Source organism: Electrona antarctica (genome assembly GCF_951216825.1).
Source record: "Electrona antarctica genome assembly, chromosome: 3".
Classification (NCBI taxonomy): Eukaryota; Metazoa; Chordata; class Actinopteri; order Myctophiformes; family Myctophidae; genus Electrona; species Electrona antarctica.
Window position 1 is genome coordinate 52,648,578 of NC_136808.1, and position 72,089 is coordinate 52,720,666.

Below are 72,089 nucleotides of genomic sequence, written 5' to 3' on the forward strand. Positions count from 1 at the left end.
TTCTGCTCTCAGGACGGCGTCTTTACACCTTGCTATTGACCCTGCTATTGTATAGCGTGATATCGTTTACAAAATATTGAGGGGGAAATGTACTCCACAGCCACATGATCTGAATCAAGAGAGTCACTGTTACTCAGTGGCTTCAAGCAGTATTAAAACACCTGTGTGTAGAACTATTGGCAATTACTTTTATTACTTATGACTAATTGTGCTAATCATATAAATTATATCATATACATCATATAAATATAAAAATTGTGCATATTCTGAAATTGCTTAAATCATATTAGTGTTTCACATTTTGCAAGAGCTTAAATAATTTGGACTACCTCCAAACAGACGAGGCCTGTGATCTTTGACCCATATAGTAGGCTTCAGGACACTTCACAGGACAAGGTATAGTCCAGACCACAGTTGTCAGTTTGCAACCCGGTCCCATTGTTAACCGTTTGTAGTTCTCACTAAACACCGAAGCCCTTTTACTTCATGCAGTCGGGCCCTGTAACAGCAAGGTCATGGCTGACATGGCCGTGCCTTCGGCTTTCGCAAGCTTGATGTGAACAATGTGTGCTTTCTGCAAATAACATTAAACAGCCCGCTCCTACAGTAATGCCCCATAAATATGCCAAAATCTTGAAAAGCTAAAAAAAAAAAAAAAAGGAAAAAAGAAACTCGCTCTCATACCTGGATGTGAACCTCTTCCCCTTCTATTTTTTTCTTCTTTTCTCTCTCCTGTCCACAAATCTGCTGGTGAACTGGCAGGCGGCTAATTCGCAAAACATAAAGAGAGGAGAAAGGCAAAGAGGTGATACAAATGTCATCATTCCAATATGTCATACTAGGCGCGTTATCAGCAACCATTCTTAATAATCACATTGGGCCAATGACCAAACCCATTACTGTTCTTGCCTTCCGTTCTTATTAAACGCTGGGTACAATGTACGGGATAAATTACTGTTCCATCCCTCACTTGCTTCCACTCGCTCTCTCCTTGAGAAGCAAGGACCAAAGAGAAATGTTTCAGCCCCTGCTTGCGGAGAACACTATACTTCTATCTGCATTTTAAATACTGAATCATTTGGAAAATTCCATGAATCTCAGCAGGCCAGTGGTATAGTCGGACGCAGGACTGGAATAAACACTAGTTCAAAAACAGAAAATCTCTGTAAAAAGGTCAAACACGGGGTACATAACTAAAGATATATACCTGCCTAATTAATGTACGGGCACGCTTTTCCAAATGGACTGAACCTCTGCCAGGTCCAGCATGTGTGGATATGGTGTTTCAGACCAGGGCTCGGTAATGAGCGAGGGGGGTAGAGTTAATCCAGCCTGGCCTCACCTCTATCCTGAAGCGTTTGGGGAAGAATCTAGGAGGCCTTTATGTCAGAGGATAATAACCTCGGGCCAAGGGGTCACACTAACAATTCACAACGCACATATAAGACAAAATCTACTCAGAAGTCTGAACCCGATAGCAGGCCCATCACATGCACGCACGAGGCCCATATGAAAGTGATTCGCTGCCCAGATGATCCAATTAAAGTGTTGCTTAGCACTTCTCTCTTTTATGTTCCTCTGCCTGTTGACTTGAATTAGGTCAAACTGGTAAACATCCCCAGCACATGTGCCGTTTCAGAATAGCCACCTTAACCAAGTAAGCCCTATACTTACAAATCTACAGCCGATCTACAAGCTTACAATGTGTCGCAATGCAACGTCTTCAGAGTTTGTTCATGTGCCGTTTGTTAAAATAAATGAAGAGATTATAAATTGAAAAGCGATGTTATAATATATATTCGGTTTCCATCGTTTTGTAATCAGTGATCACATATGCGGGCATCAGGAAAATAATGTCAACCTCCATTATAAGTGAAGATAACATTAAATGGCTGGGAACTGCCTCATGTTTATGAAGTCATACAGCAAAATGTAGATGGAAAAAGTAGGAAACAAAAATACAAAACAAAAGCAATATCTTCAACTTCACATGTTCCAAGAACAAAAGGATAGTTTTTGCTACAATGTCTGCGTTTTCCACCAAAACTCATTTCTATTTGCAAGTGGGATTAGGAAACCCGCATGTCAATCCAGGTTAAAACATTTTTTAATAATTGCTAACTAAACAGTTGTGATGGCTATTGAATGAGACACATTGTTCGCACATCTGCATTTTCCATTTAGTCCTTGACTTTGATTCGAGCTGTCTGTAATCCTTCAAACAGCACTAATGGGAAACATTAAGTACAAGTTTGGAAGCAAGTGGTTTTAATTAAAACGCTGGTTCACGGAGGACCTTGGACAGAGGATTCTTTTTTCTTTATCCTTCTTCAGAGAAATCTTCATATGTTTTCCCTTTTATTAGCAATCATGGGCACACTCAGATCTCACAAAAGGTACATTTTCACAAGAAAGAGGGAGAAGAGTGAGTGAGAGGCTTGCACCAGTTCAGTATTCAAACCACATTTCACCCAACGACTCCTCGGAGAGTTGCACAATAAAGGAAAGTATACTCCAAATGAAAGTTATTAGCACGTTGATAATGAAGATGGAACACAGGGTTCCAAACAACAGTGTTTGGAATGTTGCATTTTCCTGCGGACATAAAGAAAACAAGACTAAATAGCTAAAACAGATGAGTGGCATATATGAAAGAATCTTCAGAGAGCGAACTAAATGACATATTTTCCCACTTCCGAGAGGTAGAGGGGGAATCGTTCACGACCTTCTGCTGGCAGCAGCCTGTTCCGCCCACATGTATAGTGAACTCAACATTACGAGACTTAATGAACAGCACTTGCAGACATTTTAGCATATGTCTGTGACACTGTGACCCGGCAACTTTAAAGGATATTACATATGGGCGTAATCACCATAGCAGATCCTGTCAACATGAGTTTGTGCTGGGCGGCTCCATGAGCCACCAGGAGGAAACAATGGGTTTTCATACATCCAATTTGTTCCATCACTATGATTGAGTGAGAAAATTCAGAGGTTCTTCGTGGGGTCAACGGTACTTCACAGTTATCTCATGTTTTGGACTGATATTCAAATGTACGGTTGATGTCGTCACTGTCATGCGATAACGTTGTATAGTATAGCCTAAACAGCTGCTTTTCAGAAAATAGATTATTTTGTATTAGCTGTGTTCTAATGGATCCAATGTAGTTATTATTTAGTCACAAGCTCCTGTTAATACTTTTGACTGGTTAAAAATATAAAATGCTTTTCATTGGTTAACAGACAGATTGAACCACGCATGCCATCTCAAGTCATTTGCAAATATAAAAAATCAGACCCGTCTGAAGTGAGTGGTGCTGTTGGTACTGTACTGTACTGTACTGTACTGTACTGTACTGTACTGTACTGTACTGTTCTTCGTAGTACTGTACTGTTCTAGTACTGCACTGTACTTTGAAGTAGAGTACAGTACAGTACAGCACTACATAGTACTGTACTGTACTTTGTAGTGCTGTACTGTACTGTACTATACTGTACTGTTCTTTACTTTGTAGTACTGTACTGTACTACACGGTACTGTACTTCATAGTACTGTACTTTGCTGTACTGTACTGTACTTCGTAGTACTGTACAGTACAGTACTTGCACAGCAACACGTTGTGAGCTTGTAGATCTGAGAATATTTGTACTGTGCATGTGTGTGTTAGGCTGAGCAACAGTGACACTTGGTGGTGAAAAAAAAGGTACTTCCGTGCTTAGACATACATACAGACACAGACAGACAGACAGACAGACACACATTGCTGCGTGTAGGAGTGGTTAGCACCACTCAAAAATGTTTTATATTTTCGCTAATACTCTAGATGATCTACTTAACTATTGTGTAAAGCTTACAACTTGTTGCAATGCAACGCGTTGTGAGATTCTAGAGTGGCTATTTTTGCACGACACCATCATACAATGGCGTATGAAATAGAAATAGGGCATTAATTTATGAAAACGTTAAAAGATTAAATATGGAGATACAAGGCTTCCACCTGACAACAATATTCTACTTCTAAAGTAGAATATACAGGAGTATAATTATTTGTTGCTGTGGTGGTGAGTGTTGTCATGGAAGTACAGTAAACATAGACATGTCACTGTGGAAGACAACAAGGACTCACACTGGAACACATCTCTAAACATGCCCAAGACAACAAGGACTCACACTGGAACACATCTCTAAACATGAAGACAACAAGGACTCACACTGGAACACATCTCTAAACATGCCCAAGACAACAAGGACTCACACTGGAACACATCTCTAAACATGAAGACAACAAGGACTCACACTGGAACACATCTCTAAACATGAAGACAACAAGGACTCACACTGGAACACATCTCTAAACATGCCCAAGCCTGACAGCTGTCTGGCGCTACACTACAAAACTTTGTAAACAATTCAAAAAGTTTGCAATCTTAACCACTTAATTACCCAGTCCAGTCTTAGTAAAACAAACCAGAGTTGCAACTTGCAACTGTAGTTGGACCGCTTTTCTCCTCTCTACACCACATCTGGTGTAGTTACATAGTCTGCCCAGTGGTGCCCAGTAAATTAAAGCATTTGTTTGTTGTTGGCTAATTTGTCCAGGAAAATTACAGAAAATAGTGTAAGAAATACAATCGTCAATTATTATGCTAGGAAACACTATACAGGAAAAACTGACACTGTACGATACGTATCTAATATGAAAAGAAAATGGTTTTCAGACATTTTAACATTTTTAGTTACCGGTACCGGTAATTCTTTTTATCAAAAGAACTGTGCTCTGTGTTTATCTGTATAAATCTTTCAATAAATGCTAGTCTCAAACAGATGCGCAGTCAAAAATGAATAATTTATTGTTCTTGCCATATACCCACTGGTGCAATGCCTTTCAAGAATTTGTTATCCCCATTTACAGCAAGCACCACCTTTCAGTTTTCAAAAATGTAAACAAAATGTTATAAACAGCAAATCTACAAGCTGAAATGGACTGAAGTGAAGTGAATAATAACATTATTCACTGAAGTGAATAATGTTCAAAAATTATCTGAGGCATCTGCTGAAGAATGCATTTGCATTATTTCTGTAAAATCTTCCATCTATGTATCAACTATCTACACTACAGAATGGTTCCCGAGCCATGTGGCCCATAGGTCAGGAGTCAGTCCGCCGTTTTGTTAGCGTGAGGTAGATTGATGTAGAAGTACACCCCCTGGACATGACGCTATGTCGCAGGGGCTTACCCCCAATCCAACCCTTGATGCCGAGTGCTAAGCAGGGTGGCATTCAATACCATTTTCATAGTCTTACGTACGACTCGGCCCAGGGACTGAACCATGACCTCCCCTGAGTCTCACAGCGGACACTCTAACCACAAGGCCACTGAGCTGTTATTCATACAGTGTAAACAGATCACCAGCAGAGGGCTTGTTACAGCCCTTGTTGTGGGGCCTTTCGTGTGGTTTCCGAGTACCATTGTGATGGAGATGGTTGGCTGAAGACAAACCATGGTCTATCCGTGTCCATCTGGAAAAGGCATTGGATAAAGTAGGTTTCGGGGGTCTATTGGAGGCTCTCTTGGAGGTTGTCTCCAAACTGCCTCTTAGACCTGGCCATGTCTGTGACAGCCCCTCTCCCGGTGAGCTAGCTGCTATGATGAATGACCACCTCTCCGTTCTTTATTGCCCCTCTAAATCATACACTTACCATGCTTTTATAACCAATTTTTGCTGCTTTGTTTTATTTATTTTTTTAAACCTCCATTTTTGGACTACAACTACAAAACACTGCTCTTTTCCCTTTGTTTTCCTTTCATAAAAGGGGATCATGGTAATCTCTGAGGATACAGCATCACATTGGTATTCAGATGGAGTGTTGGGATCTGGCCGTATTAATCAGATTTACCGAGACAAATATGTCATATCTCATTGTGATAGACTGGAGAAATGCTCTGGAGAAATGCTCTGGATCTAAAGAACAAATCTACAGTACATACTGTATATCTACAGCATTTGCTTTTTTATTCATGTTGGGTTGTTGTTTAGTTTAGTTTTTTTGCCAGTATACCCACTGTGCAGCACTGCTCTGTTTTGCACCTATAAAGCAACAACTGGAGTAGCATACAGAAATAAGTCTATTGTAATTCTGGAATAATATTAATTATTTATGTGAGAGAGGGCCAGACTTGATGTTTCTCAGAGAACACAGATTGACAGGCCGACAGCACGGCAGACAGTCAACTCAGAATGACAGGCTAGGGAGAACGGGGGGGAAGAAGAGAGAAGGGTTAAGAAGCGATGGCAGATCTTTCTCCCTTGCTGTAATAAAGGATGGCGTAGCTCAGTGTTTAAGAATGCCACAACCTTTATTAGCACCTCTTCCCAGGGACGGATTAACCCCACAAGGGCCCCTGGGCCGGTACATTTTTGGGGCCCCCCTAGCGCGCGTGCGCACAGAATTTGAGGTTTTTTGTGTTTTTATCATTTTTTTTACCTAAATTTAACAAAATCAATGGCCAATGAAGGTCCCCAGGAGCTTTTTTCAGGGCCTCAAACCCATTACAGGGCTTTACATTTTCCCAGAAGGGCCCCTGAGAGCCAAGGGCCCCTGGGCCACGGCCCCATTGGCCCAATGGCTAATTTGGCCCTGCCTCTTCCTATCTCTTACAGTATCTGATAATCCAAGTATTTTGTTTTATTTTAAGACATTTTAAGATTTTAGCATTGATCAATTCACATGGACAAAATCATCAATACGTTAAGCACTGTCACTGTCAAATTAAGCACTGTTGTTGCTCTTATTTTTTTTAAACTTAGTCTAAAGCATGCTATACAATGTGTTGTTGAGAAAATAGGTTATTAATTGTACCATTTGTAGTTACTGAGGAATCAGAAAGGCCTGAACAATGAGTTCTTCCCAAAGCAGTGGTGCTAACTGAATGTTTCATAAATTCATATAGATTTACTGTATGCCATCAATATTTAGTATAATGTTAAGCAGTTGAATGTTGCTGTTCAATGACTAATAAAGTGAAAATACATTATTCACAGTAAGGCCTCCCAGCATATATGTTTTATTTCACAGTCTACACCCTGGACCAATCAGGAGAGTTCCCATACAGGTTAGGATACAGAATAAACAAATGAAATTGTGATGAACAAAAACTGCGCAAACAAAATTGGAAGATATATCTTGTGTTTACACTAAAGAGCTGGAGGGACGGGGAGATGAAGAGCTGGAGGGACGGGGAGATGGCCTGCTGTTACTTTTTAACAAACAAACCACAAAGTCATAGCAACACAAGTCAGGGAAATCACTTCTCCTATTTTGAGTGGAGGTCAGGTGACTCTACCGAGCAGTCATTGATTTGACACTCTCTTGGGGTATGCTATTCCCAAACAGACTACATTTCACCTGCTATACTGGGGTCTTTTTTGAAGCATCAGTTACTGTATTGCGTCCTGCATCTCCACAGACTATTTAGTCTGTGCACTGTAGAGGACACCGAAATTAAGCCTTCCATGCGAGTGATTCAGATTAAAAGTTAATTTCATTTGACTCACCCTGACAAGAAAATGAGACGTGCACTACCTAAAGTTTCCGGTTCCCACTCGGAGGTGCCAGTGACATTATTTATTTATGTTAGGTTAATAGCACAACCTACATTACAGTCAGAAGTGCTGATTTGTGGCCAAGACCAATTCTGCTGCACTCACTACTCTACCCTCTAAAATCACAAAGGCCCTCACCCTAAAATACTGGAGTTCAGTCGTCATCCATCAGAGCGTTCGACAGACAGGCAGGTCAACCTACCTCCAATACACACATGGACACCAACAGGCTTTGAATAGAGCTATTTTCCTCTTCGTTTTAACTACAAGCCACCCATTTAGACCTGAGGCCGATTCTAAAAACGCACATTTTTTACATTTTTGAATACTGTACTGTATACTGTACAGAACCCCAAAATGGGTTCCCGGCCTGAGGGGGTAAAACACCAAAAGGGGTTCCCGCCCAGAATGGGTTAATGCTTTTACTATTATAATTCGGCCACAACAAGCATTTAAGTCAGGGGTTCTCAACCCATGGGAGTCTGGGACCCCTCGGGGGGTCCCCAAATTATTGTTATTTTATTTATTTTTTGCAGCTGAATGGCTGGAAAATCTAAATGAAGAGTTTACATAGTACACATAGTGCATGCATAAACTTTCCTTAATGATTATATCTGGTTTCTGTATTCATTTATGATATATTTTCTCTATTATTAAGGTTATTTTTGCATTCAGTTTGTATTGGTGGTGGGGAGGGGGTAGGGCGGGGCGGGGGTCGCGAGACATGGCCAAAGCATTCCCGGGGGTCCCCAGCCAAAAACGTTGAGAACCCCTGATTTAAGTTATTAAGCTCTCATGTAGGACTGTTTATTGTTGTCTCCACCAGGCCGAAGGCATGGGGAGAGAGTATGTTTTGCACTCCGTCCGTGTGTCCATGTGTGTGTGTGTGTGTGTGTGTGTGTGTGTGTGTGTGTGTGTGTGTGTGTGTGTGTGTGTGTGTGTGTGTGTGTGTCCGTCCATTACCAGCTAATCCGGCACCGCTGGCCCGATCCATGCCAAATTTTGCACACTCTAGATGCCAACGATGAACCTCTGCCCAAAACTTTCCTGAACGGCCTGTTATAGCACCACCAGGAGGCCGACTTTTGTAAAAACTCATTTCTTGTTATTACTCCTCCAGATTTTGTCAGAAAATCCCGGAAATCGTTACACAGTATCTCTATAGTCATGTGCTCAAGACGGATCTGTCAAATATTTCATATTCCATCCAGATTGGCTAACATTAACTTTCAAAGTTTGCAGGACTGGCCCGTTTTGAATGAAAAGCCTCAAATCATGAACGCAGCGTACAATTTACATGAAATCTTTCACACACTTTCCTACTAGGCTGAGGAATATATCCCACCCATTTCACATTGGCCTGTTATAGCGCCACCAACAGGTGGATTTTTGCAAAACACATTTTTGGAACAAAATGCCTCAAATCATCCAATTACCATCAAAGGCATAAGAACAAATGGCACCCTTTTCACATTGGCCTATAATAGTGCCACAAGGGGGGCCACAACCTGACCTGCCATGGCCCCTGGTGGAGACCAGACACTTTTTCTAGTTCATTCTGCTTCTGGTCAATTCTGGAGACTTTACACAAAGACATGTTTAGCTACAAATACTGTACTCTGTCTCTCCCTGGTGGACAGAGAAAGTACTAGCCAGTTCATGCTGGTCTTGAATTATGTCACTGCTACATACAGATTGTTCCCACGCTGCCGGCCAGCAAGCCATCAGCATATTATAATGGACACTCATTACAGTGCCTGACCAATCACACCATGGGCTTCAGTCAATTTGTTTATTTATTTATTTTCTCGCACCACCATAATAACCCAATGTTAACCCATAAATGAACTGTTAGATTTTAGTTTAGTTTTAACAATTCCCAACTGCTTTAATTGGCTCATCAAGAAATGTATAACCCAGATCTATAAATTAACAAAACAATTAACAATTTTTTCATCAGAGCTTTTGCGTATTGGAAAGAAAACACAATCATAAACGTGTGCGGGTCATTTTGAATCCTCCAGCAGCTAATATAATCTGACTGGGCAGTGAAGCCCATTCTACATTCCTGCAATGACTTACCGGGTCTTTATGATCAATCAATCATCTAAACAAAGCTGGAGTGCAAGAGAGCCACTGCCAGGGGAGGTCTGACCTGCGGCCTAGCGTGACATTCAAGGAAGGAGTGCTGCTCACCCAGGAAATCCCATTACTCCAAAGTATGATGGATATCCATACTGGAAAAGCTCATATGTGGTCTGACATATAATTTGTTATAATTTGTAAAAACTGGCGTGGCCACATTCACCTTTATCACTATTCTTTTTTTTTTTGTACTTTTTTCAAAACTCCTATAACCCCAACACAATGATTCACAGAATATTCTGTTCATCTGTCCCCCGTGTTTGGGGAAAACATTACAGTATATCGTCTTTGAGGGTCTTCTACGCCGGGGAACCCAGAATAAAAGCTGCTAGCCTGCTCAGTTTGTGTTAAAGGTATATTCAGTGATTTCACTTAATTCAAATATCACTTATTTTTTCTTATTTTTTGGATAATCCTCCCTACTAGAAAGTGTGCTGACCATATAAGGAGTTCCTCCCTGTCTCCAGTTAACCCCTGGGGTAAAAAAACCCTAGTTTCGGTTTGGGCTTTGGGTGGCAAAGCCTTCATCCAATCAGGATGAGAGGGGCCTTCCTCCAATCATGATCGAGTGGGGCAGGCCTTGGTGCACGTGCTGTTGGTCTGTTGTACTTCCCCCACTGTAGAGCGTGTGCATGTGCATGTGCACATCTTGTTACCGGGTGGACCGGGTTTTTTTCCAAATCACTGAATGCTCCTTTAAGTTAGTTACCTGAATATAATATTAAATATATTACAGCATTAGATTATTCGGATACAGTGTCAAAGGAACAATTACATTATTAGAGATTTTCAGGTGGTGCAGTGGTATATATATAGTGCCTGCCCACAAAGGTTGTGGGTTCGAATCCACCGCCGTGCATCTGGCTTTGTCGTGCATCTACATACGAACACAATTGGCCCATGTTCGGGTGAAGGAACCCAGACAGGGAGGGTGATATTTGCCACTGCATGTATTCCTACCGGATGGGGCGTCACCTTACAGTGTTGGGCAGCAGGAGTAGGACGAAGGCTCTACTCCCGGTGGGAGCTCAGTGCGATACAACAGCAGTGACAACACGCTAATGTGCATATTTACACAAAGATTTTAATGTTAATATTACAAACTTAAAGGAGCATTCAGTGATTTGGTTGATTTGGAAAAAACCCTAGTCCGCCCTGGTAACAAGATGTGCACATGCACACGCTCTACAGTGGGGGAAGTACAACAGACCAACAGCACGCGCACCAAGGCCTGCCCCACTCGATCATGATTGGAGGAAGGCCACTCTCATCCTGATTGGATGAAAGCTTTGCCACCCAAAGCCCAAACCGAAACTAGGGTTTTTTGACCCCAGGGGCTCACAGGGAGGAACTCCTTATATGGTCAGCACACTTTATATAGGGAGGAATATCCAAAAAATAAGAAAAAATAAGTGATATTTGAATTAAGTGAAATCACTGAATCTACCTTTAATGTGAAAAGAAATGCTATTTTGAAGGTATTCTTTCTTTCAAACCTTGAAAATTCTGTTTTCATTGTGATACCAATAAATAGGAACTTAAAGTATACTACGTTAGTTCCAACTTCCATTGTTCCATCGATTGATTCATCATTAAAATAAACTATATACTCAGTCAAAGTCAAATAGCTGCGGTCAAATAGCTGTCAAATAGCTGCGGTGGTCAGATGGGTGGGCCGTGAACACTTAGATTTTCAAGTGGGCCCCTATCTAGACAAGGCTGGGGACCACTGTGCTACAGTTCTGCATCTGTAGCAAAGGTTCACAGGAGAGGTATATTTGCAAACATGCATTATCATCCCAGGTTTAATCAATAGCCCCAAACAGCTGATGGCACACTCCCAGTATGGGCAAAGGTGAACAAAGAAGCGCTGCATGTTGTGAAAGAAGTTGTGCTTATCAATGTCTGTGGCAACCGACTGCCTCTCAATTCAGCTACACTGATCTCTGATCGTATTTAAGGCTTTAAGGGGTTCAAAAAACACTAGATATCACATTGTAGTAACATCAGTGAACTTTGGCCTTGTCCAAGACATTTACATCAGTGAGGTTCTCAAACATCAAGGACCCCAGGCTTGGAACCCTCATAAGAGACGATGTGTGTTGTTAAAAGTTTAGCAAAATGTTTAAAAACAAAATTCTGATCTACAAGCTCAAAACATGCTATTCGATTTTGATAATGATGTACAAAATAGGGACACAAGGTTGAAACTGGCTACAAACTGCCACAATTAGCTTATGGATTCAATAATAAAAGGCATAGTCTTCATTTCCTCTCTCCTTGTCCACTATGCAAACCTGTGATCTATACGAGGTATATGAGCTGTTTGGTCACTGAGAGTGAGTCATGTTTATCAACCCTCCCCTTTATTGTGTTCCGCTGTGATAAGAGAACAACAAACAGACAAGCGGGCCAAATCTCAGGAGGTTTTTTCTCTCCCCCACACACACACACCTCATTCCATTCCTCTGGGGAACTGTTTAGGATCTGAACCTTATCTAGACTAAAGGTCACTGTAGTGGAGTGTCTGTCAATCCACCATGACAGCGTTTAAAGAGATGATGAAATGAAGAATGTATTATATTAACTGACTGAGACGAGATCAAGAGGACAAAGAAGAAAACTACCAAAAAGCTGTAAAAGAGGAGACACTGAACAGAACACCTCTGATAATATAAATGGAAGCTTCACTGAATAGGTGAATTGGACGTCACAGTGAATGTGAGTGGAGAACACCGGCCCATCTCAGAACTCTGTCAACACAACTTGCTCTATAGTTCCGCCTGCGTCAACATACTGATGAGGGCCATGAAGCTGACGGGGACAGCTATGCTAAAACTAGACTCTGGTGATTACAATAGCAGCTCCCTTGATGGCTCCTGCACCGTGGTGGCATTTGACAACCTCACGGTGTTGCACATGGAAACAAGCATGGCAGGTATGTTGGTGACACTCTCGGCGCATTCACTGCCACCTAAATCAGATACTGTGCCAATAACAGTACTAGTAACAAAACAAGAACTGGGGAATAATGTCTGATAACTCAACAAACGATGATGCTTGTTTTTTTTTATTGTTGTATATGTCAGGGACATGCAGGGTTAGCGTTCTTGCTAACTCCATATTAACACACAGCTTTCTGTACTGCACTGTTTCTGCAGTGTTCATTAATATAATGCTGTCCCTCTCAAATAAATGAATAAACTAAGTAAAGTGATGCGAGGCTGTCTCAGCACTGAAAATCCACTCAGTCTAAGCCTTAATGGAGCAATCTGAAATGGGTGAATATTGTTTTTTATATGTTCGTATTGGCCGTTCGCAAGCATTGTGCAGACCAGTGGTGCTTTGCCATAGGAACTCGCACAGACACAGTAATTTACACAGCTACTATATGCCACATTTTCATGACATAGACACAAAAATGTGCCTTTGCAATGACCTCAGCTCTCATTCCGCAAAACGCTGCAAAAGTACCAAGCATTATTCCCACAAGAATGACAAGAGCGCTGGAAATACCTCGTTCCTCCCTCCTCTAGTAACCCTGATAATCTAATTTCCAGTTATCATTAAGGCTCTGTTGTGCTGAATCAGAGCCTTTCTTTGGCACTTTTAAAGGAGATGCTTTACCAGTAGACTGCACTTCAAATGCAGATAACTGCAAGGCAGATGTATTCTAATCTCTTGATTCAATCTACCCGATCTTTGAGCACAGAAAGCATTCTCCTTGTTAAATTGTAATCCCTGGCTGCGCTGTCTCCCAAAACTAAGTGTGCAATTTACATACATTACGGCCTGGAGCCATTGTCCATGCAACGCGCGGGAACACTGCGCCAATGGAGTGTATTTGATGGTCAGTGGTTATAAGGGAGACAATCCTGTAGCGATCGAATACTGACAGGAGGCAATTTAGAGCAACATGGAGGGAGATTGAATTAAAAAAGAGCTCCCAATGTAAAATTAGCCAGAGGAGGGTTGTGGACTTTGGCTTACTACTGACCTCTAACTGCTTTAATTAAATGTTGAGTTTCCTCTTCCTCTGAGTAATAAGTAGCAGGGCTCCTCAGAGGGCTGTAAGTCTGGCAGCCACAGAGATATCTCTACCTATGGCCCTGCTTTCATTATCACTCCTAGCACAGAGATATCTCTACCTGCCCCTGCTTTTATTATCACTCCTAGCACAGATATCTCTACCGTATGACCTATGACCCTGCTTTTATTATCACTCCTAGCACAGAGATATATCTACCTATGACCCTGCTTTCATTATCACTCCTAGCACAGAGATATATCTACCGTATGACCTGTGACCCTGCTTTTATTATCACTCCTAGCACAGAGATATCTCTACCGTATGACCTATGACCCTGCTTTTATTATCACTCCTAGCACAGAGATATCTCTACCGTATGACCTATGACCCTGCTTTCATTATCACTCCTAGCACAGAGATATCTCTACCTGACCCTGCTTTTATTATCACTCCTAGCACAGAGATATCTCTACCTGACCCTGCTTTTATTATCACTCCTAGCACAGAGATATCTCTACCTATGACCTATGACCCTGCTTTTATTATCACTCCTAGCACAGATATTTCTACCTTCTGACCCTGCTTTCATTATCACTCCTAGCACAGAGATATCTCTACCTGGCCCTGCTTTCATTATCACTCCTAGCACAGAGATATCTCTACCTATGACCTATGACCCTGCTTTCATTATCACTCCTAGCACAGAGATATCTCTACCTATGACCCTGCTTTCATTATCACTCCTAGCACAGAGATATCTCTACCTATGACCCTGCTTTTATTATCACTCCTAGCACAGAGATATCTCTACCCGACCCTGCTTTCATTATCACTCCTAGCACAGAGATATCTCTACCTGACCCTGCTTTCATTATCACTCCTAGCACAGAGATATCTCTACCTGACCCTGCTTTTATTATCACTCCTAGCACAGAGATATCTCTACCTGACCCTGCTTTTATTATCACTCCTAGCACAGAGATATCTCTACCTATGACCTATGACCCTGCTTTTATTATCACTCCTAGCACAGATATTTCTACCTTCTGACCCTGCTTTCATTATCACTCCTAGCACAGAGATATCTCTACCTGGCCCTGCTTTCATTATCACTCCTAGCACAGAGATATCTCTACCTATGACCTATGACCCTGCTTTCATTATCACTCCTAGCACAGAGATATCTCTACCTATGACCCTGCTTTCATTATCACTCCTAGCACAGAGATATCTCTACCTATGACCCTGCTTTTATTATCACTCCTAGCACAGAGATATCTCTACCCGACCCTGCTTTCATTATCACTCCTAGCACAGAGATATCTCTACCTGACCCTGCTTTCATTATCACTCCTAGCACAGAGATATCTCTACCTATGACCTATGACCCTGCTTTTATTATCACTCCTAGCACAGATATTTCTACCTTCTGACCCTGCTTTCATTATCACTCCTAGCACAGAGATATCTCTACCTGGCCCTGCTTTCATTATCACTCCTAGCACAGAGATATCTCTACCTATGACCTATGACCCTGCTTTCATTATCACTCCTAGCACAGAGATATCTCTACCTATGACCCTGCTTTCATTATCACTCCTAGCACAGAGATATCTCTACCTATGACCCTGCTTTTATTATCACTCCTAGCACAGAGATATCTCTACCCGACCCTGCTTTCATTATCACTCCTAGCACAGAGATATCTCTACCTGACCCTGCTTTCATTATCACTCCTAGCACAGAGATATCTCTACCTATGGCCCTGCTTTTATTATCACTCCTAGCACAGAGATATCTCTACCTGACCCTGCTTTCATTATCACTCCTAGCACAGAGATATCTCTACCTATGGCCCTGCTTTTATTATCACTCCTAGCACAGAGATATCTCTACCTGACCCTGCTTTCATTATCACTCCTATTACAGAGATATCTCTACCTGACCCTGCTTTTATTATCACTCCTAGCACAGAGATATATCTCTATATGACCCTGATTTTATTATCACTCCTAGCACAGAGATATATCTCTATATGACCCTGCTTTTATTATCACTCCTAGCACAGAGGTATCTCTACCTATGACCTATGACCCTGCTTTTATTATCACTCCTAGCACAGAGATATCTCTACCTATGACCCTGCTTTTATTATCACTCCTAGCACAGAGATATATCTCTATATGACCCTGCTTTTATTATCACTCCTAGCACAGAGGTATCTCTACCTATGACCTATGACCCTGCTTTTATTATCACTCCTAGCACAGAGATATCACTACCTATGACCTATGACTCTGCTTTTATTATCACTCCTAGCACAGAGATATCTCTACCTATGGCCCTGCTTTTATTATCACTCCTAGCACAGAGATATCTCTACCTGACCCTGCTTTTATTATCACTCCTAGCACAGAGATATCTCTACCCGACCCTGCTTTTATTATCACTACTAGCACAGAGATATCTCTACCTATGACCTATGACCCTGCTTTTATTATCACTCCTATCATAGAGATATCTCTACCTATGACCTATGACCCTGCTTTTATTATCACTCCTAGCACAGAGATATATCTACCTATGACCCTGCTTTTATTATCACTCCTAGCACAGAGATATCTCTACCTATGACCTATGACCCTGCTTTTATTATCACTCCTAGCACAGAGATATCTCTACCTGACCCTGCTTTCATTATCACTCCTAGCACAGAGATATCTCTACCTATGACCTATGACCCTGCTTTTATTCTCACTCCTAGCACAGAGATATCTCTACCTGACCCTGCTTTTATTATCACTCCTAGCACAGAGATATCTCTACCTATGACCTATGACCCTGCTTTTATTATCACTCCTAGCACAGAGATATATCTACCTATGACCTTTGACCCTGCTTTTATTATCACTCCTAGCACAGAGATATCTCTACCTATGACCTTTGACCCTGCTTTTATTATCACTCCTAGCACAGAGATATCTCTACCTATGACCTATGACCCTGCTTTTATTATCACTCCTAGCACAGAGATATCTCTACCTATGACCTATGACCCTGCTTTTATTATCACTCCTAGCACAGAGATATATCTACCTATGACCTTTGACCCTGCTTTTATTATCACTCCTAGCACAGAGATATCTCTACCTGACCCTACTTTTATTATCACTCCTAGCACAGAGATATATCTACCTATGACCTATGACCCTGCTTTTATTATCACTCCTAGCACAGAGATATCTCTACCTATGACCTATGACCCTGCTTTTATTATCACTCCTAGCACAGAGATATATCTACCTATGACCTTTGACCCTGCTTTTATTATCACTCCTAGCACAGAGATATCTCTACCTGACCCTGCTTTTATTTTCACTCCTAGCACAGAGATATATCTACCTATGACCTTTGACCCTGCTTTTATTATCACTCCTAGCACAGAGATATCTCTACCTGACCCTGCTTTTATTATCACTCCTAGCACAGAGATATCTCTACCTGACCCTGCTTTTATTATCACTCCTAGCACAGAGATATCTCTACCTGACCCTGCTTTTATTATCACTCCTAGCACAGAGATATCTCTACCTATGACCTATGACCCTGCTTTTATTATCACTCCTAGCACAGATATATATCTCTACCTATGACCTATGACCCTGCTTTCATTATCACTCCTAGCACAGAGATATCTCTACCTATGACCTATGACCCTGCTTTCATTATCACTCCTAGCACAGAGATATCTCTACCTATGACCTATGACCCTGCTTTTATTATCACTCCTAGCACATAGATATCTCTACCTATGACCTATGACCCTGCTTTTATTATCACTCCTAGCACAGAGATATATCTACCTATGACCTTTGACCCTGCTTTTATTATCACTCCTAGCACAGAGATATCTCTACCTGACCCTACTTTTATTATCACTCCTAGCACAGAGATATATCTACCTATGACCTATGACCCTGCTTTTATTATCACTCCTAGCACAGAGATATCTCTACCTATGACCTATGACCCTGCTTTTATTATCACTCCTAGCACAGAGATATATCTACCTATGACCTTTGACCCTGCTTTTATTATCACTCCTAGCACAGAGATATCTCTACCTATGACCTTTGACCCTGCTTTTATTATCACTCCTAGCACAGAGATATCTCTACCTATGACCTTTGACCCTGCTTTTATTATCACTCCTAGCACAGAGATATCTCTACCTATGACCTATGACCCTGCTTTTATTATCACTCCTAGCACAGATATATATCTCTACCTATGACCTATGACCTATGACCCTGCTTTTATCGAATTTTGGGCGGGAACCCCTTTGTGTTTTAAACATTATGTTATAATTTAGCTATTGAAAAATAGCAGATCTACAAGCTCATAGCGCGCCACCGAGTGGCGCGCTACGAGCGTGTAGATCTGCTATTTTTGAAAAATCGTGAAAATATTTATTTCAGAAAACTGGAGGATTTAGAAGATTATTTAAAAAATTTCGAGGTCAGGCCTAAATGGGTTATTATCACTCCTAGCACAGCCTGTACCCTCATGCTTCCTATAGTAGACCACAGCCTCACAACCGAGCATAAGATTTGTATTTATTTTCTGTTAATTCTTCTGCCTCATGGCAGTGATGAACTAGGTTATCTTGCATATCTCTGCCACACCGGGCAGCCTACCCAGGGCTGCATTGTGGGTTGCACCGTCAGGGCCCAAGGAAGTTACGGGGGAAATTAAGTTTCTGCGACATACGGTTCAACTTTTGTGGCAAGTGATGTTGGGGGTGCATGCTATAGAGGTCGCTCAACATGCAATTCCAATGTGGGGTCGATCAGACAATGTGTTCATGATTTCTGACATTTTCTTTTAAATAGGCCCTTCCCACAAACTTTGAAAGCCGGCAAAAACATGGCGTATCACATGAACCCTGAGTGATAATGTAAGCGATTTTGTGAGTTTGACAAAATCTGTAAGAGTAGAAAAGGTTTGTTTTGAAGAAAATGCTAAATGGCGGAAAATCTAGTTAGTGTTTGGCCTATATGAGTTGTTTCATGACCTAACAACCTTTCCTCATCTCACAAGGAGAAAAGCCTGGTCACAACCTAAGGCAGAGAGAAAAGCCTGGTCACAACCTAAGACAGAGAGTAAAGCCTGGTCACAACCTAAGGCAGAGAGAAAAGCCTGGTCACAACCTAAGGCAGAGAGAAAAGCCTGGTCACAACCTAAGGCAGAGAGAAAAGCCTGGTCACAACCTAAGGCAGAGAGAAAAGCCTGGTCACAACCTAAGGTAGAGAGAAAAGCCTGGTCACAACCTAAGACAGAGAGAAAAGCCTGTTCACAACCTAAGGCAGAGAGAAAAGCCTGGTCACAACCTAAGGCAGGGAGAAAAGCCTGGTCACAACCTAAGGTAGAGAGAAAAGCCTGGTCACAACCTAAGGCAGAGAGAAAAGCCTGGTCACAACCTAAGGCAGAGAGAAAAGCCTGGTCACAACCTAAGGCAGAGAGAAAAGCCTGGTCACAACCTAAGGCAGAGAGAAAAGCCTGGTCACAACCTAAGGCAGAGAGAAAAGCCTGGTCACAACCTAAGACAGAGAGAAAAGCCTGGTCACAACCTAAGGCAGAGAGAAAAGCCTGGTCACAACCTAAGGCAGAGAGAAAAGCCTGGTCACAACCTAAGGCAGAGAGAAAAGCCTGGTCACAACCTAAGGCAGAGAGAAAAGCCTGGTCACAACCTAAGGCAGAGAGTAAAGCTTGGTCACAACCTAAGACAGAGAGAAAAGCCTGGTCACAACCTAAGGCAGAGAGAAAAGCCTGGTCACAACCTAAGGCAGAGTGCATAGCCGGAAGTGTCGGGCCGGAACATCAGTCAGATGTATTTCCCCCGGATACGATATTTTCCGTCCAATAACATGCTCATACACACATAGAATGAAAACAGAATCGTAAAGTGTCAACGCCATTTCCTTGAGCGGTACTTCCGCCAAAATTCCAGCAATGCCCTCTACAGTGTAGGTCTGTCCCAGCGTGGGGAATATAGGCAGATCTGCACAGCATCAACGTACAGTAACTACCTGAGGCTGTACTTCCTCTACTCCCGCTTAGACACTTTCAGGAGCCATTGTTGCCCAGTGGAAAAAAAACAAAAAACGTTTTGATGCCGTCCCAGTTTTCAACATTAGGTCTGGATTCACACAGACTGAGATGCACGCACGCACGCACGCACGCACGCACGCACGCACGCACGATAATACAGAGGTAAGTGGTTAATCAGGCTAATCAATTTAGTTGATTCTAAAAATGTTTTTGAATCGAATCGTTGATATACATGAAATAAATATTGTTTATTCTCCATTATTTGATTAACCAACATGCGCAAGATTAAGTCTGTTTCGATATATTTCCAGTTAACTGTCCAGCAATAGTGTTGGTGCTTATCTGCTGTCCTACAATGGTGACATTCTCTCAGTTAAATGATCTGTCTCGGATGCTTGTGGGGCTTGTTAGTTCAGCCTCACAGATGTTTATTTATTCATTGGCAGCCAAACAAAAGGGGCCCGTGTCTTTAAAGCCATACAGAGTCCCCACACCGTTACACTACCTTTCTTGTCTCTATTTCAAAGATGTCTGTTGTTTGCCTCCGGCGATGAATGTGAGAAATGCATTATACATCAATAATCCTCATCATGATGGCATCATCATAACAATAACAACAAACACATTTTATTAATAAGAAGAACCTTGCACGGAATATCAAAATCCGTAAAGTAATCTTCAAACCGGAATATAATAGTGTCCATTAAATCTAAACTTTAGTCTTTATATACGGTAGCCATTATGTAGGACTGCAACTATCGATTATGTTCTATTGTTCTTACTGACTATTCTATCGATTACTTTTCCAGATTCATCAAATAGAGGGTATGCGCATGCATAAAGTGAATGGCAGATCGAGTGGCAAATCGAGTGGCAAATCGAGTGGCAAAGTGAATTTAATGTTGTTTAAAGTCATTTAATGCAATCAAATAGGACTTTTCTGTTTGGATGTATGGGCTGTCAAGGCCAGAAAGTAGTTCTTTGCCAGGAGAGGATTTCCATGGGAAATCTGGGGACGGCTGTAACAAAGGCCTTCACTCAGAAAGGTTGCCATAGTTACCCACTGAATATATATATGTGGAGCTATCCGACGTATCTAAATAGTAACCTATCTAAGTCAGACATTACAAACTCCTTATGTGGGTGTGGTTGATCTAGAGCAGTGTGTTTCAACCCTTTTCATGTCCAGGTCTATTATGTATTAGTCATTTGAGCCATGGACCACCATTTGATGACAGTTACATATGTCGGCCTCCTGGTGGCGCTATAAAGAGCAGATGTGAAAAATTCCAGGCAAAGGTTTTTCCTTGGCCTCTAGGGAGTTGGCATACAAAGTTATCCACAGATCCGTGCAGTTAGAGGTAAAAACACTTTTCGTCCAGTTATAGCGCCACCATGAGGCTGAGTTGAAAATGTTCACATGGTATTTCTTCCTCTGCCTAGTGGGAATGTGCGTGCACAATTTCACGGAAATCACACGATGTGTTCATGATTTGCAGCATTTTGTTTGAAACTGAGCACTCCTGCGAACTTTGGAAGCCAATCTTAGCCAATCAGGATGGAGTCTGAGAAATCTGAAAAACCCGTTTCATTGAATGGCTCTAGAGAGACTGTGTACCAATTTGCGTGATGTTTGGACAAAAACTGATGTGGTGGCGCTATAACAGGCTGTTCTGGAAATTTTGGCATCTCATAGTTGGCATCCAGGGAGTGTGTGTGCAAAATTTGGCATCGACCGGGTTAACGGTGCCGGAGATTAGCTGTTCACAGACGGACGGACGGACGGACGGACGGACGGACGGACGGAGTGCAAAACATACTCTCTCCCCATGCCTTCGGCCTGGTGGAGACAATTAGTTTGATTAAAAGTTTCACCCCTACTATTATGTGTTAATCGACAGAGTCAAGCCTTTCAGCAGCACACACCTCTCTACGGCTGCAGCCCAGTGGGAGCGCGTGTTCCATCTGTGCAGACGTAGCCACGGGGAAGCATTATGGAGCGCTCAGCTGTGATGGCTGTAAGGGCTTCTTCAGGAGAAGTGTCCGCAAAAAACACGCCTATACCTGCAGGTAAGATGTCACACAACACAGGGACATTGGTTAGGGAGATTGTGAGCTTGTACAGCAGCTATTTTCCTTTTTTATTAATATTCTTTAAAATCTATAGAAAAAAATCTGGGACATTATTTATTATTTATTTTTATCTACAATTTGGTGTCATATTCTGGGCATGTCGCCCAGAATAGTGACACCAAATTGACAACTCCATTTGTGGTTGAATGACAGATAGCTTTGTGAAGCTAAATGAAACATAACCAATACTAACCACAAGTAAAAAAAAAAAAAAAAAAAAAAAAAACCTTAAGTTGCACAGTGTGATGATACAAGTAGGTGAAACATCCATCATAGAGGAGGTAGCACCAGAGAATAGAGGAAAACAACTTGTGGGTCATAGTTACTGGGATCTGCCCAGGCATGGAAGCAATAACCTATATGCAATGACAGAGGATTGAAAAATCAATGGTGAGATATAGCTGTGGGCTCTTGCGTTCCCATGAGAGGAACTGTATAACAAACTTTATACGTGCGTGTGCGTGCGTGTGTGTGTGTGTGTGTGTGTGTGTGTGTGTGTGTCTATTTTGTCAGGTTCAGCAGGCAATGTGTCGTGGACAAAGACAAAAGGAACCAGTGTCGTTGCTGCAGGCTACGGAAATGTTTCAGAGCGGGGATGAGAAAGGAAGGTGAGAAACAAGTAGAATGTACCCACTGTCAACCTAGCCTTGGTCCCAGCCTTAGGGCCGATTCATACTCCTATTTTAGAGCCGAATAAAAGTCGGTTCGGCGCTGTAGAGCCTACAATGTGACGTCATTTGAGGTTCGGGGGGGCGGGTACCGTCCTAAAGTCGGCTCTTCGGTGCTACTGAAAATTTCTGACGAGCCAAAATCATTTCGGCACTACAGCGCCGAAACAGCGGTAAAATAGGAGTATGAATCGGCCCTTACTCATCTGCGAAGAGAAAAGCCTGGTCACAACCTAAGGCAGAGAGAAAAGCTTGGTCACAACCTAAAGCAGAGAGTGCATAGCCGTAAGTGTCGGGCCGGAACATCCGTCAGATGCATTTCCCCCGGATACGATATTTTCCATCAATCACAACACTTGTTTCAAACACAGAGAATGTAAACAGATTTGTAAAGCAAATGAAACGCCATTTCCTTGAGCGGCGAGCGCCAAAATCCTGCTACTTCTGCCAAATTCCAGCAATGCACTCTACAACATAGGTCTTGCTAGGGTGGGTCTTGCTAGGGTGCTGTCAACCTGCCGTTATTAGCTGCAACATTTACCCAAATTGCATGCATGTATACAGTACTAGAATTGTTTGCTCGCCTACGCTGCGCTCCAGTCTAAGGGAAACAATAATAATAATAATAATAATAACAATAAAATAAAACTCAGCTTCCCATCATGCACCTGTAACCCAACATGTCACGTGACCCAACATGTCACGTGATCGGCTAATGGCGTTGCCTTCTGGAGCAGTCCGGTGTGATTGGCAGCAGAGGCAAAATAACGGTGCCACGTCTTCCGCTACTTCTCACTTGTAAGATAAAATGTACAGTATGTACCTGTATGTACGTCTTACGGGTATATGTACAGTATGCATGTACAGTATTGTGTATGTACTGTTATGTATGTCAGTCTACCTTTACTACTAGAGGGTGCTGAAGCAGCTACGCTATGCACACCTCTAGGTTCCATCAATAATCTATCACAGTCCAAATGTGATCAAGCAACAAACCTTATAATACAAACCAAAATGGTTAAACGCAAATATCTCAGTGCATGAAAGGGTAAGTCTGACAATATTATAGACATAAACAGTATGATTTCTATTTTACATTCCTCTTGTATGTGATCCACACAAAATAATAAAGTATGGGGCATTGCAAAAATAACTAAAAGTCAATCGGTCACAGGTTTATGGTCACAGATACAGCCCAGCTCATTGTTCTAATATTTACTGGTGGAGTATAGTCATTCCTAACAGAAAGGCATTTTTCTACATAACCGTCATCATTTATGAATGTCCTAATTCAGGCAGTTAGGTTTGCAGTAACTCTTAGCATTGTGAACAATACACATAAAAAGCAGATGATAAAATGAATAGCCGGTGGTAAAAAGCACATCGAAGTGAATCCCAAATGGTCTTGTGTCTATTCTAACCATGAGGCATAAGCAAATATTGATTTAGACAGTGTACAAAATATATTTGGAATGAATCATCTAATATCATCCTATTGATCGCAGCAACACTGTGCAAACAAACTCCCTGTACTCTAGTATGGTATGAGTATGGCCTCACTCACCACACACTTGTGTCCTGTGTCTTCTGTGTGTTATGGCCGCCTCAACGCATTTCCAATGGGAGTCACATGGTTTCATGACACAACCTTGTTGCATGGCTGTCTTCTGCTCTCCCCCCACCATGCAACCAAGGACTGTCTAAAGAGGACGAGACGCGAAGACCGTACGGGCGACGCCATGTTACTCCATGGAAGGAAAGAAACATGCGCAGTTGAGACCAGGAAGTTGTACATGCACAAATTTGGGCATGTACAACTTCCTGGTCTCAACTGCGCATGTTTCTTTCCTTCCATGGAGCACCATGGAGCAACATGGTGTCACCCGTGCGGTCTTCGCGTCTCGTCCTCTTTAGACAGTCCTTGCATGCAACAAGGTTGTCTTCAAACCATGTGACTCCCATTGGAAATGCATTGAGTCGGCCATGACACTCCCAACATGCAAGACACAATGGGCAGTATTATGCGGAGGCGTGATCAATGCCATTTGGCTATTCTGAGTGGCCAAATGGCATTGATCACGCCTCCAGGTCTTAAGTTAAGTAATAAGACCTGGTACTTAAGACACGCATAATACTGCCCAATGTGTCTTGCATGTGTCTTACGTGTGAGTGAGTAAAGCCTTCTCAGAGTTTGTAAAACATTTAAACTCTCTATACTTAGTAAACTGATACTTAGTTGATGGGGGTCAGCTCTGTACATGGTCCGCTCTTCCTCCCTACACCAAATCTCTTTGCCGAAAATAGACAATCTACAAGCTCGCAACGCTGTTGAGTTCACTGCATTGTGATGTGTTGCGAGCTTTTAGATCTGCTATTTCCGAAAAATGTTCCCTCCCAGAATAGGAATGCTAGGGTTTAAGTGTTTAACATTTAATAGACAAAACAATCCACATTCTCAATAGCAAAAATGATCTCAATTTCAAATCCTCCATGAATGTCCCTTTTAACAAAACCATTAAAAACCTTTCTTCTTTTCATATAAAATATAAAAAGGCCCCATTAAAAATAAAAAGATGAACATAAAAGTCACATTATGGCCAATAGTCACGTCTACGTTGTTTGCATGGTACACTTTTGTTGTGCCCAAAGGCTCCATTAAAAATAGCATTTTGGAGTAATCTCCAATAACATGATGATGAACATCATTTCACTGAGGTCCCGTTTTACCAGCACAGAAAACTGCAGTAAGTTACAGTATGTTTGCAGAGGTTATGTACAGTGTTCATTTTTGACAGCGAGGTTTGATTTAGTTTTAGTTAGTCTTTTGAATTGAATGTGAAATATATATATATATATATATATATATATATTTTTTTTTTTCAAAATTAGTTTTTTTTCAAAATGAGTATGTCTTCACATACTGTACTAACTAGAGCATGTCTGATTAAGTGTCAGAGCTGAAATCGACATGTAAATATGAAATAAATGCCCAAACATGTTAAAGACCACAGAAGTGAACCTTTCAAGCCTGTTTTCTCAACTCGCTGTTTTCTGCAAGACATTACTCTATAAGCCATATCTCCAAAACTGGTGGGCCAAACTGAACAACCAATATGTCAATTTGAAGCTATGATTCCCTGCTTTCATATGACATTCAAAACACGAAAATTTAAAAAAAGGTCCAATGGCAGTCCCTCAGTCAAATTTAGTCACATATACATTTATATGTATATATATTATTCATTTAATATTTACCATGTTTTGCCTACATGTGCACCGTGCATGTACTGTTTGGCATTATCTTCCAGTAGCTGACACAGATAACCAGGGAAGAGAGATGAGAGTAGAGGAGCCATGGATTGCCTCCTCATATGAATAATTAACATGGCTGAGTATAGGCAAATATTTGTTTTGCAGTTCTCAATAGAGACATGCGACTCCAAGCTCCTTGTCCCAGCAGGGAATGTTACATAAAGAGAAACCAAAGTTTAAACTCCCTGAAGAGAAGGCCAGGGATATTTCTGCCTCACTAATTTGTCAAGCAGTTTGAAAACCACAACGCCATTTCACATGTACATTTTGACAACCACTTTGAATTAATATGAGTTTTGTTTTACAACACATAGGGCCCTATTATGCATGTCTTAAGTACCAGGTCTTATTACTTAACTTAAGACCTGGAGGTGTGATCAATGCCATTTGGCTATTCTGAGTGGCCAAACAGCATTGACCACGCCTCCAGGTCTTAAGTTAAGTCATAAGACCTGGTACTTAAGACACGCATAATAGGGCCCATAGAGTGAAACAAAGCAACCTCAGACGTATAGACCTTTTATGCTAGTCCTTTTAAGCCTGATATGGCGTGTAGTGAGCTTGTAGATCTGCCATTTTGACACCATCATACGACAGAAAAATGTGCTCCACCGGTCTCCACCAGGCCAGGTAGTAGAAGTCAATCTTAGCCAATCAGGATGAAATATGAAAAATCAAACGGGTATTGATGTGGAATTAATCCAAGTATAAGATGACAATAGACATTAACTCGGTTTTAGCAAGGTTTATTAAAAGCATCTAAGCGTCCATGGAGGTTGCAATATTAGCTGAATAGACTATTTCGCCCAGACTTATACCCAGTCCTCCGCTAAATAAGGCAATGTTACCTGAGAATAACCAATGATAAGCAGGGATATTCTAGGTGGTCAGCAATATATTATTACATCAGATCAACAGTGAATCTTTCTGACCCCTCAGCCTCGTGATGAGTCGATAAAGGAGGGGAGTTCGCATGGACAGGGTGTGAGTGGAGTCAGGGACGGATTAACCCCACGAGGGCCCCTGGGCCGGTAATATTTTCAGGGCCCCCATAGCGCGCGTTTTTCTGTGTTTTTATCGTCTTTTTAACCTAAATTTAACAAAATCAACAGCCAATGGAGGGTCCCAGGAGCCCTTTTCAGGGCATCAAACCTAGTACCTCACGGTCCAATTTCCCCGAGGGGCCTCTGAATGCCAAGGGCCCCTGGGCCACAGCCCCACTGGCCCAATGGCTAATTTGTCCCTGAGTGGAGTCTGGATACAGAGAGGAAGGCGAGAGGATTACTTCTTTCCTCCGTCATTCAAAGCTCTGTACACTCTGTTCATGTGAGCAATACACGATAGATCCTATATGAAAGATCTAACTCCTAAAGTAATACAGTACATATTACTGCCATGGGAGAAGAAAGCATGGGAGAGGGTGCAAGCAGTATTTACTGGGCTTGCTCTGGTCAATCAGCACTGGACAGTGTTTCTGCCAAGGGTCAGGGTGGCCGTAGTTAATTTAGGGCCCCGAGACAATCGGGTCATATTACATGCAGTCTACTACAGGCAGGCCTCCATGCTTCTCTCCCTGGCTGTATACAGGTATAGGTACTCTATTATAACAACTGAAATTATCAGTACTAGCCCTTACCCGTTGTGAGATATACTCCATAGAGGATGATACAATCTCCCATCATGCAACAGCACATATGTTGGACATGGGCCTTTCCCCTTGGGCTCAACCTTCTTCTAGAAGAAGGTCTCTGGATTGAATTTCCATAGATCATTGAAGTTCTCCAAATATGTACAGCTCTCCGTTGTAGGCAAAGGCTGAATGACCCCTGCGTTCTTCTGGAAGAAGCTGTGCAGAAGGTGTGCTCAGGTTGGTCTCTGTGTCAAACACTCTGATGTTGTTGTAATACACCCACTGGTGGCCCCAGTGTGAAAAAAGTCAACAAAGAACAAGATTCCTGTACAGGATCTCCTTCCCTGGTCCACAAAAACAACTTGAGGACCCTAACAGGAGCCCTTGTACAGGTTTCTTTGACTATGCATGCACCTCAAAGGCCCTTAAAACAAGGCTCCAGACTTCCCAAAACAAACTGGTCAGGCTACTACTTGGCTTCACTCCCCGAACCCACCTCACCCCTGCCCATTTTGATAGTCTGGAATGGCTTAGGGTTGACGACAGAGTACAGCACCTTGCAATGGGTCTGGTCTTCAAGATTCGATACACCACCAATATACCCATGTACCTGTCTAAATACTTCCTTAATGTCAACGAAGTCCACACTCACAACACCAGAGGGAGTTCAACAAACCACGTGCAACCCAGATTCAGCTCAAACAAGGGATTAAATTAATTTAGCTCCTATGCCACTAAAATGTGGAATGCCCTACCAACAGCCATTAAGACACCCTTGACTCCTTCAAAATCGCTCTCAAAGAGCACCTACGGACGGCTGTAATTCGAAACTGGTCTGAGTTCCCCTCCCCCCCACCGCCTTTTCCCCATACTGTACATGTTTTTCTCTTTCTTTATATGATGATTTCCTGTTGTATATTTGTACGTCTTGTTGTCCTGTTGAATTGAAAATGGTGAGCCCTGATGTAAACGAGTCGTGTGCTTTTCATGGTGTCATCCACAAAGTAACAGTTTTTGTATTGACTTTCGTTTGAAATAACCAGTCTACCTCTAATTTCAATCAATCAAACACACACACACACACGACGCACGGACAGGGGCGAATACATCGTTTCGGCCACACCTTCGGCCTGGCAGAGACAATTCAGCCTTAGAGCGCTGGTTCCCAACCTTTTCTGGCTTAGAGACCACTTGAAAATCGCAAAAGCGTTCGTGGCTCATCCATATGACCATGTGGTCAGATGTGCATTTTCAGAGTATGTTTCTTTTAATGTTCAATCAATCAATTGTGTTTCGACTTTGAACAATGGAACCAACATACCTATATCATGACTTACTTTTTTCTTTGTTTACATCGTTTATATTTTTTAATTATACATTATTGGCCTGGGCCATGGCTCAGTGGTCCAGGCACCTTGGCTGGTAATCCAGTCTGGCAGTGTGCCGCGGGTTCGACTCCCGATCCCGACGGCCTTTACTGCATGTCTTCCCCCCCATCTCTCTCCCCATTTCCTGTCAGCCTACTGTCTGTCCCTCCATAAAAAATAATAATAATAAAGGCGAAAGCCAAAAAAAAAAAAAGAAAAAAAAAAAAAATTATACATTATTGTCATATTAACAATAAAATCTTACCGAGTGCCCACTTGCAAATGCCCACCAGTGCGCCCCTGCGTGCCCACAGCAGGTTGGGAACGGCTGGACTATAGAGCCTCTTCTCTCTCACCACCGTCGGGGCTGTTTCAATCTATCACTCAACCGGTGTATCATAGAAGAGTCATTTGTGACACTGTCACGCAGGGCCATGTCGCTGGAGCAGAAAGGGACTCTCCTGTTCTCGCTGCTGCTCCAGTTTGATTAATAGGCTCCTGATTGGTTGCTGAGAGGACAGCTCTGATGACTGATTGCTCAGAGACTGGGCCTTGTTGTCTGACTTTGTGGGGGCATATTGGAATCAGACGGAGGCCAAACCGCGTTGCTCTCTTTCTAATGAATTTCTTTTAGGGGTCACCAAATATCGTCGCTGTCAAGTGGAAAGCTTGTATGTTCCAAAGCCGTTACTCGAATCTGCGCTCCGTTCGATCCAATGTATGAACAAGAGGTTGTGACTGAATAATAATTAGTAGTTATTATTCAGTCACAATCTTGTTGATACTTTATTTGTTCTATATTTATAAAACCCAATGACATACATAATCAATTTGACTTTGATTTTAACCCATTTTGGGCGGGAACCCCTTTTGGTGTTAGCATTATGTTATGCTTTAGCTATTGAAAAATAGCAGATCTACAAGCTCATAGCGCGCCACCGAGTGGCGCGCTACGAGCTTGTAGGTCTGCTATTTTTGAAAAATTGAAGAACGACTGACATAGAAACATAGCTTTTTCAGAAAACTGTCAGGATGTAGAAGACATTTTTAGAATCTGATCTCAGGTCAAAAAAAGTTAAAGATAATTCAAACATAGCAGCTCTAGATACGAGGTTTCTGCCCAACAGCAACACTATGCAAGTGTCTCACCTGTGAAGCACAATCCACGTGATCACGCTGCCCCCACACGCATATTCCGCATGTCAATGTGTGCGATAGATTCAATGACAGGCTAGACTAGTACTGCCAAAAGTGACAAAATGTACTGTAGCCCTGTACGTTCTGTACTGTGTGTACTTCCTGTTAGACACTTGCGGTGTCTCCAGGCTTAATCGCCCATGAGATGGAGATAAAACTGGGAACAAGGTTATATTTAACATACTATCATCATCAGAATCAAAATACTGATCACTCTAATCAGGTTTGTGTTCTTTAATGTGCTGAATACAATAAAGGAGGGAATTAATTAGCCATTTATCATTACCTTTCAACTTTTCCAACTTTAAATCAAGACAGGGAATGGCAAAAGAAAACTCAGGCTTGCAATTTCCTCCCATTTCAATACCACGCATCTTTTCAATGTTGATGGTATATTCAACTGTGAAATTAATGCTTTTCTCAATTAACCACAGAGTTCATATTCTGAGGCAAACATTTGGCCAACAAATGTAGCTGATCTACAAGCTCAAAGTCCGTCACTTTTAGACGCGTTGTTGATCGGCTATTTTCAGCGAAGATATTTGGTGTAAAAGGAAATACTAGCGGACCTACAGTATAGAGCCCTGGGTGACCTCGTTCAAATAAGTATAAAGGGCTTTAAGTGGTTCATTGTTCTATCACACCACCAAATAAAACAATAAAGAAACGTAGGGGCTTAGACGCTCAGGTGGCGCAGTGGTTAAGTCTCTGCCCACCACCAAGGAGGTGTTCAGGGGGAGGGAAGCCGAGTGGGGAGGATGACATTGGTCATATACTCCTACGGGCTGGGGCGTAGGAGTCAGCAGGGAGTGTTGAACAGGAGGAGTAGGACGAATGTGTGGGGAGGAATCAATTGGCATTACTACTAAATTGGGGTAAAAAAAGGGGTAAAAAAATATTGTCTACTCTAAGTTAAAAAATATAGGATAAGTCAAACAGTCATAGTGGTGCAACAGTTAATTGAACAAATAGATTATTTTTTGCATGTGATTATAGGCGAGTAAAGTAAAAAATTATATAATTGTATACACGTATATTAATATGTATATATGATCTACGTATATTTGTATATTTTTGTGGCACTCTGAACACTGTCTGACCGTGCTGCTCTCTCAAAATATATTTTAAAAAACAAACACGCTTCGACTACTTGATTAATCGAAAATAATGGATAGTTGCAGCCTTAATTTAGACTGTCATACCTGTTCTTGGTGGAGACCTATCAGTCTCCTCGGCCGATGGAGAGGCTTTTTAAGCAGCTGCCGTCTCTCCTCCTCCACTGTCGGGACAGCTGCTAACACAGCCACGCAGACATCACTGTCCATGTTGTCACACAGGACGGAAGGTGAAAGTGGAGGACAGGAGGTATTTTTGGACTTGTGGGATGATGCACCTTTCAGGAGATGCTGCAAGCAGCTTCCCTCCTCTTCTCCTCAGTGGTGGAAGTAGTACTCAGATCTGCAGGAGAACAACAAGTACTCAGATTACCACAACGTTACAAGTAAAAGTCCTGTATTCAGCAGTTTACATCCAAGTAAACCGATAACCTACTCTTTCTAACTGCTCCGCCAAACGCGAATTTCTCGTGTTCGAATTGTTTAATCGCTTTTTGATCGGTTTCGATGGCTAGCTGATGTTGCTACCGCAAACAATACTCTGGGACACAAAACGCACAATGGCCGCGGCCATTTTGAAGATGCACGCGCATCCACTTCCATTCTAAGCCCTGCATTCAAAGCCCTGTATCTCAGAAACGACATTGAGGGCTGTGATACTCGCGGTCGGCTTTATCCACCATCGACCGAGAGAACAACAACCGGTGAAGACACCACACACATCAGTTTGTCACAGGAACATGCGATTAAGGATATTTGGCTCTTCAAAGTGTTACGTGCGATAAAACCCTGGCAGTACGCGATCGAGGGATTAATTAATGCTAGCGGTAAATGGGTTAAGAACAGTACTTGAGTAGATACTTTCCACCACCACCACTGACTCTCCTCCACTACGGCCTGGGCTCCCAGCATGGCGTTAGTACTAGGACTGGGCAACATCACTTCAAATCAATATCAACATTATTTCAAACCTTTTTTTATTACGATTAAATTGCTTCTCGAATATTCGATTAACCTACATGAGCAACATAAAGGCGGTTATTGGGTCCAAATGTCTTTTTTGACATACTGTACTCTGTGTGATTGGTTAATTGCCCAGCACTAGTTGGTACTGTGTATTGTGCACTGCCGGCCAGAAAAAGACACTTACTTTTCTTTGGCATTCTGGGGAGTAGGTCTGATTAACCACTTAAGCTTTGTCACACAACAGTGAATACCAAATAATAATAATAATAATAATTGTATAAATTATTGATCAAATCAATTAGTTCGGTTAACTTTTCACTCCTAGTACACAGAGACTTTCCTGATGGTCCCTACCTTTGTTTTAATCCCAGCTGTGCAGAATGAGCGCGACCGCATCAGCAGCTACAGAGCGGAGGGACCGGGGGTGGGCACTCTATCCATCAACGTGCTGCTGCACGCTGAGGCCACCGTGCATCAGGTATCACACTGTCACTTCAAAACACTCGGCTTATTCTTAGATACAAAGTCTTATGTTGGAAATATATGGGCTTCCATTTCCCACACAGCCCGGCCAAGAGAACCCTTATCTGTTTCTGAGAAACATGCAGATAACGACCATAGATCGTGAGGATACAGGCTGCACTTTAGACAGGCAAGCCATTAAATTCCCTGGAGATTCGAGCTCCAGGCTGGATTCAGTTACTCCTTAGAAAGTACAAAATTGCCCAGGGACCCCCATCTAATCAGAGACTATTTAATTGCAGCGCTATAGGTCTGGGATTGTGCGGCAATGTTCAATTACCTTCAGATGCATAATAACAACCAGATATCCCGTTTTTGCATGTGGAAGGAATGCGCAGAAATGAAATAAGATGATTGACAAATGAACCAGTAAATGAGACCAGGGTACGGTTCCATCCTGTGATGTTTCCTGAGGTCAGCCAGGCACTCTGATCACTGTCTGACAGAACTGCTCTCGCCTTCCTACATATGCTACAGCCCTGTCTCGTTTTGTTACAATTATTTGTGACAAAACGACCTCACACACCAAGTACCATCTTCACTCTCACCATAACTTGCAGTGGTGGAAAGTAATGAAGTCCATTTACTCGAGTACTGCATTACAGAACAAGTTTGTAGATCGGCTATTTTTGGACGGGTTTGAAAATGTGTTTGAAATTTGAGCACCTTTACTTCGGTACTATTAAGTACATGTTGATGTCAATGAACTTTTACAATGTGGTAGCCTACTGCTACTTTTACTTAATCCAAAATCCAAATACTTCTCAACCACTGATTACACACCTATCTTGCCTATAGCATTCCCCAACTCATCCGCCCTCTCCTCCAGTTCATTCCCACATCACACCAACACCTAGCCCACTGAGATGCTCTCATTTGACACTTTCAGTTCCCAGCCATGGCCTTGCCTATGATTTGTGACATCAACACCAAAAAGATAGCCTGCGTGGGAGATGTGTTCGAGTCCATGAAGCAGCAGCTCCTCCTGCTGGTGGAATGGGCAAAGTGCATCCCAGAGTTTTGCAACCTCCCGATAGACGACAGGGTATGAAAAGCCTCCACAATACATACTATAGAATCTTAACATGCATTCGCTGTACACCTTAACCCTTAATCGACTGAGGTCGATTCAAAAAAAGGCTTCAACATCCTAACAGTTTTCTGAAAAACCCATGTGTTTCTGATCAACCTTTTTCATGTCAAGGACCCCCAGAATTATCTCTATTGGGCCACGGACCCCCATCTCAAAATATGTAGTTCCAGGGACACCCCCCAGAAGCCAATATTTTAGTTAAAAATGTTCGCTCTGAAATATATATTCAAAGATTTGCGCCACATTTTCACGACTTTTAAAAAATAGCAGACCTACAAGCTCGTAGCGCACCACTCGGTGGCGCGCTATGAGCTTGTAGATCTGCTATTTTTCAATAGCTAAAGCATAACATAATGCTTAAAACACCAAAAGGGGTTCCCACCCAAAATGGGTGAACATGCATATGGATCAGTCCTCATGAGTGATTTCAGTCATTTGTATAAGATTAAAGAGTATCAGAATAGGTAAAACTAGCAATAATAGAATATATTGCTAAAATTGTAACTTCATGTTCAGAAGCATCTTCCATAAAACCCTAGTCTCTGATATTTCATAAAATATATAATACCCTCAATCTGTGATTGACTGGTTGGCTTTCGGTAGAACAGCAAGAACATAGGTTTAGAATGATAATAGCCTGTATATAAACATCATAATTCTACATATTGTGCTAATTGTTTAGGAAACAGCACCAGTGTGGGAGCCTATGGGAGGACTCCTTTCACACACATCACAGATTGGTACAACCTAACAGAAAGAGTCAGTTGTGAGATTAGTTTTAGCTTTAAACCCTGCATGCGTGTATTACAACAACAGTCATTCAGAAGCAGATCATCAGCGTTTATTCTGGTAAAACGCTCGTTTTCATTTTACAGCAATAGTTTGGTTCACTAACTATTTTAAAATGTTCAGCTGTATTTGACTGACATCACTTCGGTTTGTGTGCATTTGCAGGTATCCCTGTTACGAGCCCACTCTGCAGAACACCTTATCCTAGGGGTTGCCAGACGCTCTCTACCGTACAATAATCTCATCCTTTTAGGTAATAAATATAGATATTATTTACGAAGGCTTTGTTCATTATCATTATTTGTGTTTATACAGTGTGCATGTACATACAGTGTGTGTGTGTGTGTGTGTGTGTGTGTGTGTGTGTGTGTCCTGATCAGAAAGTGTAACTTGGGAACCACTGTCTTATGCATATCCATATTCATACTGCAATTTACAATTACAACATAGATACATAGTATGTTTTCATTGTTTGGTGGACAGGTAATGATTTGGTCATCCCAGTGAGAGGTGCAGAGCTAGAGGTGTCCAGAGTGGCCGTTCGTATCCAGGAGGAACTGGTCAAACCTCTCAGGGATTTGGACATCACTGACAAAGAGGTGGCCTGCCTTAGAACCATCGTCTTCTTTGACCCCGGTCAGTAATTCAACATGCGGGTCAGGGTTAGGGTCACTGATGCTATTGCAATGCTTACTTCTCAAACATGTTCATGTAAAGTTCAGTTAGTTTGTGCCAGGGACCACCAGGGTAGCCTGGCTAATAAGCCAGACTAATATCACACAACACTGTCGCGGTATATTAGTCTGGGCTGGCTCCACTTGGATTTCATTTCCCGGGGGGCGGGTTCAAACATTTTCTCTTCGACGCAATTGGTCAGAGCTACTGTCAGTCAAAGGTCTCAAGCATTGAACGTCACTGTACCAAAGCCCGCCCATATTGCATACCGTGTCCCGATTGGCCCGACCTGTTCTCGGTTGTAGGAAAGAGGCGTGCTACTGAGCCTCGCCAGACCCTAATCCGCTGGCAGGCAAAACATTTTTTGCCAACGGCTGATTCGGTCTGGTTTATTAACCAGGCTACCACCAGGGACCGCCAGGGGCCGCCAGGGGAGAAGATTTGTGTTTAAAATATAATAATAATTCCAAATTATTGCAGAATTTTCCCAATTTTTTTCAATTAAAAAGATAAATAGATCGCATTGGGAGCTTGTAAATCAACATTTTTTTGAATATCCAAAATATAAAATTAAAGTGGTTAATATGATTGTGATGCTATATTACACTGTTATATTACCTCATTTTGCTGGGGACCTCCTAGAACCCCTTCAAGGACCCCTGGGGGGGCTCAGGACCCCACTTTGAGAACCAATCTCAGACTGTCATGCTCCACTGTCATGGCTGAGACTGTCTCCCAGACTAAAAGCAGAAACCTTGCAGGAATCTTTAGCTCTAGCCAGCCTTCTCTTGGGTCTCTATCTTTTCTTCTGTCCTTGGAACATGCACATTAGTCTGGGCTGTCTAGTTTCACCGCACTGTGGGGGAATCTAATAATAATATGATGGTGTGATGATGACAGGCTTTCAGGGAGAGGTGGCTGCATGCAGGACTTTATGGCCTATTTGCCTGGTCCTGTGATTACAGCTGGAGGACCAGGGAACTATTAAACTGGTCAATGGGACTCAAAAAGCAGCACAACCCGTCCCACATTCACACCACGACAGCTACAATGTGGTTAGGGGTACCTCAGTAAGAACAAATCTATTTCATAGATTATAAACAGTAATCGATAATCGATCGGCTATTTCCGCTATTTTTGTCCGAAACCGTTGTATGACTAATTATAAAATAGGGCTTGAGTGGTTAATCAAACTATTCGATTTAGTCGACTATATATTTATCGATATGTAAAAAAAGACAAATTATCCAACAAAGCCTGCTTCTGAATTATTCAAAATATCAAAAACTTAATCTATAGAATAATAAGCTACAGTACAATACAGACATAATATATACACACAAGGCTCTCTTCATTCAGTAGATAATCATGTCCATTAGTATACTTTGGCCAAGCTTTCTTTAAGGATTTGTAGGTATGCATAATTAGTTAATTGATCCAAGTAGGAGAACCTTAATTGGTAAATAATTGCTTTACTACACTTGCCATTCTGCAGTAGATAGATAAATGTACCGCAAGCTTTTCCCCCAACACTTCACCTGTCCCTGTATAGTAGTATTGTTGTGTTGTACATGTACTTCCAGACTGCCCAGGCTTACAGAGCCCTCAGACGGTACGGCATCTGTCCCTGTAGTAGTATTGTTGTGTTGTACATGTACTTCCAGACTGCCCAGGCTTACAGAGCCCTCAGACAGTACAGCATCTGTCCCTGTAGTAGTATTGTTGTGTGTGTACATGTGATTCCAGACTGCCCAGGCTTACACAGCCCTCAGACGGTACGGCATCTGCGTTTCCAGGCCCAGATGCTTCTGGATGAAGCAACGTGTGAGCAACGGGGCCGGTTCGGGGAGCTCCTGTTGATGCTTCCCCCTCTACAGAGCGTAGCGTGGCAGATGGTGGAGACGCTGCAGCTGGCACGGCTACTGGGGGACGCCAGGATAGACAGCCTGCTCCAGGAGATGCTTCTTGGGGAGGAAGCTACCATGGAACGGGCTCCACCAACAGGTAGGAATCACTGTCAGATACCTTTTTTCTTTTTTGCATTTTCCCTATTTTCTTTCCCAATTTAGCCATTGCCAATCCCCCCCCCAGCTGTGATCCCTGTCGTAGCCAACCCACCTACTGTCGGTCTGAGGAGGGGGAGACAACCATGTGCCTCCTCTGCTCTGATACACATGTATAGTCACCATTCGCTTCTCTCCAGCAGTGGAAAGTAACAAAGTACATTTACAGTATTCAAGCACTGTACTTAAGTACAATTTTGAGGTGCTTTGGCTTTACTCGAGTATTTCCATCGTTCGATACTTTACACTTCGACTCCATGACATCTCAGAGGCAAATAGGCTACTGTACTTTTTACTCCACTATAATTTGAAAACATTCATTATTATACATTGTAGATTTTGACTATTATTACAAAACATAGATTGCATACTACTTATACTTTGGCTATTGCAAATATAGGGGTTTCACCAGGACAGTGTACAGCTGTGGCTGTTCACTCCCATCTCCCCCATTTTCTCTTGCTGAATTGTAAGTTGTAACCATGACCAAACAGCACGGGGGGACAGTGCTCCCTGCTGGTTGGTCATGGATTTACAGCAAGAAAGCCATGCTCCATCTTTGGCTTCCTACAGAGAACGTCAGTTGAATTCCCATTTGTGTTTGTGGAGGACACACACACACACACACACACACACACACACACACACACACACACACACACACACACACACACACACACACACACACACACACACACACACACACACACACACACACACACACACACACACACACACACACACACACACACACACACACACACACACACACACACACACACACACACACACACACACACCTGAATAAAGTGTTTCACAAAGAAGCATAAAGCTCACAACATGTGTGATGGTAAACCAACCAAACATAAATCTGTCCTTGATTAATAATGAAATGTAATGAGTTAACTGTTCATCCGCCTACCATCCCCAGGATCTACTGGAGATGTGCTGACCGTTCCCCTTCCTCCAGATAATAGCCTGACTCAGGACCAGCTACTAGGACTTCAAGGTTTACCCTACAGCAACTTTACCTCCGTCATACTTCCTGTCCCCACTGGTGAGCTTCTATTCAGCATTACTGTTCGTTTAGTTCTGGTTCTGGACAAGGAAAGCATATTTTGACCAAACATACAATTTAGGCATTTAGCAGACACTCTTAATCCATTTTGACCTGAGATCAGATTCTAAAACATTTAAAAAAATAGCAGACCTACAAGCTCGTAGCGCGCCACTCGGTGGCGCGCTATGAGCTTGTAGATCTGCTATTTTTCAATAGCTAAAGCATAACATAATGCTAACACCAAAAGGGGTTCCCGCCCAAAATGGGTTAATCCAGAGCGATTTACAATAAGATACTGGGGGACGCCAGTCACACCAGGATAGATACTGTACACATCAATGACATCACACGTCTAATGAAAAGGAGTCAGTACCACTTCACCAATTTTCTATATAATTGGTCCTTACTACTGCTCACTATTCTGTCTACTCGCTCTGTCTCTCAGAGGAGGGCTGTGGATAGTTCAGAACCCTGCCTCAGTATAGAGCGTCGCAGTCCCGCCCCTTTCATGACGACGCCAGGCCCAGGAAATGATTCCCAATGCATTTTTCCCATAGACATTTCTATTAGTATTTATTTAAAGACGGTTACGCCGCGGACAAAGCCAACTGGAGTCGTGACAACTCATGACAACAAACACAATATTTTGGACCAAACAAATAATTACAAAGAAGAAAAACAACAAAAAAAGTGTTGTAACCTGCCGTTTTTTCTTCTTTCTAATTATTTGTTCGGCCCAAAAAATGGTGTTTGTTGTCATGAGTTGTCACGACTCGAGTTGGCTTTGTCCGCGGCGTAAACGTTTTAAAATAAATACTTTTTGAAATGTCTATGAGGAAAATGAACGGATAATCATTTCCTGGGCCCTGGTAGGGGGCGGGACTGCGACGCTCTATAGGCAGGTCTGGACATTTCACACAAGATTTCAAACTTTTTATTTCATTAATAATGCAAAAGAAATGGCTTCCATTTCATCATGCTAACTTTCCAGGAGGAGAAAGGCAGTATTTTCCATTAGCCTGGAATCCCCATCAATGACGGAAATTGTGGCTCACTTTTATTTAGTGAGCACCAAAATCTGACTGTTTTACTGTAAATCCCAATATGGCAAATCTTAAATCACATCATATAAGAACTGTGTTCCAGAATTAAACAAATGACGCTGGAGTGGAGATTTTACTCATATACTGAACGTAGATACAAAGCATCAAGCATCATTTTGCCCCAATCCAATTCCCATCATTTGATTCTGAGTATCTGCCAATACAGATTTTTCAAGATCCAATATTTATATTTTTATCACAATAGCACAATATCCCAAATCACAGACAATATCCAGTCTAATATCATTATATGGATATAATATTGATACTAGGGATGTCCCGAACACGATTCCGATTAATTGACAATGATGTGATCGGCCCCGATTTCTGATCACGTGATCGGATCTGGACAACCCTACCCAAAAATATAACTAATTTATCCAAACGTCTCCAAACACAGATGTTATCAAATGTAACGCAATATCATAAACGACACAGTCACATACCTTACAAAATCAATGGGGTGGTTTGTTTATTATTGGAACGCAGTTCGTATATGCCGCAAACTAAGATTTGCCTATGAGAATTCCAATACGAAAAGTTGTGACCCAGGAGTTGTGGGAGGTACGTCAGGACTGTGTTACTCTAAAATATGAAGATACAGTTGAAAATGGGTGAAGTGCTCCTTTAAGGTAAACATGCACAGCTAAACAAGCATCCTCCTGGACAACAACCCTTAAGTAAGATGACACACAGTGTAGTGAGCTCATAGTCTTGATCATCACCCATGGCCCCACGGATGGTCCATCAGGGGGCCATGGCAGTTGTTCTGGCGCCTGCCCTGGGCCCGCCTGGGTCAGCGCAACCTCGCCATGAGCTCAGACTCTACTGCTCTGAGCTCATGTGAGGGATGTTGATAATGTGTCTGCCATCTACCATTAATGTAACTACAGTAATTTCTATCACATCTGTGTTATTATGGTGTCCCTGACGGTGGATGTTCTCACTTGCAATGACTTCACATGCAGTGTAAGTGAATTAATAGCTGTACATGTTCTCCTTTGTGACATTACGGTAATTGTGGTGTTTGAACAGAAAGGCTCAACCATATTGATTTGATTGTCCATGTCCATGCCTCTATGCACACAGAATAACTCTTAAACAGAGTCAGGGTAGTGATATTGTGCATGTTGGCTCACTGGAAACACTCTGCTACACCAGTGGGTCTCAAAGTGTCCTTGAGTGTGTTCCAAATGGCTCCGTACGGGTGTCTTCATTTGTACACTCTCAGAGTTACTGTATGGGGGTCCATGAAATGTAAAGGTTTGAGAACCACTGTACACTAAATGGAACAGAACCTTAATTAGTATCATCGGTAACACCTAGGAAATAGGGAAGGGGCCCGGAAGTAGGAAGAGTTATACTGTGTGCATATGGGATTCCTTTATTGCTGAGCCTGGGAGTCGATAGGCGCTGATGGGGCGCTTGTTTATATATAACTGTATGGACTACTAGACCACGACCACGCCATCTCAAGGGAACTTGAGCCACGTTGAGACACCACCGAGCAAGCTAAAGCGAGCGAGTTGCCGTGTCGTACGATGCGAAGTTCGCTTAGCCGTTTTAGTAGCGACCCGGTAGGCAGAGAATAGTAAATAATGTTCTGGCGAGATCGTTTTCCCCATAACCCATAACCACGCCCTACTAGTAGTACCCATAACCCCGCCCTACTAGTAGTAGGATCGTTTTCCCCATAACCCCGCCCTACTAGTAGTAGAGATCGTTTTCCCCATAACCCCCATAACCCCGCCCTACTAGTAGTAGCCACCGCTGTAAAACAAGTGTCCCATCAGCGCCAATCGACTCCCAGGTTCCGCAAATACGGTTGTCCCGTCACCCGTGTGCATATAGCATATTTAACGCTGATGTCTGTCTCACACAGCTCTTCAGGTGGCGTGCCAGCAGGTGCCCACACAGACTGGCACTGAGGTGTACAGACGCAGTGAGGGTGCCAGTGGGCCTACAGCGTGCCAGTGGCACCCGTCTACCTTCGGCTCTCAGAGACATGTAAAAGAATAGCAGCTAATACTACACACTCACACACAATCTGCTTCCACCAATCACACGGAGGGATCATTGAAGTAGTCAGTGTGGCGTTTTCAGTCAAAATAAAGATCACTGTATGTATTTAACAACATTTTAAAAAAGAGAGTAGACTTTTACTTGGACCAACAATAAATATGTCATAATGATTCTTAGTCTTTTGTACTGTTTTGTTACTTTGAACAATAATAAACTGCACACTAATATTTTTCAGCATGGTTATGTTATTTAATCACTTTAAATGTAAAAAAGCATAAACAAACAAAAACAAATAAGGAGCTGTGTGTTGGGATAGGCAAAAGGTAGATCGCGATCTACCAGTAGATCACAAAGGCTGTGCAGGTAGATCACATGACATGCCCCTAAAACATATATAATTTAAATTAAAAAATATATATAATTTGGCATCTGACACGTGAATTGAATTAAGGTGACTTGATTGATTGACATAAAAAATGACCTATTAAGCCACAATGGAATATTTGTTTTCAAGAGTGTTGAGCACAAACATCAGTAGCATTACAAAGTTAGACATACAAAAACTATTTCCTTTTCGCCCCCTCAGGTACATTTGTTTTTACTATTTTCAGCAATGAGATCATATACTTCTTTGTGGGTAGATCTTGTTGAGCTGGTCATTTTTAAAGTAGCTCTTAAGTCAAAAAGGTCTGGGCACCCCTGGGCTAATATATGTAGATTATTAATCTCAGAGGACATTCAGCACATAGACAGGTAACAACATAAACAATACCTACAATCCGAAGCCCAGTAGACTAGAAGGGAGACAGTGAGCTCATGGTGAAAGGGCTGGAATCATGTCATGCCTGAGTGGATCCTGGCACTGAAGCTCTTATTTCAGCTGTGTGTGTGTGTGTGTGTGTGGGGGGGGGGGGGGGTACTGTCTCTAACTTGACAGCAGAGGGCGCACAAAGCCTGTTTAGAAATAATTTTCTTGCCCTTTGAGGATGTGAGCATGCATTTCTTTGCTCATAGCAAAATTGATTGATTGAAATATGTATTAACAGTTTGCAGAATTACAGTACATTTCAAGCACAAACTCAATACAAAGACTATTAACTGTGAGTGGACGACCCAATTAAGCATTACACTTGTTTACAAGAGGGTCCACCTTGTTCAATTCATCAAAAATATGGAACGCTAAATGGAGGGCTTCTTAAAAGAATGCTTCAAACAGCAGAGGTTGATTTGGAATTGAATGGCAATAATCATAATTATTAAAGCTGCATTCTGTAAATTGTTTTGACAAATTAAACATTATTACTTGGGTGGTTGGAGGTGGTCTCCCTACTCTTCCATTGGTTGATTTAGAGACCCTGGTGTGTCAGGGAGGTAGGTAAATAAGTAGTAATGCCAGAAACTCATAAGCACAATGACTTTCCACCACTGGTTGCTATGGGTGGGGCTGAGTGTGAAGCCAGTAAAGGTTCATGAAGACAACCTCTAAAGGCTCTGACTCAGCAGTGGTGGAAGGCATACTTGAGTAAAACTATACAAAATAGTGCCATCAAAATATACTTAAAAGTAGGGAAAAAGGTTTTCGTCACCGCTAAACCCCTTATCCCTAAACTTCTTTTCCTATTTTTTACTATTTTGAAAAACATTTTTGAATAGTTCAACTAGCCAATCTACATTGACACGTTGTGAGCTTGTAGACTGGCCATTTTAACTATTCAAAAATGTTTTGCAAAATAGAAAAAAAAAAAAAAGGCAAAGAAGTTTAGGGATAAGCGGTGACGAAAATTGAGCCCCTAGGGCCCTATCTTGCACGCCTTACCCCTTGTGGCTATGTAAAAGCCAAAGGAGGCCACAATATTTGCTTCCTAGTTGTAGTGCAGTAGTATAAAAAATCAAAATCAAAAAATGGAAACACTCATTGTGGAAGTAAAAGTACCTCAGGACTTGAGTGAAAGTACTACTGTAAGTTACTTTCCACTTCTGGGTGTAAGGGATGAGAGGTCAACACAGAGGATGACCTCCAAGGGTCTGTGATGAGTCATCAGAGTTTAGAAGGGGAGTGGGGGGAGGGGGAGTCTGCCTAATGAAAGGCTCAGTCTCTCTAGCCACCCTGTGCTTATTTTCACACCTCGAATGCCGAAACCACACTAACAGAGTCAGTAAAACTGTGATGGCAACAATATCTACAACAGTCAGACATAATGTAAACAACTTTAACCCCCTGTGCTTATGACCAAGTAAATCCTGATTTACACTTTCGTTGTATATTAATTAAGCATGAGCCTCTCACACTTTTTGTCTCCATCAGGCCGAAGGCATGTGGAGAGAGTATGTTTTCCACTCCGTCCGTGTGTGTGTGTGTGTCACGACACGCTTTATGCATGACATGGCCCCCAAATTGATCAAATAAAAGGTGAAAACCACTGTTTTCTTTATTGTTGCCATGGCTCACCCCAAACACTGAAGCCCCTCTGACTGATCCATGTATGACTGCCATTTCAACCTTATCCTCAGATGTTCTGGGTTGGGGGAAAGAATGAATGGGGGCATTAACTTCAAAACTCCTACCTCACATGACTCATATTGGATCTTTCAACTTGCCCATCACCTTCCCTGACCCATATTCAGCCTCCCTGGTTGCTGGTATTTGACTCTTGTGCAGCCAAAACTGTGTTTTTATGCTGCTTCATAATTGGCTCAGCAGCACTGCATCTCAGGTTCAGGTGAAGAGATTTGGGACGACCTGCCTTCATTCCATTTATAGCCTGATCCCTCCCTAGCCTGCAATTCCATTGCAGGCTAGGGAGGGATCATTTCTTCCTGCGAGCAGGAAGATGTACTCAGATAAAAACAAGAATGACTCGGTCATAACTGTCAGGTGCAGAAAGCTTTCGTTTATGAACATCTACAGGATATTCAGTTTGTGTGCCGCAGCCTCTGCCTCAGCTCGCGGCGTTCAGAGTATGGGTTTTATGCCATTCAGACTATGGGAATTAAAGTCTCCCATTGGCTTAGAGGCAGCCTAGAGAGCCAATCATGAAAAAGTGTCCACTACGGTCGCTACTAGAGGTAGCAAATGTAGTCCAGGCGTTTTTCAAGCACCTGGCAAAAAAATAAGAAAAAGATAACACATTATAGAACTACTGTGTTACAAAGGTCATTTAAATCATTTCTGTATTTCTCCCTGCGAGAGGATTCGTAAGAGCATGACAGGAAAGTGTGGATAATGAACATTCCCTCTGTAAATAAATGTATGTCACACACACACACACACACACACACACACACACACACACTGGGTTATGGCTTTCCTGTAGCTCCAGTTAGCTCATAACATTAGCTGTGTTGCCACTCGCTCTGCGTTGCAGCGTTCAGAGTATGGGTTTTTATGCCGTTCAGACTCCCATTGGCTTGGCAGGCAGCCAATCATGACTAGGTCGCTAGTAAGGTTGCGAGGAGGCAGCCAATCAGGACTAGGTCACGTTTAGAGTCGTGTTTACGGTCGTTAGTAGTGGTGTGTGCAAATGTAAGCCAGGCTGCTTCGCACCTGGCAAAAATAAATAAATACCTAGAATATGACGTGATAATGTTTACCGTGATTATGGTAAGCTTACATTTTATATCACAACAATTATATCCACCATAGAGTAAAAACTCTGGCTGTAACTTTAACCAGCAAAACAAAATACCCCCAAAATACTGATACCGATATTGACCGATAACGGCAAATATTGTCCGATACCGATATATCGGTGCATATCCCTACAGCAGAATATGTTTATATTGTGGTATTGATACTCTTACTTAAGTAAAGAAATCAGATTACTTCTATTCTGCTACAACTGCCCCCCTCCCCTCTCTCACAGAGAGAGAGAGAGAAAGAGAGAGATAGAAAGGGGGGGGGGGGGGGAAGGAGTTGTTAATAGCGTTTCTACTCATTCTCAAGTTTCATTGTTTGTCACTGTTAAGAAGAGGTTCACCAGAGGCTGCTGCTGCTATGCTGTTCCCCATCCCAGGAGGGGCCTGGCCTGCATGCTGCCTGTCTGGCAGTGTGTCTTATTGATCTGTCATGCCCAGCAGACAGATCAGTGCAGTGATCAGTGTTCAAGTGAAGCACTCACAGCCAGTCGGCAGACCAGATCCTCCAGTGACAGGAGTCCAGTCTGGGGAGTTCAAACCGCCCGCTGGAGACATGGCTGACCAGCTTGTGGGGGCCCCGAATCGTCTCGGGCTATTATCAAAGAAAGCATCCGGGAAAACAGAACAAGTTGCTTGGGTTGTCATTTCCCGCCGTTCAGAGACCTTCAGGCATGCCTGATCATGAAGGTCTGAACGACCGAAACGTTGCTCAATAAATCTAATTCTGTAAGTGAAGAAGTGCAGGATCCTTTTTTCTCTACTTCTCGTCTTGGAAAACACTGATGTACAACACTGCACTGATGTAGGCCTACAGTCAATCACTGATGTAGGCCTACAGTCAATCACTGATGTAGGCCTACAGTCAATCACTGATGTAGGCCTACAGTCAATCACTGATGTAGGCCTACAGTCAATCACTGATGTAGGCCTACAGTCAATCATGAGGCAGGACTGGTAGTTAGGTAGTGTGTAGTGTTCAGTGGTGCCGTCAGGACATAAAAAGTGCAGGGAATAATACGTTTACGAATAAGTTTGGACATTTTTGAATAATTGTTGCGAATGTTTTAACACAAATCTCTTATGAGGGCCCCTGGCAAAATCTATTCAAATGCATATTAAATCGGGGGTCCTTGGCACAAGAAAGTTTGAGAACCACTGGTATACAGTAAGTACAGTATGGGGTTCTATTTTGTTGCAATACTGCAGAGGTACTCTTCATGTCAATCCGTCTCTCCACAGCTCTGTTGCCGAAGTTTGGAACATACAGTGAACACTTTGGAGATACAGCACTGGCCTTCTATATATGCATAAATATGCCATTGACTAATCTCTAAAAGGTGAAACGTTAGGCAAATATATTTTCGGTGGCTTTCCTCTCCTGAATGACTCGTTGGACTGAGCTAGTAAACTCTGTATCTTCTGGCGATTGTGGAAAAACTGCAGAAAACAACCACGTCACCAAGGCCAAATAAATCCTTTGAATCACTAACATTGTCAAGGCTCATTATCGTTAAAAAAGTGGTTTCCAGATACGTTTCATTAGCAGCGATAGCATTGTTGGATTTAATGTAGCATTAGCCCATTTAAAAAAAAGACCTAAAATGAAATTATATTATGGTTGTTATAAACATTTACAGTAGGATATGATAATTGTTGTCTTCTTTGAACTATTGAGAAGGAATGAATGATACCAACCAGGGAAGAGTGAGCGAGAAGAAAACAATCCTACTAGAGTTAATGCATAATGTATACTTAAGCCGTTGTCGTGAACCCAAAAGAGCAGATCTACAAACTCAAAATGCATCACGAAGCAAATTATGCAATACGTTTTTGATGTGCAACACCAGTGACCAATCAAGCATACTTTGGCATCAGTCACGTTGCTGCTTGTCAATTGTCATAAACAACAACAATCACCTTTGTTTATGAACATATCCAGGTTTGACTTCCATCTACTGTATGTTTACTATTCACTGTAGTGCACGTTCTAATTCAATGTTTAGCTTTTCTATGTTTAAACAGTTGCTTTGGCAACGTGTACAGTACAGTGTTGCATGACTGAATCATGCCAATAAAGCCATTTGAAATTAATTTAAATTAATTGACAGCAGACATGCAGATGCAAGAGGTAATGGAGTAACGGTGGATAAAAAGCTTGCAGCCACAACACAATCAAAGGAGTTGACAGATGTGACTGCTCATCCCTGGCTCCTAGAAGACAGATGTGCTGCTCATCCCTGGCTCCTAGAAGACACTGACTGCTCATCCCTGGCTCCTAGAAGACACTGGCTCTAAGACACTATGGACTGTCATTTTTAAACCCATCAGGTTTTCCATACAGACCTCCTCATCCTCTCTATAACCCTTGCCGCTCTTTCCATTTGCCTTTTTAGGCGTTTTAAACAAGCATTGCACAGGGCAGATCTTATTTATGTATTGATGCACCAAGTCTCTGTACACATGTACTTACGTACGCCCCACCGAGTTCAAATTCGACACACGCGTTCCCCACCCCCACAGGGAGTGCAGTGCCTGGTGTCGAGTCCGTCGGATAGCCGGTTGTCCAGAACCAGCACAAAAGCCTGTGCCTGTGCTCTGGACCTGATCACCCCTATATCTCCATATATGGAGCTGGCCTGTTCTGACATTCTGACATCATAGACTCCATATCTGGGCATGCCTGATAAAGAACTCCATATATGGGCATAAAAGGGACACAGACATAACTAGAACTGCACTCTGTCGAGTGCCTACTTGCTTGTTGCACACAAGTAGGCCATTCGTACTAGCGCGCAAGCAGAGCGCGCAAATACTGTCGACCGCTACAAACTGTCAAATCTCCGCTTCTCTGTGAAAGAACGTTTGAAATATTGAATTATTAGGTTTAGCTATTTGTGACGTTGATCAGTGTCGGGTGGATTAAAGGAAATTTGTAAGTTGATTAGCGGTATACTGTGGTTACTTTGCGTATGCCCCATTTGATGCGTATGTATCGTAGCAGCATATGACGTCAGGGTATAACTGGTATAACTAGCTCTCAATGATGACGTAATAAAGATGTGGATTAAAGGACCCAATGCCAGGGTGTAATTGGTTTTCGATGGTGACGTAATGACGATATGTTTTAGTGTCGGGAGGATTAAAGGTAATGCCCCGTATACATGTATGTAATCTGACACCACTGCCATATCAAGCACAAGTAGCCGCTGGCACGGCGCATACGCATCAAACATCGAAGCACTGGACGAAAACTATTACTTGCGCGCTCTGCTTGCGCAAGTAATAACTGGGTGTGGCATGCATTTCCAACTTGCGTCGTTCCAAGTAGGCCAGTGCCCAATGGGCACCACTCTAGTATAACAAATAACATAATATACAAAGAAATGACGGGTACCATTAATCCTAATAGATAATGTGCTATGCCCAAAACAGCCAATATATTTAATAATTGAATACTGCCATTTTTCAACAGATTAATTTATACAGATAAATGTAAACGACTACGCAAAAATAATTGTGATTATCTCAAATAATCGTGATGATCTCTCAGGTAGATTATGTAATAACTGTGACAAGCCTAACTTCAGTGCCAATACCTTTTGTCTTGCACCAGTTTCTAATTGACTTTTTATACCACCACCAAGATCCTATGATACTGTATATTGACAGCTAAAGAGAAATAAGCATTGAATTAGTTAATTATGCATACATGCCATAAAATAAACACTTCGGCGTGGTCAGTGGCGGGGACAGAACACGTCTTTATCTCAAGTAAGGCCAAACTAGTCAGTCATCCACATATGTTTTCACTGCTCTCTCAGGTAGCTCAGAGTCAGACCGACAGCAGTCTCCTTTGTGTTATGGCTTTATGACAGGAAACCAGCCTACCTAAATATAGCTGTGCGGAGGGCCACTCTCTCTCAGGGGGCTGAATTTCAATCAGAATGTGTGTAAAGAGAGACGGACGCAGGTAACAGTCAAGGCTTGAGCCTGAGCAAAGCAGACATACCGGTAGGCAAATTTGTTTGCTTTGGTGACCAGTTTGACCTAATTACTGGAGTGTGTATACACAGTATTTAACATTTAAAGAACAGCTTATTAAAGTACTTAGGCTACTATTACATACGATTTAAAGATGGAGTGCCGTGACCAACCCCCCCCCCCCCCCCCCCCCCCGCCCACCAAAACATGAGCATCAGGTACATGTTTTTCAAAAAAGAAAAAGTGTACAGAAAGTGTTAAAATTATGTTTTTGTGTGACCACACCCTCCAGTTCTTTAAGTATACTTGGTTTTCACCTTAGCACCACCGACCTGAACTTAAGCTGTGTGTTGTATGATAATGGAGGAGGGGTTAGGGTTATGATGTCACAAAATGTGGTGTATTTCGATTGGGTCTTTTTTTCTCAAAGGCTTTCAGCTTTCAGGAAGAAACCGAATACACACAGGGAAGACCATAGAGTAAAAATTGCAAAGTGTGGTTGCCGCAGTCGCTTACATAGGCCCCTTCCACTTGACTCTCTTGAAAAGTAATTTGACATTTTCTATAACGCTTGAATAGTTTGGTCTTCTGCCCCCACAAGAGAATTTATGCCTTTAAATCGGCCAATCACAGCGGAAGTTAGGTAGGTAAAAAAATAAAAGAGTGTGACAATAACTATAGTCTGGTTGCCCTTTGGGCTATCACGAAATTCCAGACGGCAGATTCGTCGCACCATGGGAGCCAAACTGCACCCGGAAGCACCATGGGAGCCAAACTGCACCCGGAAGCACCATGGGAGCCAAACTGCACCCGGAAGTTCGGCAGAATGCACTGGAGTCAATGAGAGCTCTGTGACCAGCTCATGAACAAACACTATTTCTGAGTGACTGAGATCTTTTGTAAAGTAATCGCTTCTGGCAAATAACAGAACACATACTAGAAAAAGTGCCCTTCTGGGCACAGGTCTCCACCAGGAGGATAGGAGTGTGTGTGATGTTTGGCAAAATGTTTAGGAGTGATATAAAGATGTTTGTTTGTTATTTACAACAATTTTCTTCATTTTGTTGAGGAAATGCAGAGCCAGATCACTCATAGCATCTCTGAGGATAGAATTCTGGATGAGCAGGACATGTGCAGCATTTTGTACAAAACGGGCCACTCCTGAAGACTTTGGAAGGCAATCTTAGCCAATCAGTGTAGAATCTGAGAAATCAAACAGACTCGTCTTGATCACATGACTACAGAGATCATGTATACCGATTTGCATGAGATTTGGATGAAATCTGTGCGACTAATATAAACAATGTGTTTTGCAGAAATCGGCCTCATGGTGGAGCTATAACCGGCAGATGTGGAGGGATGCAGGGAAAATGTTTTTCCATGGCCTCTAGGGAGTGCGCATACAAAGTTGTACACAGATCGATGCAGTTATAGGTAAAAACAGGAATTGCCCTGTTATAGCGCCACCATGAGGCTGGTTTGGAAAATAAATTGTGTCATGTCGTCCTCGGCCTAGTGGAAATGTGCGTGTATAATTTCACGGAAATTGCACACTGTGTTTGTGATTTGTGGCATTTTGTTCGAAACGGACCAATCATGTGAGCTTTGGAAGCGAATCTTAGCCAATCAGGAAGGAAGATGGGAAATGGTGCAGATCCGTGTTGATCACATGACTATGGAGATAGTGTATACCGAATTGTGTGATGTATGGATAAAATGTGTACGAGTAATCTACAGAAATCTGTTTTGCCTAAATCGGCCTCATGGTGGCGCTATAACAGGCCGTTGAGGAATATTTGGGGCAGAGGTTCGTCGTTGGCATCCAGAGAGTGTGTGTGCAAAGTTTGGCATGGATCGGGCCAACGGTGCCGGAGATTAGCTGGTAACAGACGGACGGAAGGAAGGAAGGACGGACGCACACACGGACGGAGTGCAAAACATACTCTCTCCCCATGCCTTCGGCCTGGTGGAGACAATAACACATTATGTCTGCTGTGTTGTTTTCGATGTGTACACCGTGTCATTTTATAGAGGTATCTAAAGAGCAAAAAGTACGTTTCTGAACGTGCCAAATATTGCGAGACTGTCCACCGTTTCCTGTCTGGAACAGAACAGGAAACAGAAACGATACCTGCTGCTGTTTAAATCCTCAAATAAAATGATATACTGTGTACTCTGTGCACATCGAAAAGCAAGTGATTAGAAAACAAACTGTGATATGTCTTATTTTATATGCCTGAACCGATTATATGACAAATATCTCAATGGTTCATAAATAATGTTTGTTATGAGCTGGTCGAGCTTGCTCCATTCACTGCTTTGTATCATGTAACTTCCTGTGCGAGATTTGGCTCCCATGAAAGTGTCATGGCGCATCACAGTCACGTGACCATGTCCCTTCCTTCTCTAATCTTCCTTGGTTATAACTCCACGGGTCCGCCTGCAGTCCCCACTCTGACCAGTAGGGCCGAGCGCTTCAACTTTGTCGAGCCTCCCTGGGGGCTTGGGGAAGACATATTTGAATATTATAACCACACCTGGCAGTCTATTAGAGTAATGTTAACTCCATAGACACATACAAAACAGAAAGTACAAAAATCACAGCACTCCATCTTAACAAAATTTGCATTTTGGATGCAGAATTATAAGAAAAAGATAATTTATTCTCTAACCACGGTATTGGTTCTGTTATTGGAGATGTTTTGCATCCCGCCCCCCCGCATTCATATTTCATATTCCATCCTGATTGGCTAAGATTGGCTTCCAAAGTTTGCAGGAGTGGTCTGTTGTGAACAAAATTCCTCAAATCATGAACACAGTGTACGATTGCAGTGGAACTTTGCACACACATTAAGCCAAGGAAGAAATGCCAACCTACATCATCAAAATCGGCCTTACGGTGGCGCTATAACAGGCTGATTTGCATTTTTACCTATAACTGGACCAATTGGCGCCAAGCTTTGTACGCACACCCCCTAGAGCATGGGTTTTCAACAGGTGGTCCGTGGACCACTGGTGGTCCGTGGAGGTATTGCATGTGGTCCCTGACCATTCATTTAGTAATGTAGGATTTGTTGATTTTTTAAAATGTTCTTTCCACTAGTTGAGAAACCGTGAACTGAATGACCTGTTGACCTATGACGAGTCCATCCATGTAGTCATTTACTGACAAGTTGGAGTTCAGAAAAAGGGAGTTAGAATCTCAAGAAGGGGGAAGTGCACCAGATTGTCTGGTCATTATTATTAGGACATTTTACCAGTTGTAGTCAACGGTTGAGAAACAGTGGGATGTATACACTATACACATGGGATGGATAGCAAGTGTTAACTTACAGTCTTACAAAAGCACTAATCTTAGCCCATATCCCCCCCCCCCCCCCCCCCCCGAACACAATAGTGGTCCCCAGGTTGATTCTAAGTCAGGGTGGTGGTCCCTGGTTCACCATCAGTTGACAACCCCTGCCCTAGAACAGTGGTTCTCAAGGTTTTTGGCTCGGGACCCCCGGAAATGCTTTGACCATGTCTCGCGACATTATTGTACTCTTGAACCTGGGCTGGTGTTTGTTTTTGTTTTGTTTTTAAGAGACAGAGAGATAGAAAACAGTGAAGTGGAATTTAGAGTATGATTGATTGTGACCCAAGAGAAAACATCTGTGAAGTTGCAGTGACCAATTTGCTTCCTGGCTGAATACTAAGGAAGAAGCTCAATTTGTTTCACTGCTCAAGGGCCTTATATATGAAAACAATTAGAAGGCAGCAGTCAAAACTTTTTTTTTATTTTGTTCATTGTAACTATTTCTACATATTCTTCCAAATGCAGTAAAGTATGAAGTAGAAGAACAGGCTACCAGAGTAAAAATGTAAAAAAGAAAAGAAAAAAGATCTGCATTTCTTTAGTGCCTTTAACTAAAGCGCTTTAGAATGTATGTTACCCAGGCTTGATGGCCCGGGTATCGGAGGAGACCCGAGGCTTTCTTCACCCTCCCAATGACTGATTGTGGGGGTTAGCAGAGATGGAGTACTTGTAGAGAGGCTGGGGAATTGGGAATTGGCTTTACTAAATTGGGACTTGAAGGGGAGAAAATGTTTTTCTTTTGTCTTGAAGGGGCATGTTTTGCACAATAACAGTCTTTTCATTATGTCTGCCCACGATCTCTGTGATTCATACAGTAGGCTACGTTTGTTTACCTCAGTCACTGATACTAAAATCTGATATTTTATTTTTTCTATGAACCTGTGACTTGACACCCATACTGTTATAAAACGGAAATAAAAAGATTTTGAAAAGAAAGAATGTATGTTACCCATGGAGATTCACCCATGGAGCTTGTCAAATGAAAAATGATTGCAATAAATGATGGTAACCATATATTAATATTCTCAGTTTTCTGTTTCAATCAAATGTGACACTGGACTGGAGAATTACCCAATGCACTGAATTATTGGTGTGTGCAGCTGTTCCTTGAGTAATGACTCTATTTCAGAGTATTTAGAAATTAGGATGAGACAGATACAACGGATGTCCTGGTCCACTGAAAATATTTTCTTTGAAACATGTAAAAAAAAAAAGAATCTGATGAAAATGTTCCACAGTATAATTATTGCCACTCTTTATTAGAACTTGAGCAACAATACAACAAAAGGTTTCTCTGTGTGTGTGTGTATTATTTGCTTCCAGTAAAAAGGGCTTTTTCCATTAACCATAGAATAAATGGAATCTGGTCTACCATAAACAACATTTGGAAATTAGCCATACAGGGATCAGCATTTATCATCCAGGCTGGGACAGAATGGGAGTATAACCCAGGAAACCGACATCACCAATGAAAGCCAAGCATATGAAAACACTGTAAAATCATGAGTGATTTTATTCAACTCAGAAAGTGACTGTACTACAAATGGAACCAAATGGACCAGTAAGGGTCCATTTGGTCCATTACAGACATCACTTCCATGGAGGCATACGGTAGGCATGACTAAATTGATTTCAAATACTTCAACAAAGTCCAGCATCAACTGAGGGCATGTGTGCTTTTTCTGACCTGTATGATTTCTCTGTGTCAAAGCAGCATAATACAGTTAAACCAATTTTATACTTCATCATACGACAGTGTCAGAACAAAATAGGGCCATTTTGAAAAAATAATTTGAACATCTTCTGACAATAATGACATGCACAAAATAGGGTTGAGTGGTGTGACCAGGAGAGGTGACTTGGGGACATACTGTAGGAACAGCTGTGTTTACAAGGACAAGGCTGAGATGTGTGTTGAGAGACTTTCTGATTTATTTTTTGCTTGCAGATTAGCTGCTTGTAGATCGGCTATTTTTCAACCCAGAATAGCTAGGGTTCATGTAGTTACGTAAGTGAGCTGCACCCAGACCCAATAAATCACCTACAGTGCAAACACATACAAATGCATACAAACACACCTGTGTGAGAGGCGAAAGGCTGCTGGCGTGGTGTGTGTGGTACTGTACAGGAGCCACCAGAACACCTGCTTACACACAAACACCCCAAAGAGACCAACTCACAGCAGGCTTGAATACACTACATGAGCGTTTCCCAAACAGTGGGTTGGGACTCATTTGTGGGTCATTTTTATAGTTCGAGAGTTTTTGTCTCCTACATAAAAATGTTTCATAATTCCAATTAATATATGAATATTATATCAAAGAAATTCAATTTAAAAAACAAAAGAAAAAAGAACATGTACTAGTGAAAATAGCTAATCTATACAAACGTTCTACATGTTGCGATGCTACATGTTGTAAGCTTGTAGATCAGCTATTTTTTACTAGTCCTGGGGAGAGATATTTTTCTCTTCTTTTGGGGTCTCGACTCGAGCTAAAAGGTTTGGGAATCACTGCACCTACATCTAGTTTTGATTCTCAACACCAGCTTAGCAACCAAGTATAAATCAGGCATAACTCTAACCTCAACCCTTAAATACATTATCGTAAACTAACCTCAAACCTGAATCTTTTCCTAATTATAAGCCTAACTCCCCAAATCCTTTATAACAATAAAAAAATCACACCCGTGTGAACTGAGTGGTGTAAGGTTTTATATAGCATGATCAGCTGTGGTCTGACGTAATGTCTGATGTGAGGTATTATATAAGGTATTATATAGCCTGATCAGCTCTGATCTGACGTAATGAAATCACACCCGGATGTGATTTCACAACTGGCTCTTTTTGCGCAGAGAAAATGACCACGGTTGCTACGGTCATCCAGTTCACCCGGGTGTGATTTAATTACGTCAGAAATTATTTTGAACATAGCAACCATGGTCATTTTTTTATGCACACAAAAGCCAGTTGTAGGAGTGGTTTACACCACTCAATAACCATTTATCTAATGAGGACAGGTACTGTTCTATTCTGGTCTTTCTCAACCTTTTTTGAGTGGTGCAAACCACTCCAACAACCAGCTTTGTCTGTATCTATGTGTCTATGTATGTGTGTACCTGTACGTGTGTGTGTACCTGTACGTGGGACCCAAAAGAATGGTCACTGACATTACGTCGGACCACAGCTGATCAGGCTATATAAGACCTTGCACCACTCAGTTCACACGGGTGTGATTTTTTTATTTCAACTAGGACCTACAATTTTATATACTTTAGTCCATATACCCCCATTTTATATACAGTATGTGTTTTTAATCTATGGAACCCCAATCTACAGTGTGAAATCATCCATGTTAATTTTACTCAGAGAGAATACAAATCCTAACAACTATAAATGATTTAGCTGTGGACCCCTGGAATCCCCTCTACTAGGACTCCTGGGCCCCACATTGAGAACCAGTGTTCTATGCAATCAACACACCTCAGGTAAATATTTAATTTTTCTACATGGGACACTCAAAAAATCCAGTCAGTTTGTAATATCCAACAACATCGCATCTAGTTTCTCTAGTCTAAATCAATGCAACATACAGTTGGGTGCCACCGATATTGTCCCTTATCATTTGACCCATTTAGGCCTGACCTCAATTTTAAAAAATCCTTCTAAATCCTCCAGTTTTCTGAAATAAATATTTTCACGATTTTTCAAAAATAGCAGACCTACAAGCTCGTAGCGCGCCACTCGGTGGCGCGCTATGAGCTTGAAGATCTGCTATTTTTCAATAGCTAAATTATAACAATGTTTAAAACACAAAGGGGTTCCCGCCCAAAATGGGTTAACTGTCCTTTTGCGCAGATCACGCAAACCTCAGCAAAAAGAAAAGGACAATATCGGTGGCACCCAACTGTATTAATGTCAGGGTTATACTGTAGTGGCATTCCATTTTGGTCATTGGTGCTGCCGAGTTTCTTGAATTGTCAACTGTGATGGAGCTGGTGTTAAAATGGCGTGTTCTGCACTCATCAGCAATACAGCTGGAGAGCAGACGTTGGAGCCTAAAGAAAGACTGAAGCGGTTGGCCTATTCATCATGTTTTGAATGGGAGGATTAGCAGGTCTGTGGAGAGGTTTGTGTGGCTTTGCAGTGTTTCCCAAACGTTTTAGCTCGAGAGTCGAGACCCAGGCTCCAGTGTTGAATTAATTAAACACCAAAAAACACGTTTGGTCATTTTATCGTCTACTCAGGCTTATGTGAACACCCCAGACAGTTTTTAAGTTACTTGATTCAGTAATTAGATATTTTATATTAATTTTAGCTGCCTCGCCCCCTTCCTATACAAACACCATTATAACTTCAAACTCCATTTTAACCATGATAGATTCATCGAAAACACCCAAACTTTTTTCTGGTTTACAGCACACAAGTTCTTTAAAAGTTCTATACCTTTGAGTATTGTTGACCCTGATGAAGGCCCATGCACGGCCCAAACACCTTGGTCGTTTTATAACCCTTGTTTTTGAAATCTAATGAAATAAAGGATTTTTCTACCGCAACTACACAAAGCTGCCTTGGATCCTCTTAAATGTTTGCCACCTCCTTCCACATTGATCTTTACTCAAAGATAAAGAACTTTTAAAGAACTTGTGCTCTATTATTGAACCCCTCCAAAGAGCACCTGCCTACAGTTTTCTACATAAAGGACCCACAAAGCGCTTCTTCTTTTCTTTTCTGTTTTTTTCTGGTGGCCCCCTCACGTATTAGAAGGACAATATCACATAACAATGCTGCATTTGTTTTGATACGATCGAGACATACTACTATGCAAGACCTTTCTTTCATAGCTGTCATCAGGGTTGAGGGCCCTCTAGCACAAGCAGGGAATAGAGGTTATCCCTTAGTTAGGAGGTTGGGCAGTGGAAGGGTTCCACTGCTGGAACTCAGGTTTACAATGTTTTTTTGACCATTTACAGTATTATTATTGTGTGTGTATTTTGCTTTTTCTGCCCACTCTTTCTTCCTTTTCTCCTGAAATGTACATTCTGAAGAGATATTGCCCTGTTGCCCCTGTTAAGTGTTGACTTGATGTCATATGTAGTCCATCTGAAGAAAGCGAGGATTATACAGAGACATTGGAGATGGAGTCACTTGGAGGGGGCATGAGGGGGGAGGGAGGGAGGAGGGGTGAAAAAAAAATCCTGGGAATTGCACTTGTGTCCTATGTATAAATATAAATGCTGTCTATACTGTACTGCTTTTTCCAAATAAAATAAATATTATTAAAAAAAAGGACAATATCAGTCAACATTCGATGAATGTATCATGGTTAAAATGGATTTGTAATAGGAAACACAATTTACACAATTTCGCCAGAGCAATATACTAAATAGGGGGTTTTGAGGTAGGTAGGACATTTTGACAACTTTTTAACATAGCTCATCATTTTCAGCACATTTTTTTCCAATAAGAAAACACTGATTAGAAGTATATTTCCGGGGGGTGCATGATATAACCTGACTCCGCCAGATGGGGCAGCAGAGAGTACACAGGGTTCCCCCCTCAGGAGGGATGGGGCTAGCCTGGCTAATAAGCCAGACTCGAATCACACTGTCGTGTGGTATTTGAGTCTGGAGATGCTGTGTATGGATCTCGTTTCCCGGGGGGCGGGTTCAAACATTTTCTCTTTGACGCAATTGGTTAGAGCTACTGTCAGTCAAAGGTCTCAAGCATTGAACGTCAATGTACCAAAGCCAACGGCTGATTCGGTCTGGCTTATTAGCCAGGCTAGGATGGGGCAGTAAATAGTCTACCGACTAGACTATTTACTGTTAGCTGCCCACCACCTTTCAACACCCCCCAGAGCCAAAACAGGGTGGTTGCTTTTTACTTGGGACATTCAACAGGGAAAATCTAAGTAAAGCAACCAAGTATTAACACCCTTGGGTAAATACAGAGTTTCAGAACATTTCCCATGCAGATAATGACAAAAACAAGGCTTTGACTTGTTGGCTTTTTCGGTCCCAGGCTCAGTCTGCAAAACGTACAGTAGAGATGCTACTGCTTTGACAAGAGTCCTAATTTAGGCCAATATTTCATCACATGACAGTTGACACCCACTGAAAACAACTGATTTTCATTTAAAAAACGATGTATAAAGCTAAAGAGTAAGCAAAGCAAAGCAAAGTTCTTTGTTTACCCAGGGTGAATGGACTAAGCTCGACGAACTTGTTTACAGCCAGACCCTGCTCATAGAACATTTCATGGTAGGGGTTCAATGCCTTGCTCAAGGGCACTTCAGACTATAAGCAAACTCTTGGTGCAGCAATGACCACTGCGGTTAGTTTTCATTAGACTATTTTAAAAAAGATGACGAATACGAATTTTGTGGTCGTCGTCTCACACAAAATGATATTTAATTTCTGCAATATGTTGTTGCCTTCGGCCAAACAAAGTCACTGAAGTTTTGTCTTGGCAGAAATAAAAAAAGAAAATGTGGGGAGTAAATGGCAATATGTTATGTGAGGGGAGTGAAGACGCACACTCACTGACACACTGTTTACTGCCTTGTTGCGTTGTTATATAATCACTTCAGAGACTCATTCATTCTGGGGAGGGAATGCTAAGATGACAAAAAGATGGAGCATGGACAGCAGAAACCACAAAAAGTAATGTGGAAACTAGCCGGAAGAAGCCGGAGTCTCGTTCATTATTGTAAATCTACCAGACAAATTGTGCATCACACAGCACAGTGACGCGTCTCGTTTGTTATCTAAATCAACCAAACATAATCACTCCAAGGTGGGGTCAGCTGTCGATCAGCCAGCTTTCCAACCGGGGGGACGACAACATTTCCTTAAGAGCATGAAAGGCGAACACAGTGTCCAAGTAGGATTTACAAACATCTGGGGATGCTGGTGATTCGAAAATCTAAAGCACCATCTTATGATGAGGATCTGTTAGGTTGATGTTCTCAACTTTATTCAAGAAAATTGTCCATGCAGTCCTTCCACCACTGCAGACTGGTAAAACCACCACTAAGACAAGATGGGGGTATTTGATGAGCATGAACTACACCAGTAAAAGCAGCACTTTGAGGCCAGTTAGTCAGAGAGACAGACATACACAGAAGACACGAGTTCCAGGAACACAGCCTCTTGGCTCCAGAATCATTTACTGGTCCCATTGCTGTCGACCTGCGTCAGTACTCAGTACGCCTGCTGAGATGGCTCAGTGCTCGTGTCAGCAGTCTGATTTTCTGCTTGCTACTTACTACTCATAGCAGGATAGACAGTGCCGCAGACGTCAAAGTCAAGCCACCAAACCCCAAAATATAATTTATGGTTGAAGGAGACACAAGGGTTTCATCACCTCCCCCTCAAACACTGGTCGCCTCAACCAGATTTTGATATACAACTACGCACATGTAAGACAAATAAAGCCGTCCACCCACAATCATAATTGGCGACTGTAAATTACAGCACGGAAAAAATAAAAACCTCTGGTTTGTGTTTTACACCATGATAACATATTGGATGTCTCTCTCAGCATAAAAGAGTTCACGTCAAATTAAGTCCAGACACAGCTGGAGAAACATTATTTTTCAATGAAAAGCTGTTCATACAAAAGGCATAATTGCATAGACAGACTAGGTACCTGCGACAAACATTCATCAAAACTGTTGCCCTGATATATAAACATGTAAACCAAGAGAGTCTGAACCTTCAGTATTTAAACCCTGGTTATTCATCAGTGAACCGCAAGGGCGTGATCTAATTTCTGAGATGGATGTTTCATGTTTGTTTGTGTTCCAAAAAGACACAAATGGTGGGAATTAAACATCCTTAGGATTCAACAAAAAGCAGTCTTTGTTTCCACAGCACCTAAGAACAAAAGTACACCAAAAGGTCCCCAGAAATAATGCCTTGTACGCACTGTGCAGCATCAAGGCATCTGTCTGGGAACCAAACCTTTCCCAGAAACCCTGCCACAGTGCAGCAGGGGACCGTGCTAGCCCAGCAGGGTTTTCATCAGAGGAGCAGCACTCACAGAGCCAGGGGAGTGCCCAGACCCAGTGACATTTGTGTTGGCATGAACATGAACTCAGTGGCAGCACTACGCAAGTGGCTGTGGTGAAAGAAGTACTCAGATGTGTAAGTAAAAGTCTTGCAGTAAAAAAGTAAAAGTACATGTATTAGCAACAAAATATATTTGAAGTAGCAAAAGTTAAAAGTATTCATTATGCAGATGTATTGGTTATTGGACATAAATAGTCAACTATTAAGCCCCATTTTATGCTTAAGAAAATAGCTATAGTCTACGAGCTCACACTGCTATTTTTGAACAATTGTGATTATTTCTGATTAATAATTTGATTTAATTAAATCGGCAAAGTAACTAGCAACTCAAGCTGTCAAATAACTGTAGTGGAGTACAATACTTAATATGTATTAAAAGTACAATATTGCCTCCGAGAATACAGTAGTGGAGTAGAAAGTATGAAAAATGGAAACACTCCAGTAAAGTACCTCAAATTTGTACTTAAGAGTACAGTACTTGAGAAAATGTACTTGGGTTAGGGTTCCCACCACAGGGCATTTGTGTTGGCATGTGCTCTCAGTGCCAGCACTACTGTGCTCTCAGTGCCAGCACTACGCAAGCAGCATAATAACCCTGTTGAGTAACATGGGAACGGAGATCTAAGTGCGTCCGCGCTGATGCCGATTACCATCAGTGAGCGTAAGCCACGGTTGATAAGATGCCCTTCCCATGAGAGCCTGTGTTAATAAGACAACAATTACGGGGAAACCAAATCTTGTGGCTTGTGTAAAATGACAGATCTTATCAGCTATCCGCTAGTGCTGCCAACACTCAATTAGCTTACTACGTCTCTAAACCATGGGCATAACACCAGAGGGAGCTCACCTGACCTCATGTCCCCCAAATTCAGCTCAAACATGGGGAAAAATGCATTCTACTACGTGGCCATAAAAACAGGGAATGCCTTATACAAATATCCTACCCAAACTAAACAAAAAATAACCTAAAAAGGATGAATGACCTTCAAATATACAAATATATTACAAAAAATTGGGCTTAGTAGACCACCTTGGTAGTAACATCCTCTGCCACTGCCCCCTGCCCTCACACCCCTTCTTTGTCTGTACCTTTCGCTGCTACTGAGTTTTTATGTATTCTTTCTACTGTATGTTTGTATGTATTATCTTACTGATTAATTGAGTTATATGGATCACAATGGAAACAAGCAACTGGGACTACTTGTCATTACTAATTTTAATAATCTTGCTAATAAAGTATTCAATCAATCAATGCTATAGTACAGATACATTGCTCACCATCAAAACAGCACTAAATTATGACCAAATCTAAGTCAAGAAAGCGTCTGCACATTGTAATGTCTTTTACTAGAACTAAAAACCCCAGAGGTGAATCATATCACAGCTGCACATGAATCATATCACAGCTGCAGAAAAGACAAACTCAGATGCTCATAAACAACAACAGTATATTGTGACTCATAAATTATCTCCACCAGTCAAACAATGAACCGATCAGTGCTTGTTGTGCATGCTGCCAGTAGGCCAAACCGAAGAAAAGACAACACTCCCGGCATTCCCTTTTCCAATCTATTTTTGTGAAGTAGACCTACACTACCGTCCCTCTAGACTACAATCGGAAGGAAGCCTGTAATATCCGGGTTCACATGTACTTCTATCGGCTACAATTATGTACGGGTGGTGATGTAAATAACTCTACTAGTTCAACCACTAATTTAGAGTGACACCAGTTTTACAATTCCTCAGACACACACAGTGACAAACACAATGAACGAACCCACACACAGCAACATCGTAGAACACGCCACGCGCATGCACAGAGAGACTGCACACGCCTTTAATCAAAATATAAGTGAAGGTGAACTACTAAAAGAGAATGCCCTGCTATACTGGTCATTCAAAGATGACAGTGGACAAAAGAAACATTACGTCTGTTGTCTGGTACAAGATCAATCGTGCCTTCATAAGTAAATTACTAGTTGGTAGCCTTTGACATAAATGTGGGTGGAATTTGTAGGCCTAACTTACTTGGTAGCCTTTGACCTAAATGAGGGTGGAGAGTAAAATTCGAAGAAATGGAAGGTTCCCAGTTCGATCCCCGACCCCAGTTTCATGTTAAGTGTTTCTTAGTAATACAAGGGACCCTTAACGGCGTCCCGCATGACACCAACTCCAACCGAGACATCTCGTAACAGTATATAAATGCACTTAATGCAGCCTATTTACCATGTATTGATCCGTGTGGGAATGTCCAGTCCCATCCTACTATTAGACACGCAGGGCAGACACCTGGGGATCAGCACCAGCTCAATGCCTCCAAGGTCAGGGCATTGGAAGGAGTACAGTATGTACCAACATGTATTTTGGTGGGGGAGGAATCTGCATGGAGGACGTGGTAAATGGTAAATGGTGCATTTATATAGCGCCTTTATCCAAGGCGCTCATAGATTGTGCATTACATTCACCCATTCACACACACATTCATACACCGATTGCGGCGGAAGCCATGCAAGGTACCAACCAGCACATCGGGAGCAATTTGGGGTTCAGTGTCTTGCCCAAGGACAGTTCGACATGTAGCCAGGAGGAGCCGGGATTCGAACCGCCGACCCATGGATCATTGGACGACCTGCTCTACCTCTTGAGCCACAGTCGACGTGGAGGACACCTGCATGAACACCAGGAGGACATGCATGCTCCAGCTGTTTATTTTTTATTTTTTCATAGTTTTTATCCCACGAATTTGCAAACCATTTTTTTCACCCAGTGTCAATTATCTAATCGCAGTGGTTCCCAAACTGTGGTGCGCGAGCGCCTTCTAGGGGGTGCGTGACATGAAAAGGCTAATGGTGGTGCTATGGTTTTATTTTAAATATATTAACATATTATGCCAATATATGGCAAGTATATGCAGAATATAGCCTATCCTGCATATATATGCCATATTCAGGTTCATAATATATGTGCATATGTGAATAAATATCGCATGGATGCACCTGGGACATATCCTCAGTGATGTATCCTGAGGTCAACGGGGTATCGGGTCTACCAACATCATACCCCTCACTCAGGCGACCCAGCCGGGGTGATCAAGTCCCGACTTACGTCCCAGTAGCTACCCTCAATCAGTCCCACTAGGGCAAAACCAGGGCCACACAATCCGTTGGAACTACTCCAGAACTACTCTGCCAGGGCTGGGAGGTACACTTCTGGAGCATGGAAGGACTAGGCTCTGTGGGTTGTCTCCTGTCCGGGCCCCTCCTACGATAATAATATATTAGACGCTTTTAATCCAGAATTGATCGATGTCACCATGGGGCACATATTGTACAAAAACAAAAATAAAATGAACAAAAGAAAACAAACTTTCAAAAGGGTACATTGCTGTCCAGAGGGCAAAAGGGCAGGTGGTCTATCTGTACACGTCCCTTCCCCTCAAGGACTGTACTAAACCATGGCAATAAAAGCTCTTACCACTTCATTCACCCCATAGTCTCTAAGCCATATCTGGAGTGGAAACTTGGTCAGAATTTATAGGCAGATTTGAAAGAATAACATTGCCATTCTAGTGATTAGAGCATTCTATGTGCTGCTTCACATCTCAACACCATCTCTTGCATAACACACACACACCTACAGCGAACGTCAGTTGAATTCCCATTTGTGTTTGTGGAGGCACCCGGCCAAGCTGGGGGCAGTGTTGCATATATTTAAAATAATAATATATCTCACTCACACTCTCTCACACACACACACACACACACACACACACACACACACACACACACACACACACACACACACACACACACACACACACACACACACACACACACACACACACACACACACACACACACACACACACACACACACACACACACACACACACACCACACCTTGAGTACTTATTTTTCTTGATACTTTAGACTTCTACTTCTACTAAATCTCAGAGGTCCACTACATTTACAGGTGCGTGAAAGTTTACTTTACAGATTTAGACTATTAAACAAACATTTATTATCGATAGCAAATCTGCATACAGTACGTTGTGAGCTTGTAGATCAGCTATTTTTGAATAGCCAAAAGAATAAAATAGGACTTAAGGAGTTAATGATCAATAATTGTAGTCCAATAATAATAACTATAGAAGCTGGGCAAAACTGTCTGTCTGTGTGTCACGCTGTAACACCACCCGCCCACCACCAGAGGGCAACTGAAATTGGAAGAGGTCTCTGTGTGTGTGCGTGTGTCTGTGTGACTGTGTGTGTGTGTGTGTGTGTGTGTGTGTGTCAGACTGCCACAACAGCTTCGTTCGCTTCCCGTGTTTACGCGTCTTACTTGTACTATAAGTATATTTTGATGCTAATAATTGTGTACTTTATATAGGCCCTTTACTTGTAACAGAGTATTTTTATATCGTGCTACGTTTACTGAAAAGGTCTAAGCAGCACTTCTTCCACCACTGTGTGTGTGATGGATGTGTCACATCTGTGTGCTGATGGCCCAGAGAAATAACGTCCATTATTTAAGATGGGATTAGTGGTTCCAGCTAGGGAAGATGCTTTTAGAAGAATAAGGGATGGTTAAACCTTTCCATACCTGGCTGGTGGATATGCAGCTACCATAGCTGTTCATATGAAGAAAAGCCTCTTGTCTTCATCTTTTGGAGACAGCCTGACAGACACAGAGAAGGCCAGAGGGATGATTGATCTCCACTGGCTCCACAGGGCAGTCTGCAGATCTCAGGACGTAGGGAGACACTGATGTTTTAAAGCACAACAAGGAACAAAATCACAAGATTTACCATTTTATCGTATATGCACTGTAACAAATTCAAGTTTGATCAAAACCAAGGAGGTTGATGATATATGCACATGAACACTATGTTGTCTGTGAAGTTTTAAATCACACTGATGAAGTCCAGATGGCTGTTGTTTTTTGAGTGGTGCAACCACTCCAAGGAACAGCTTTGTCCCTATGTCCCAACCTATGTCCTAACCTATGTGACCATGTCCCTGTGTCCCGATGTTTAGAGTACCAATAGGGGGTGCTGTTGCACCACTCGCTTTAGATTGGTCTGATTTTTTTCTTTGCGACTCAAAAATATATTAGTGAAAATGTTTAAGTTAAAAAAGTTGCTCTCAGTAGAATGCAATCCACCAGAAGAAGGAGGCATGCCCCAACTAGAAAGGGGCATCTCAGTGGAGCGCAGATCTCCGCCAGTTGCATACATACACAGGGCTGTTTAATGACACTTTCTCACTGCATAGTGCAGTATCTATAGTCTCTAGTCTCTACTTATTTTTTTCTCTCTCTCATTAGGCCAAAGAACTTGGTAAACAGGCCTAGATTGGCCTTTGGGAGATTAGGGACATTTCCTGATGGCATGCCTGTGTAATCACCAATGTGGCCTGCACTCATGGCCTATCAAAACACAGGACAAAAAAAAGAGTTGATTCAGCCCAGAAGCACTATATAACTGCAGGCTACATCAGTGAACGCAGCAGCCCAAGAGAGAGTTCATTTTCTTTTTGAGTGGTGCAACCACTCCCTTACGGAGCTATGTGTGTGGGTGCCTGGCTGGGTATGAGCACGAATGGGTGGGTATGAGCACGAAAATAGCCTGGTTGTTTTTCACCACCTGTGCGCAACCTAACACACACACAAACACACACGCACATATTAACTGTATATATGATGATTGCGGGTGTGCCAGTACAGTGACAGTACAGTAGAGGGTACAGTAGAGGGACCCCCACACGGTAACTCTCTCAACCGTTTCGGACGTGGGGCGGCTCGCCGGAATCGGCCTGGCCCCCTGGGCGCATTCCTGGGGGTCTGGATGTTTTCCCGGGGACCCCCCTGGGGACTCCCCGGGGACCCCCCGAGACCCCCACATGGTAACTGGCCTGACATGTACCTTGCTTACTGTAAGTCGCTCTAGATAAACAGTGTCTGCTAAATGCCTAACCAAGAACGAGTATCAGTAGCATTTTCAGTGTGTAATCAACTCGAGATTTTACTGTATATTAGTATAGATAGCTACATCCTTTTGGCTACAATAAATCAACCACCTACAAGTAAAGTTAGGGTGGGAGTTTAACACTGTAAAATATGGTGTAGCAAGTGTGTTGTGTTTTCAAAAACAACAGGACACGTTTTTACAATCCAAAGTTGGCACCACAAAATAATAGCTTGTTTAGTTGAATGAAATCCAGCGGCTCTCATGTTTGATCAATGGGCCGTGTGAATCTTCAGCACACTTTTCCCAGAGTGGAATTACGTCATGAGAGAGAAAGAAACACTGTCCATGTCACTTTCATTGTGGCAAATCATGGATGAAGACTTGAAGAGTGGACCTAATCATTAGATAGCGACGCATGTAGCATATATGGGTCAACTGTCCAGGGAGTAAGGGCAGTACACAGATTGATTTACTTAGTTAAAATTAGCAATACCACAATATAAAAAATATTCTGTTAGAAGTACGTCTTGTAAAGTTTTACTTGAGTAAAAGTACAAAAGAATAGGGCATCGGTATCAAAATATACTTACTAAAGTAAAAATCTTTCAGAATTCCCAAAACATCATCACGGATGTGCCATTTTCTAATACACGTCGTAATATAAAATATAGCCTAGGGATTACGGTAACTGGTTCATGTATGTTTTTTTGTTAATCTAAATCTGCAAAGTAATTCAAAGATTTCAAAAAACTGCAATCTGAGATGTAGTGGAGTAGTAGTAATCTCAAGTATTGAAAAAATTGAAATACTAAAGTAAAGGTACCTTGAAATTGTACTTAAGTAGGATACAGTACTTGTAACATGCTTAGTTAGTTTACACCACTGAATAAGGGTTGTTGTTTTGCTGTTGTGTTCAGGATTGGTTGACTAAGCAGCATCACCATAGATTCCTCATCATCCGTCTGACAAGCTGTCTTTGTTCTGTTGCTTTGGGTTGCTTTCATCTGGGACAGTTTTCAGAGCAACTCCCCAGGGAACAGAGCCACAGATTTAATGCGGGCGCTTTTATGCCCAGAAACAATTAAATGGACCAAAGCAAAGCAAAGCATAGCTCGGAGGGGGATACATTAATTAATTCAGAGCGGATCATCAAGTTGAATTGCTCTTTACAAAGTGCTTTGGAGGCGTCAATGTGTTATTTTGTTTTATTACTTTGCAAATTCTAGAATGACCATTAACCTTTGTAGAATAGAGTATAGGCTACTACCGGTATATTCCTTCAGTAGATTTCAAATTATTGAGCATACAGGTTTACAGGCCCTAACAAGCATGTTGTATATTTACTAACTATAAGAATATCCCGATTCCAGTTAATTATTTTTGCATCATTAAAAAAGGCAGGGAACAAGACAACTTCAAAGTTATTCAACCTTAACTGCACCATAACCTTGGAACGAAATCTGTTCCATATCTCGGGCCATATGCACGCAGACAGACAACACAAATACTTGGGGTTTCAAGAGAGTGTAAGCCCAGCGATTTCCATAATTCTCTTGAGATAAGACGGCCCTAGGAGTGATCCAATACGCTTTTCTATCTACAAATCTTACACTTTTTACCATGGAGCAACAGGCCAGATGCACTGCTATCATAACAGTTCAAGTCACGTCTCCACATCATCCGTTTTATAGACTGTCTGGAGTGCAGCGGCCTTCTAATCCCCCCCACACAAGACTATATGCAGACCCTTTTTCCACCGGTTGGTTCCTAGTCCATGAGGTAGAGCTCCAATTTACTCAATTTATGAATTGAGTGGGCAAAACTATACCCATATTAAATTGTTTATAGGATCAATATAAGTAAATTCATATATGATAATTGATAACCCTTCCACAGTAGTAGCTTTTTCATATTTTCTATTGTTTGCATATTTTCCTATATAATGCCTCATTTGCATGTACAAAAATTAAAAATGTGTAATACAATAAATCATTGTCTTCGTGTAAGTACTCAACTGGGGAAGTTTCATGGTGATAACAATAGGTTTTGCACACTCAATTCATAAATAACGAGTTCTGGCTCATGGATTAGAACCAAAAAGAACTGAACCGGTTCCAGTGGAAAAGGGGCCTCAGTGACTCCACATGTCTTAATTATGTCCCTTTCTGGAAAAAACATGGCTAAAATTGGCCAGATCTGTCACATAAAGATGGACATGTTTATCTAGCACCTGTTCTAGCAGCATAGATCCGTGTTGCTGATGACACACAGTATGAGCAGTATGAGTAAAACCCACTATCTGCAGTACAAAGTACAAACCAATGTGTCTAATTAATACAATATCCATCCACCCAGCATTATAGTGCTGATGTACAGTAGGCTATAGCTTATTTATATTCATTACATATTACAATATCCCATATGATACATTTGCAACCAAATGGACCCTTATGGGTCTGTATATATCATTTGTACACTCTCAGAGTTAAATTAACAGTGGTTTTACTGGGGTACCAGAGATTAAATGCCATTATTTAGACCAAAAAGGTATAGGCTTAAGCCAGTGGCTTATTTTGCCTATCCTATTTACACCTACAGAAATAATAATGGGGGGGGGGGGGGCAGTAAACAAACAGGGGAAAACAGACAAACAGAGGAAAAAAGAAAATACAAACAAACAAACTGGTCACTGGCATATGTTTTCAAATGGGGGGGGGGGGGGGGTCCGTGGCCTAATAAATGTTCATTTGGGGGTCCTTGACACGAAAAAGTTTGGGAACCACTGGTCAGAACTTGTAGAGTGGTTATTTTGGGTTTTAGCATATCACAGAAAGCCCTAGGGCTGATATCCCATACATTGTATCCCTGTCCCATATGCATAAAATAAAACGCTGTAGCCTAGTAGCTATATGTAGCCTACTCTACTCACCCAACGACATTGCTGCGACGCAGGGTCAACTCCTCCCCTCATAGTAGGTTATGCATATTCATTTGAAAGTTATGGCAGAAATCATCTGTTTGGTCAAATATTTCCGCTTTTCCACGAGTTTCACACGGACAGGACAACACAACATGCATCCTATGTAGGCGACGGGGTGATTCACTGCACTACAAACACATGTAACTTCCTTCAATAGTGAACTACGTGTTTCTTCCTGTGGGGAGCAGGGGCACACAACACAAGTTGACAGGTGACAGGTGTGATTAATTACTGCGCATCTACTACCGCAACTGGTCATTTGTGTTCCCCATATTGTCCTACATGCCCATGAAGGAAGTTATACATGTGTTTAGTGCCAGTGCTGCTGTGAATGCATACCCGGTTTCTCGTTTAGTCAAAGTAGCCTATACACTCCTTAATTATTGTCAAATATTATAACTAACTTACAATTAACTAACCTTAATGAGAACAATTAGGCTACTAACTTTGAAAGTAGGTCTGCTTTTAAGTATTGAGTATAGTATAGCCTTAGTTTTGCATTTTCTTTTGCAATATCAATTCATTGCTATATTGAAATAAGACATTTAAGAACATACAATTTTCCAGAAATTTCAAAACAATATAAATTAAACTAGAAGAAGTGCCCTTCTGGGCACAGGTCTCCACCAGGAGGATAGGACTATGTTTGGCAAAATGTTTAGGAGTAATATAAACATGTTTATTTGTTTTTTGCAACAATTGTCTTCATTTTGTTGAGGAAATGCAGAGCCTGATCACTCATAACATCTCTGTGCAGCATTTTGAACGAAACGGGCCACTCCTGAAAACTTTGGAAGGCAATGTTAGCCAATCAGTGTAGAATCTGAGAAATCCAACAGACTCGTCTTGATCACATGACTACAGAGATCATGTGTACCGATTTGCGTGAGATTTGGATGAAATCTGTGCGACTAACATAAGCAATGTGTTTAGCAGAAATCGGCCTCATGGTGGCGCTATAACCGGCAGATGTGGAGGGATGCAGGGAAAATGTTTTTCCATGGCCTCTAGGGAGTGCGCATACATAAGTTGTATACAGATTGATGTAGTTATAGCTAAAAACAGGAATTGGCCTGTTATAGCGCCACCATGAGGCTGATTTGGAAAAGAATGAGTGGCATGTCGTCCTCGGCCTAGTGGAAATGTGTGTGTATAATTTCACGGAAATTGCACACTGTTTTTGTGATTTGTGGCATTTTGTTCGAAACGGACCAATCATGTGAGCTTTGGAAGCCAATATTAGCCAATCAGGATGGAAGATGGGAAATGGTGCAGATCCGTGTTGATCACATGACTATGGAGATAGTGTATACCGAATTGTGTGATGTATGGATAAAATGTGTACGGGTAATCTACAGAAATGTGTTTTGCCTAAATCGGCCTCATGGTGGCGCTATAACAGGCCGTTGAGTAATATTTGGGGCAGAGGTTCATCGTTGGCATCCATGGAGTGTGTGTGCACAGTTTGGCATGGATCGGGCCAACGGTGGCGGAGATTAGCTGATAACGGACGGACGGAAGGACGGAAGGAAGGAAGGAAGGACACACACACACACACACGGATGGAGTGCAAAACATACTCTCTCCCCATGCCTTCGGCCTGGTGGAGACAATAACCTGATCTGCAAGTATTTCCACTATAGGCTACTTTTTCCCTTCAAAGGTAGTGGCTACAATTTGTCTTTGAAAGGTAATGTAGGCCTAATGAAAGTCATGTAGTATCCAAAAAAATCACACCTGTGTGAAGTGAAGGGCGTTCTTATCATCACACATCAACATGACATCGATTTCCTCGTCCACATATGATATTCTCCATTCATTGTCAATGGGAATTTAGGACAAAAATACAGATTTCCTCGTCCACATATGACGAAAATTCTCCATGTTGAGACAGGATATATAGGCTAGTGGTAAGCTTCTTTTTTTTGCAGATTTGCCACACATTTTGCTAATGTTCCCTTATTAGGCTACAACACTCAAGTATTAGTAATGTACTTTGTTATACTGTCCATCACTGCAAATGGATATGCTATGCTCAGCTTCTATACAGAACATGATGAGAGCTGACCCCAAGTTATTGGGTCAGAACACAAGTACACAGTACGCTACAAATTAGAATGCCGCCGAGATTAATCACTCTACGAAATTGCTGGTATGGAATATAAGACATTGTCAGAGCTGCAGTGCACTCCCTGACCCTTGCACTACTAAAGACTATGCCCAGTTATAGTGCTAGAGTCTGAGCCAAAGGAGCTCCTGCCAAATAGCCTACGGTTTCTGTAACATCCTTCCCTTTAAACTCAAGTCAACTTCAAACAGCAGCTGGGCGATAAAGTTGTGGTCCTGCCGTGCTTTGTGGCGGGACAGAGGTGCTGAGATTGCATTCCTCCCTAGAAGTGCTTTTGTACAGTAGAGGATTAGTATAGCCTGACATACAGGACAAGATGAGAAGCGCTAATTCCGTCTATTACTAATTCTATACGGCAGAGA

The 72,089-nt window shown here is 42.0% G+C and overlaps 1 protein-coding gene across 1 annotated transcript; it reads left to right on the forward strand.

Moving 5' to 3' along the window:
• Positions 1 to 12,558: 12,558 nt before the first annotated feature.
• hnf4b (hepatic nuclear factor 4, beta) lies at positions 12,559 to 41,603 on the forward strand (the record flags this gene model as incomplete). The annotated part of the gene is made up of 10 exons (XM_079496403.1): positions 12,559 to 12,688; positions 21,793 to 21,961; positions 22,538 to 22,632; positions 32,651 to 32,757; positions 33,691 to 33,846; positions 34,849 to 34,936; positions 35,167 to 35,319; positions 37,105 to 37,362; positions 38,353 to 38,478; positions 41,467 to 41,603. 10 exons carry the CDS (start codon positions 12,559 to 12,561, stop codon positions 41,601 to 41,603), a joined length of 1,419 nt encoding a protein of 472 aa, XP_079352529.1.
• Between the last annotated feature and the right edge of the window lie 30,486 nt (positions 41,604 to 72,089).